Here is a 70797-nt window from a genome sequence, read left to right on the forward strand (position 1 = left end):
TTTGAAGGCGGCTCCTTCTCTACCTGTGTGACCTTAAAAAACTTTGACGTCGTACTTTCCTTCATACTTTCACTTTCACATCAGGGCCGGGGATAATTCACCTCCCCTGGAACCAGCGAGCTTTCTACTTTAAATCCACAAAATTCAGCGTAAAACTAAATTGTAACCAGAAGTTGGTCAATTGACATGATTGTTCAGTCACTTGTTGCTAGGCAGAATGCAAAGGGCACAATCATTTGTGCCCCTGATCCCAACAAGAACATTGTCATTCGCCAGTCATACTGAAGTTTCCTTGGCAACCTAGTGCAGAGGGCTTCACTGCCTCAAACAGTCGAGAAAGGACAGGGAGAGGCGGCACACACTTAGGAATATTGCAAAAAAATCGGAACCATGACTATTAATGTTTTCATTTAAAATCTCAAAAAGTTACACAAATGAAACTAAATTGTAAGCAATTTTTTTCATGTGACACGATGATTGGACAGTCACTTGTTGCTCGGCAGAATTCCAAGGGAACAATCATTTGTGCCCCTGAGCCGAATAAGAACATTGTCATCCGCCAGTCGCATTGCGGCTTCCTTGGCAACCAGGTGCACAGGACTTTGCTGCCTCAAACAGTTGGGAAAGGACAGGGAGAGGCAGCACGCACACGTAGAAATAAATAAAATCCTCAATGCATCACAAATGAAAGTAAATTGTCACCAGATGTTTTTTTTGTATGACGTTTCTTTGTCATGTGACATGACGATTTCATGGTCACTTGTTGCTAGGCAGGATTCCAAGGGCAGAAACATCTGCGCCCCTGATCCCAGCAAAAGCATTGTCCTTGGCAAACGCACACACACGTAGGAATATCCTTGCAAAACAACATTCAAAGACAAGTCTGTGCTTTTTGCAAACTGGAGTCGGAGCACACAAAACCCCCCCAACAAAAATGCAGCAAAAGCATGGCGAGGTCAGCGTTTGATAACTTGGAAGTCTCTGCCAGATTACGCGGTCCTGCCGGGGTCATAAGTTATTTAGAGCAAAGCTGCACAGCGACGTGAATTAATGAATGTGAAAGATGTAGACGTAAGCTCCCAGGGCATCTTTAAATTCTCCGGCCTGGAGACCAAAACGACGCAGTCGGGACTTTCCGGCTATTACGCTAAAGTGGGGTCAACGACCTTTGAGTGCGCTTTCAAACTTGCCATGGTGGACTTGGTTAACTATCTTTAAAAAAAAACAAAAGACTTCATCATGCCTAACATTATTGTGTTGTGGTGTGGCCACATACACGACGTATTGGGTCAAATTGGATCAATTGTACACAGGAAGAATCTTTCACGGCACAATAATGTTCTTTTTTGTCATTAAAGTCAACAGAAACGTTTTTTCCTCCCAACTGGGGATGCTGGATTGATGACGTGCACAGTCAAGCTTGGAAAAGTCTGACTTGTCAGCGCAAATGTTTTTTTTCTTGATCCGCGAACGCCATCTTGTGGACAAAATACATACTGTAACTTGTGCTTTATTTGTAAATGACATTGCTCAGTGGTCAATTAAGAAAGATAATACTTATTGACTTTTTTCTTTTGTTATTCTATTTATTGAACAATATTAACATGCAAGTAAAACAAAGCAGATGGATGTCCCGTACATAGTCAGCAAATAACTAGGATTACTTTAAATAATCACTCTTGTAAATTAAAAGAATACTTCCTCAAAACAAAGAGAAAATAAAATGTTAAGGTACAGTCCATTTATAAATACGCCCTATTTTTAAATTGTTTCATATTACAGTCATTGAGGTTCCTCTATGCTGTAGTTTCGTCGAAACACCACACGGTGGCAGACGTGGGGCATTGTTTTCATGAGAGGAACTTCGCATTTCAAAATAAAATACAATAGACCGACTATTCTGCCAGTGTCTTTCCAAAGCCGCAGTATGGTCCCTTTCAACCTTGTATATTCGGATCTAGAGCACTACCGACTACATTCCACTACTGTTCATATTCACGTATCATGGCTGAAAGTTATATTGTGACTTTGTGTGATTTTTATTTTAAAAGACCGTACCGGATGAGCGAGGCATAACTAGGAGTGATTTGACCGCGGCGCTGGTGGCCGCCTTTACGCAGAGGCTGGAGCATCAGACGCACGGTTCACGCTTGCCTCCTTGGCTCGGTTAATTTAGCGCTCAACTGGACACACACGCTCCGACAAAACGCTGCCGGAATGCCTTCGAATAAAAACATGCAAGGTAAACGAACACCGTGAGAGCCGAACGCCCTTATTTTGTCTGTTTTTGTTGTTAGACCCGCAGCTAGCTTGACGCTTGTGTAGCCTTATACAATGGTGCATCAGAACCATTCAAGCTGGATCACGTTCATGTTATCTTTTGTCTTTTATTTCAGGAGGGAAAGCCTTCGGGCTGTTAAAGGAGCAGCAAAGGCAGAAACTGGAGGAAATAAACAAGGTACGAGTGTTGTTTTGATTGATGATGGGGAGTGTTGGCAATGCTGCCGTGCACTTGACAGTGGCCTAGCTTACGAGCGCCACATCGACCTCCTCATCACCAATGTTACACTCTTGCCGCCTCATTTATTGATTTTTCTATTTATCGTGGGTGTGTGGGCTCATGTGGCAGCTTCTAACACTTGTTGGAAGGCTCCACAGTCTTGTTCCACCTGCACAGAGGAGATGTTTTGACTGGAAGAACAGGTCATGGAACGTCTCTTTGTCTGCAAGCATCTCCTGTTACCTTATTTCTCTACACGCATACATTTCCTATGGCGCTTGTCCTCGGCTCATGGTTGCACTGGAGTTTGGGGGGCGAGAGTGCGGGGTACACCCCGGACTGGTTGCCAGCCAATCACACCACACAGAAAACCGGGCCAGAGTGAATTGGCTCAGCTGCCCTGGCCGGGAGAACGTTCAAACTCCACACAGATTTTGCAACAAAGATTTAAGACACTAAGTGTTTTTTTAATGTGCCTCTTATCAACCCCCCAGCTAGTAAAGCCCACAAAGGGCACTCCTCTGCATGCCTCTTGCGGCATTATGTTGTTGTTGTTTTTTTATGTGTTCATCATCATCATCACCACTATCATGAATGGAGTTGAGCTGTCTAAGCTGCTCACTCTAATAATAGTAAATCCATACGCTGCTCCCGCTCTGTGACACATTTGTTAAGGACACAATGTGCGTTATCTACTAAAGGCGCCCTTGTTGGACACCTGTACAACCATAAAGGTATCAGAAAAGATCCACCTCTGCAACAGCAGGCATGCTCTGATGTGGTTAGCTGGTAGGTGCACTGGCTGGAAAATAATGCAAGCAATGCAGTGGAAAGCACAGAATAATTCAATAGGCTACTAGCACAGTGACTACATGATGTTTCTAATATACCATATCAGTGGGGCCCCGCCACCGCCCCGCAATGACAAGTGGCGACCCAAATGCAGACATTTTTCAACTCAAACTTCTCAAATATGTTACAGTTAAAGCTGGGGTGTCTAAAGTGCTGCCCAGGGTCCATTTGCAGCCCGCCTGGCACAGTCTAAAAATGTAATGTAACAAAAAAAAAAAAGCTAAAAACGACAGCAAAAATGGAAAAAAAAAAATGTTACAAGAATGAAGTCAAAATAGTAAGAGAAAAAAGTTGTAACTAGTGAGAAAATACTAATTTTATAATTCATGATTTTATAATTTCATCATTTTATGAGCATAACATTAAAGGGGAAAATAACAGGAGCACGAAGGTGCAACATTAAAAAAAGATGCAATTGTTTTGTAAAAGCTGCAACATTATGGAAAAACAAAGGTGTCATTTTTGGGAAATGAGTTTGCAGAAAAAGTTATGTCAAGTTATACGAGAATGAAGTCACAAAAATGGCAATAAAATTTACAAAAAGTTGTTGAAATGGCTGCAAAATGTAAAAAAAACAAACAGCAGACACGGAAATTTTATGAGAATAAAGTCAAAGTATGAACAGAAAAGTTGTATTCTAACAAGAAAAAAGTTGCAATTTTATGAGAATAAACACATTATGAGGGAAAAATAATGTCATTTTGGTAGCATAGAGTTGAAATATTAAAGAAAAAATATGTTGTTTTTTTTTAAGTAATATGAGAAGCAAACACAACAAAATAAAGTGTAATTTTTGTGAAATTAGGTTGGGGATAAAGTGATTGTATGGGAATAAAGTCATAATTACCAGAAGAACATTTACAAGAGGAATGCTGAAATAGTTGGACATTTTTAAAAAGAGCAGAAGACATGAAAAAAACAGCTGTAATTTTAGGAGAATAAAGTCAAAGTATTCAATCAAATGTATTCTAACAAGAGAAAAAATCCCAATTTTATGAGAATAAAGTTGTCCTATTATGAGGGAAAGAATGTCATTTTAGTAGCATCAAGTTAAAATATTTAATGTTTTTTAAGTACTATGAGAAACAATCAAAACAAAATAAAATTGTAATTTTTGGAGAATTGTGCTGGGGGAAAAGTTATATCATGGGAATAAAGTCATAATACTACAAAAAGACATTTTACCAAGATTATTTTAGAAGAAATTTGAAATATTTGGGGAAAAACAGCAAAAACAGGGGATGGGGGATAGCAAAGGTCATACTAATAATCGTTTTTTTCCTCTCCTGGCGTAGCAAGGGAGTACCACAGACAAAGAGCATGCGGTGCATTCTCCGACATCGGGTCATTACCTAATTTTCTTTGCGCAGGGAAAGACCCGTGACCCCCTTTTGGGTCACCAATCACAGTACTAATAATAATGTCGATTAAGCTGTAATCTTAAATCAGTATGTGTAGGTAGGTTAGCCATAATAGCTCATTGGTTTAGCAGTCTAAATAAACACGTGTCATTCCCATCAAAACATCAATAAAGCATCACACACACTTAGATGGTGCAAGTAAAAGGTTTTAAAATGACGGTGCATAAATATGGAGAATTCTTCATAAGTAGCACCAGATTGATCTGTGGCGGTCAGAATGAATCAGTGGCGGGCCGCCACAAATAATTGATGAGAAACACTGCGGTGTTTTAGACGAGCGTCTTGGCAGCAGTACAGCTAACTGCAAGCCAAACATGGCATGACGGCACAATACAAAATACACTATTTCCCCATGGAGTCTTTTACTAAACTGCAGAGAGGCCTGGGTGTCTCCTGGAGGTTTTTGTCCAATTTTAAATAGAGGCCACAGTTGGGGAAGGCGTGGTACCTGAATCGCGGCAATGTCGTTGTCGAGTCGCCTCCTTTTAGTTTGACCTTGTTTTGGCGTTGCAGCACGGCGTCACAATGTGATAATAACCATAGAGCCATGTCAGCAGATGACACGATCACGGCAGAGACGTACGGACTGGAGCTCGTGACTCAACGCGGAGCATCCGTCGGCGGGCATCCTTATCGCACTAAATTACACGAGACCACGGCAGACTCGGAGGTCAAATGAGAAATGTGACGCGCCGCGCACGCATGGCGGTTTGCTTCAGTATCATTTCATTAGTGTGGATTCCTTCTGGCATTTTTTTTCCTCCTTCCGTCCCCCCCCCCCACCACCACCACCACCACCACCACCACCACCACACACACACACACACACACACACACCCTCTGGAGGTGTCCTACTTTTTCTACACACTCTCTTTCTCGCCACAGCTAGTGTCCTTGTCGTGAGTCATCATATTTGTAACCCTCGTTGATTTAATCCCTCTGTGTCCGTACACCCCTCACACCCACCCCCACCCGCAGGAATTCCTGGAAGACCAGAAGTACCGGGATGAAGATGACCTTGGAGAGAAGTTGGAGGGCTTCAAAAGTAAGCAGATGCAGTCATTGCTGGGATGTGATGGGACGTGCTGGTGTTTCTTTTTCACTGCACACACACACACACACACACACGCAATTTGTCTTAAGCATTGTGTTTTCCCTCTGTGGGAAAGGCTGTGTGGAGGTTTTCAAGGCCAAGTTCGGCACGGGAGGAATGCAGCAGGGTGTTTTTTCGCTGCCTGTTGTTTGCGGAACTTTGCAGAACAGCGCCGTTACAGTGACCCACTTGTGGGAATCAACGTGCATTATTCACTAAAATCAGCCGTAAGTGCATCAGACCACAACAGCAGAAGGCTGGTGTGTGTGTGTGTGTGTGTGTGTGTGTGTTTAACAGCGGCTGCACATTTTAGGATGAGATAGATGGAGTATCAAGCTGCTTAGCGAAACAACAGAATCTTGCAATGACTTCTCTCTTAAGGCCTTCTTTATGCAAAGACCAAAACACGTTGTTTTTTCTGCTGTTTCCTGCATACTGTGTTGCTAACTCATCATCAGGGAACCACAACTGAAAGTTGACTTGTTTTATCGAACAAAACAGGTCGCTGCAGGTCGCAACCACGCCAAAAGAATATCAGTAAACCGAGCTCCCTCCACACATGCGCTAGGAAACCCCTTTAATTTCTTCCCAAATTCTGTTTTTTCCCATTTTATTCAATTCTTCTTTTTTTTCACTTCTTTTCGCACCATAGTTTGTGTGTTTACTTGTGTCGGTGAATAAATTGTCCTCACATTTATTGATGCAATACGTCATTGGACACTTTTGCCCAATTTTCAGAGCTACAGAATCCTCAACATACGATCGTATCCGTGCTTGTGGTTAAAGAAGATGGAGTTGCAGATGCAATTTGCAGTCTTTTTATTAACTCATTCAATCTCAGCCATTTTTCAAAAGACAACCCCTCAGTAGCGTCCATTTTAGACCATTTGGACCGATTTTTCAAGGCACGCAGAAAATGGTAAACATGGAACCTACCAAAAGAAAGATTAGACTCCCGTCTTCCATCAGGAAAAAAAGTTTGTGACCACCTTTTTCCTTTCTTTAGCAATCAGCAGTAGAACATAGGTAAGTTTCAGGAAAATATCACTTCTTGACTAAAAGAAAAGCAGCTTTTTGTGAAAAGATACATTTCAAGCATAACTTTCACTTTGACAATAATGTTTTACTTTTGTGACAGTTCAAATACCTACACAACTATACCAACGTGAACTACACAAAAAGGGTTGTTTTACATCAAAATAACAATTTATTTACAAATGTAACACCATCAACTATTTACTATTTTCACATTTGGGCGAGTGCACACCTGCGCGCGTGTGCATGCGTTAAAATTTCCCTACAATGGATAACCTTCTGCACGCTTCCCTCCTCCATGTGCTTCCACTTTCTCCTGGCTGTGGAGTGTGTTCGTACATGCAAATGATCCATGCCGAGCTCCTATCAAATGCACTTCTGCCACCTAGTGGCCGTCTTTAAGGCTTAAAACTGCAGTGACTTTCATCTATTAGTGTGCAGTTGCGTCATCACCTCTTCTTGCCACTTGCGCAAAAAAACCCGCAAAAGACGTTTTTGGGATCAGGCGTTCGGGTTTATAAGAACGTATAAATACATCTTTGGTATTGAATGAGTTAATGTTAGCCGTTTTTTAAGACATCTTTATTTTATGACCACTGTTCCATGATGTGTGCCGCTCTTATTTTTTTTGACGGCCGGAAGTATGGTGTCCAGCCGGACAGCCAGACACGAAGTCAGCGGGCACGGGCATCCCAAAACGCTGCTAAACTAAGTTAACCCTGCCAGTTTACCCAGGCCATTGCTACACGTGCGCTCACTCTCACGCTTAGTGAAGAGTGTTTTCACGGACTTACTTCAGGAGGGGGCTGGTCAGTGCTGTGAATGAGCGGTCCGCATTGCCACATCAGGCACCTTGGCCTTTTACTCAGCAAAACACGATATCATGCTTTCTCACAGCAACACGTGACCCCTCCATCAGATAAAGATGCTGTGCAAAGTACTTGTAGGACAGTACTTGTAGGACAGTGGCAATCGCGTTCAACACAACCCAAGTGAGTGCCGGGTGTAAAATTTCACCCTCCTGTCCTGGCATTGCGGACTTTCATTCCACACAGGAGTCATCCTGCCACTTTAACCATGTCAGAACAAGAACAAGTCAAATGAGGCTGAGGTGGATTTAAACCGATGAAAGAGTGCCAGTGTGAGCACAGCCTTTTTATAGATCACTTAGAGCAAGAGGCACACTGCACTGGCAGCATAAAGAAATGATGCCGCAGGCTTCTTGTGGTGGTCTCGTTTTCTGTGGCTGCAGATGATCAACAGGCTGGCGCACTTGCCTACGAGGAGGCCCACTCCCCCGAGTTTAGGAACAGGGTGGGCATTGTCCTGTCCCGCACACCAACACACACACAGCTGCCATTGTGCGACACAGAAAGTGTAATGTGACTAGACGATTGGAGCATTCCACAGAAAGAGACATTTAGAAGGAAGAACATCTGTGATTCAAAGATGTACAAACACTCTTCTTCCTGTTTGTCAAATATACTGTATTCTATATCTTTCTATGTGGGTTTTTCTTGCGTGTGTGTGTGTGTGTGTGTGTGTGTGTGTGTGTGTTGAGAAAGGCATGTGCTCCATACACAGGGAAAGGGCAAACTGCAGGCAAAAGCAATCACATTATATTCACGTTCAGCACAGGATCACTGCGGCGGCAATTTAATCAACGCCAACCTGAGGTCGGCCGTCCGTTTCCACACGATCCTCAGCTGTCAGCATCAGCTGCTTGTGTCCTTCTTTCAGCAGACATGCTTGGCATTTTTTTACAATCTACACTTTTTGTTTGTTTTGCAGATAAATATGCTGAATTTGACCTGAATGACCAAGGCGAGATTGGTGAGTAACAATAGACAACTGCAGGAAAGGGTGGCTAACATTCGCTAACACTTTGGAACCGTTTTTGAAGTTGTTGTTTTTTTTACCCAAAAAAATGAAACTGTAATAAATTCTATTCATCTAAATGTGAAAAAATGTACTTACAACGTTTTTTTTTTATATTTTATTTATTATTTTTATTTTTATGTAGTTTTTTTTTTAATCTTTTTACATTTTTACATTTTTATTTATTTTTTATGTACTTCCTGCTCTATGGTTTTCATTACATTTTTTCTTCTTTGCCATAGTGAGTCCAGTATAATTTGTTACAAGATGCTGGTTTATTCTAATTTTTAATAATTTTTTTTCCAAAAATACAACCTTAATAAATGATTATTTTTATTTTATTTTATTTTTTAAATCTACCTCCTGTTCTATGGTTTTCATTAAAAAAAAATTCTTTGCTATAATCAGCCCACTCGAATTTGTTTCAGGATGCTGGTTTGTTCAAATTTAGGTTTGCGATTATTAGAAAAATAATAATAAAAGATCTACTTCCTGTTTTATGGTTTTCATCGCATTTTTGTTATTTGTCATAATCAGTCTAGTACAATTTGTTCCAATCTACTTCCCGTTCTATGGTTTTCATTGCATTTTTCTTTGCCATAATCATTCCAATCATTCCATTTATGATAGGATGCTGGTTTGTTCAAAATTAAAATACATTGTTTCACAAATAAGTCTGTAATAAATGTTCAATTAATCATGTTTTAAATCTACTTCCTGTTCTATGGTTTTCATCACATTTTCCCTGTGTGCCATAATTAGTAATCTCCTGTGGTGGAATCACTAAAACAAAAAGAGGAAAAAAATCTAGTGTAAAATAGATGCAGTGGTTTACCCGGCTGAAAAAAAGTTGCTCAAAAATTCAAAATTTGCGTGGATGTATACGCAGTGACGTACCATACTTTTTATTTCTGCTGCAACCTGTTGCCTTGTGATTTCATCATTCTATGCAACCTCTCCAGTGCCCGTGTCTCCAGCTAACGGTCTGAATTCTCCTCGTCTCAGATCTGATGGGCTTGAAGCGGATGATGGAGAAGCTGGGCGTTCCCAAGACCCACTTGGAGCTGAAGAAGATGATCATGGAGGTGACGGGCGGCACCAGCAGCAACACCATGGACTACAGGGACTTTGTCAAGATGATGCTGGGCAAGCGCTCGGCCGTACTCAAACTGTGAGTGAATCTCTTAGCGACATACGCACGGGAGCGCCCGCGTCACTCGCCGTGCCCTGTCAGCCAATTTTGTCGTCCGTCCGCCCGCAGGGGATTGAACGCTGATGTCACTGCCCGCGTGCCGCCTTAGTGGCTAATCTCCATGGCAACAAAACCCCTCCATAGAGGAGCCATCCTTATTCTTAGCTCGTGTGATTAGCTCGGCGATAACTGACGCTCGACTAAATGTCACACCGAAACTCATCATTCCGTGATGGAGGGGAGAACACCTTCCTGGAAAAAGGCGTCGCAGTGCTGCTCTTTCAAATGCGGTTGTGATGGATGATCTCTTTGAAAGCGACCTGCTTCGGGGTCCAGATGCATGTCAGCTCTGCCGGACTAAGCTTAGTTGGCAAATCTCCTTATCCTAAATGCACCAAGCTCAGAAAAAAAGCTCAACTTTTTTCACCGCCTTTGCCCTAAAAGCTTTATTTAAAGGACATTTTCCACAATCAAAATAGTGAATGTGTGAAGCAGAAAAATAAAAAAAAAAACTGTAAAAATGGGGAAAAGGGTCAGTAATTTTACAAAAATAAAGACAAAATATCAAGAGAATATTGTAAAGTCATAATATTAAGTGGAAAAAACGGCATAAAGTTGAAAAATTAAAGGAAAAAAGTCTTAATATGAGAAAAAAATAAAATGAAAGCTGCAATCAGTGTTGAACTAGCCCTTGCACCCCCACACAACTCCGGGTTCACGTCCGATGGAGGGCATTCCACGTCCCGTTGCCACCAGGCGGCACTGAGACCAATTGTGGAAGTGACCTATGTACAGCTTCCAAGTGTCGTCTTCATCGTATGTGCCAACTACCATGAAGATCTGATATTGACAGTCTAGTGACAAATTGTTTGATTGATCATCAAAGCTTGTTGCCATGCCCCGCCCACAACTTATGGAACAGCCCAAAATCCTTCGCAATACAACACCGCCCGTCTGTCTAGTATCCGTGATTTTCATTCGGGCTCATTGGGTCAAAGTGGCTGGCACTAGTTCATTGAAACGTTTGGACACCCCTGATGTAAAGTGTGTGAGAGTGCAGGAAATACCATCAGTTTGCAGAGAATCAACTGTGAGCATCAGTGCTTCATGTGTCTTTCATCATCTGGATCATTGCTCTCTGGGGCTTTCGCTAGAGCCCCCATGCAAGATCTCCAAAAAAGGAAATTGCTTCAAATAGCTCCTGCGCCGCACAATCATTCCTTTGCTTCCTCTGGCTGCTCAGATTGATCATTTTCTGACCGTAACTGCTTCCCTGTACCCCCTTCAGGCACCAGTCCCTCTCGCATCATGACACAGCACACTTTTCACCACAGCCGGACTATTGTGCTCTTCTCTTAACTCCTCCATACTAATACGGGCCTGCCACGCTTGCAGTTTTGCCTTACAAGGAGGTTTTTGTCCCTCAGCGGCATCACAAGACAAGGCCGTGGTCACACTGTGGTTTATGTTGAACCCGGTGATGAAGCAGCCTAGCCAGGGGTCTCTCCGACACAGGTCACATGACCAGTTAGTGTTACGAGGTCTTGGTGAGCAGGTGTGTTAAATTTGGTGTTCTCGCTCTCACACTCCCTCATACTGGTCATTGGGAGTTCAACGTGGCATCTCATGGCACAGAACTCTGAGGAAAATAGTTGCTCAAAAAAGATGTGTCCAAAGTGTTGCCCGGGGGCCACAGCTGACCAACATTAACAGCATTGATCATTGATCACTCATGTTTGACTCCCTTCCTTAACAGAGTCTTGATCTTCGAGGACAAAGCCAACGCGGCGCCCTGCAAGCCGGACGGCCCCCCTCCAAAGCGGGACATCGCCAGCCTGCCTTAAACTCCTCCACAGACCCCAGAGAGTTCAGTTTCCTCACCACACTGGAGTGTTGCGTCATCCCCGGGACCACTGATGGACAAAGGAGGTTATTTTGTCACGTACGGTGCGTGCAAGGTGTCCCCTTTTTAATTGTTCTCTATTTTTGTTTAGATTGTTTGGATCACTAAATGATGTTTGACTGTGAATATTCTTCTTTAATAAGATGTAGCATCCATAGTGTACATGTAATCTCCACACTTTTTTATAGTTGAGTGTTTGATGGTGGTGTATTAAGGGAAGATGCTTTTTTTTTTAGAAATGCACAAGCAGCTTTCTTCAACCCATTTCCCCCCTAGCAGCCTCGCAGGGATTCTCGCCATGCTGGTCTGGTCCGCATCGGGCCTTTGATCAGGCGCCAGAGATTACAGGGGATGGCATACTGATCTGGAATCAGTAACTAGCTTATCGCGTATCCGCCTGGTGAAATATTTCTATGCGTTTGGAAGGCGGTTGCGGTTTGAGGTGAAGCACACGGTGGTAAACGGTACAGGCACGCTTGTAATAACACACAGCAGCACAATCATGTTCTTTCCAAGTGCCTCAGTGCGGATCCACGGAGGGAAAACAGCAAGAGAGAGCGTGTACACATAGCAGTAAATAACTCCACAAACCCATGAAGGTGTGTACTTTGATATTTAAGATGAACTTTGTTTTACTTTGTACAACATTCTGAGTGAGGGGGAAAAAAAAAAAAAAAAAGTGGTGTGACTCCCTCCCCCGTTCCCCTTTTTTGGTAACTCTTTTAATTGTCATTGTAGAAGTTGTTTACTGAACCTTTAGGTTGTTTATGCAAGTCACACAATGTAGTTTAACATGTCACCACCATGTTTCCTTCCATGCGGGCTCATTGTTGCGTGTATGCTGTGATTTGTGCCTCCGTTCCTCTCCACTCTTCCATTCTCCTCCTCCCTTTCGCACTATTTACTGTGAAACTTTCCTCTACTATTTTAAGATCATACTAATGAATTTTTAAGCTGTAATTTTGTTTACAGTGTGCTCGGTGGTAGTGTTGTTTGAGATGCATATTTTTTTTTGCAGACACCAAAGGAATTAAACATTTCTTCACACTCTTGGTTATCGTTGTTTATAAGCACTTAGAGCAGGAGCGTCAAACTTGTTTTCACCGTGGGCCACATCGCCGTTATTGCTACCCTCAGGGGCCGCCTGTGATCAGGAAACCATTTTAATGTATAATCGCCTCATGATATTATGACACATTTGTCATTTTCACTTTGTATTTTTTTACCAACAAACTTACATTGAAAGAAGTCAAGGTGCCATGTATTAATAATCCATTTTAAATTGGAATTTATTTAGTTTTTATTTTTTTTTACTTCATATAAATACATGTATATTTTAAAAAATAACAAATATTAAATATTTAAAAATATTAAAGTAATCAAAATATAAGTAGGTTAAAAATGTAAAACATTAAATTAATATTAAAATTAAAATGTATAAAAATATTTTAAAAGAATATTAACATAAAAAATAAGTGTCTTTTTGCCTTTCACAAGCCGCATAAAATTTTATGGCGGGCCTGGAGTTTGACACCTGTGACCTAGAGGTGCTGTTGCTATCAAGTAAATACAGGGCGGATACTGACTTTTTTCAAGATCACAGAGTCATTATGTGATTTTTGCCTGTAATTTATAGAATCGGAATAAAACACAGGACATATAACATACAATAGGACATATAAGACAATGTAACAATATCAACAAAATACACTAATACAATTATCTTATTCCCTTTCATTTATATACTGTTGAGGCAAATAAAGTCAATAATGAAAAATAACTACACCAAAGCAAACACTGATTAACGCAACAAAAGAAGATATTTGTGAAAATAAAAAAGTATGAAAAACAATTGGAAAAATATCACTCTCACCTCGCCAGAATCGATAACATTGATATTTGTATCGATCATCCCGCCAATGGGTCTTGATTTGCATTGATTCGTGATTACAGGCTTCATGCTGCTGCCACCTAGTGGACACACTAGGACAGCATTTTTGAAGTGGAGCTTTTACTGTATTTATTTAATTTGAAGACTTTTCCGAGCATGAATTAAAAGATAAGTGAAAAACCTTCGGAACTGACGTCGAATAAAGAAAGGGGGAGCCTTTGAGGTTTTGGACGTAGCTATAAACAGACCTTCAAGATGTTAGGAATATTTCATGTCCCTTGCAAACACTAAAAACTTACACTGTCAACTTAATGCAGATTATTTACAACTACTGCTTGCTCATTGTGTATATTTAGGAGGAAGTGCACATGGACTGTAAACAGAAGATAAGGGGGAACATGAGTGTTTCAGTACCGACCGCTGTCAGGCTCTACAGCACCTGCACCACCTGAACCATGTTGTGGTCACTATGTATTCTTTACTTGCGTATCTTGCTTGCTGCTGTAACAAGTGAATTTCCCTGCTGTGGGATAAATAAAGTAAAGTACAATACAGTAACGTTAGTAGATCGCCGCATTCTTGACTTTTTAAACAGATATAATGAAGAGGATGGCGTGATGATATTTCAGTTGCTTACGTCGGTTCAACTGTGTCAAAGCGATGCCTGAAGATGCGAAATAAGTGAACAAGACTTCTTAACTTTATAAGATCGTGTAGAGTCCGAGGTACACTGAAGGCATCACGGTACGTCACCAGCGGCGGCCCCTCCCACTACGTGCGGAGCGGAGGCTGTCAGCGGCTCACTAGTCCATCTGTGCCCGCGCTCAGCTAGCCCAGGAGCCGCCAGCGCGCCAGGCCACTGCGGGGAACATGGCGACGGACAAGAGCAAGCATGAGGGAAGAGTCAAAATCGGACACTACATCCTCGGGGACACGCTCGGAGAGGGCACGTTCGGGAAGGTGAAAGGTAAAGCCGTGCACGAGCACCCTCCACTTCTTTCCTAACTGAAAGATGGCCGGAGAAGCTGCTAGCATGGAGGCTAATGTTTTATTTTTTATTTTTTTATTTGCTAGCTAACTTGTCATCTAAGATGACATGGCTACTTGTTGTCATGGCCGCCTCGTTGCTCACAACTTAGTATGGCGAGGCTTGGACGAAGGTCCGGCGAGGCGTGAAACCGCACTTAATCACGCATTTCGCCTCGTTTTGTGTCTCGGCAGTTGGGGCGGGTACGTTAGCCGGAGATCCACAAGTCGCTCGTCGCCACAACCACCGGGAAGTGAACGCAGCTCCCGAATGGATGCTAGCGCTAAGAGGGCTAACTATCACAACTCTGTAGTTCCACACGTCTTTTTGAAACATTACCATATTGGCTGTCAACTTGTGGGTATTTAAATGTTAAACTACGCGACCACTAATAACTGTCAGTCCACACTGTGAAGTTGGGGTAAGTTGCTTCAAAACATGAAACTGTCCTTTGTAGTCCTATAAAGCGCATCCAAGTGGACTTTTATAAATAGCAAGGTTATTTGCAGTACCAAACACAAAATAAGACACTTTTAGGGTCTTACACTTTTCTTGCTAAACGTTGTCATTCCCTGGATGACATGTTCAATCGTTGTGATTGTAGTTTGCAGTAGAACCAAGTAGTTTTTAATATTTGTTTCTCCCGTGCAGCCAAACTACAAGCACAATGGCGAACACACAAATCTCGAACCCATTATAACGGGACTTTCTGTCAATGTAGCTTGTTGCATTGTAACGCTGCTTCTTGAATGCACCTGGTCTGCCAGAGAATAAGATGATGTTGCAGGAGGGATCAGTGTTGCAGACTAAGCAACTTTGTCGCTGCATTTTTGGATTCAGACCCCTCTAGATTCTGCTTAGCGCTCACGCATGCGTCCTCGTTTGTTCCGTCTCTGTCTCGCAGTGGGCCAGCATGAGCTGACCAAGCACCAGGTCGCCGTGAAGATCCTGAACCGGCAGAAGATCCGTACTTTGGACGTGGTGGGAAAGATCCGGCGGGAAATCCAGAACCTCAAGCTTTTCAGGCACCCTCACATAATTAAACTGTAAGTCGGAGATTACGCCCTGCACGCCGCTGCGTAATCCCCCTGCCGCCACATTATTACCGACCACTGAGCTATTTCCAGTGTTTAATGGTGGGCTTTTAGTGCCCGTCTGACCCGCCACCCTCGCTAGGCAGTCCTCATGTTTAGCCCCTCACAATTGGATACAATGTATGATTACTGCAGTAGACATAGATATCATCTGACCACCTGAGAAACACGTAACAGTTATGTGGTCTTCTTTTGTTTTTTTCTTTTACAGACCCGAAAATAAACAGCTGATCTCCCTTCCATTTATTCTAGCTTGTCAATGGACAGTAATACAGAAAGTAATGTACTTCAGAGTAGTCAGTGTACAGCTTGTATAGACATAGAGGGTTAGGGTTAGGGTTAGGGTTAGAGGGGAGAGAGGGGAGGAGAAATAAACAATTCCAAACCATGCTCCTATGGAGGAGTAGAGTATGGGACTGGCAAAACCCCTTGGCAACATAGGCACATTTCACAGCATAAGAACTCGAAGACTTGCACCGGGGGAGGGTGGAGGTTTTCCAGCTACAATATAGCTAGCAGCCAGCTACAGCAATTACAGCCAGATTTCAGCACATGCTCCAAACTCCGCCTGTCTGCACCGGGGGTGGGGGTGGATTTCATGTCTTTATCCAACACACCATGCGCCAAACACACCTGTAAATCAGTAACTTCTGTTCTGCTGTTAAATCCGGTTTTGTGTCACGGCCAACACTTCTGATGTGCCTATTTTGAAAAAAGTAAGTTATCGCAGGAAGCTGCGTTTTATCAACTGCTACATGTAAAGCTTACTTTTGCTCCAACTAGAAAAAAGCTTGGCATGTGGCAGCCATCTACAGTCATGCTTTTGTCCATATTTAGATGATTAGAAGGGAACTCGTACGCTGCAGCGGGAATCTGAAGCCAAGCGGGCGGCGTGGCAGATTGCTGAAATACCAGCTCCGTCGTGTCATTCATGCACAAGAATGTAAACTCCTTTTGTGAGAGCGAGATCCCATCTTTGGCTGGGCGCGTTAAACGCTGGAGCAGACTGCACAGCTTTGCGTGTCTGCCAGCATAAACACAGTGGACTTAGTTTGACTTTAACACTGCAGCCATGATGTTTTATGCTCACGTCTGACCTAATGACATCATATGTGTTTGTGCTGATGTTCTGTTCAGGTATCAGGTTATCAGCACCCCAACAGACATCTTCATGGTGATGGAGTATGTCTCTGGAGGAGAGCTCTTTGACTACATCTGCAAAAACGGGAAGGTACTTTGAGGATTCTGTCAAGTGTCCCGCAGCACAGCACATTTTCTAATGCTCGATACGCAGTCACACGCCCCGTGTCGGCGATGTCGACACAGGGTGTTGCTTTGTGAGTCACACGGAGAGAAGGTTCTTGCCTCATATTTAATTTCTGCTCGCACAGTTGGACGAAAAGGAGAGCCGCCGACTGTTCCAGCAGATTATTTCAGCGGTGGATTACTGCCACCGGCACATGGTGGTGCACCGGGACCTCAAACCTGAAAATGTCCTGCTTGACGCACACATGAATGCTAAGATAGCCGACTTTGGTGAGTGGGACGGTTTGTCGTATTCATTCATTCATATCTTTGATATTATTGCATCGATAGCAGGGATGCTTCCGTGGACTTTCTCTACAGTCGTCACTCGCTACGTCGCACCTTCACTGCTACAGCGGTTTTCAGAAAATAATTAATGGTCACTGTTTTGTGGTTAGCCTATTTTTAGTAAAAAAAATATCCATATTTAAGCAACTTGTACTTATTCTTGGCCTAAATTAAACATTTTCAAGCATCCATCCATTTTCTATACCGCTTCATCCTCATTAGGGTCGCGGGGGCATGCTGGAGCCTATCCCAGCTGACTTCGGGCGACAGGCGGGGTACATATGTGCCAGCCAATGGCACATATAGACAAACAACCATTCACACTCACATTCATACCTATGGACAATTTAGAGTCGCCAATTAACCTCACCTGCATGTTTTTGGGAATGTGGGAGGAAGCCGGAGTACCCGGAGAAAACCCACACGCACACGGGGAGAACATGCAAACTCCACACACCCTAACCCTAACCCTAACCCTAACCCCAAGGGAGAATCGAACCCAGGTCTTCCCGATCTCCAGGCTGTTCCTGTGTTGGCCAACGTGCTAACCACTAGACTACCGTGCGGCCAATAAAAAGGATAAAAAGGCTAAATGAACTAAAATACAAATACAAGGCAGAAGAAACTTTCTAATTGTGAATGTACTGTTCTACATTGGCCACTAGGTGTCAGTAATGTTTGGTGAGACTAACCCCAGACGGTATCGCCAGAACAGGTATTTTTAAATTGATAACACAATAATCCTAATAACACGGGTTATTGTTGGGGCCATAACCCACGACACATTTACTGTTTTCATTTACACACACCAGCAGGGGTTTTATTTATGTCTTAAAAGGCTTATTTGCTCTTATTATGGCTATTGTATTGGGTAATAGGAGTGTAAAGCCATTGAAAGCTGCCATCACAATACATGGATGACACAATAGCCACTGCAGGAAGTACACTGTCCAGGAACAAACCCAAGGAACTGCTGAAGTGTGAGTCTGTTATCTTATTTATATTTAATATTACGAATGTAAATGTAACTATAGGGGTGTTGTTTCATGTCTAGAGGGCTCTAATAATATTGAAAACCATATTTAGAAGATGTTAAACAGGTTTTCTACGTCAGAGCAATGAAAATATTCTATTTATTAATATTGAATCCTGCTTTGCAGGAATTCATTTATCACAGCCAATTAAGCGCGATACACTAGGGGCGACTGTACTTACTTTTCTGTCATGATTGCACCATCTTCTGGTTGCAGCCTGTAGTGCCCCCCGTTGTCTCAACAAAATTGTAAATGAGCAGAAATGTGTTGATTGAGTCTTTTGGTTGTTTTCCTGCTAAATGCCTGACATTTGCGCAGGTTTATCAAACATGATGTCTGATGGAGAGTTCCTACGGACAAGCTGTGGTTCTCCCAACTACGCGGCCCCTGAGGTCATCTCAGGACGGTAATCTTTCTGTCATGTTCTCAGCAAATGTGCTTGGATGCATTAAAAGCTATGTTTCCCCTCATCTTGTTGTCAGGTTATATGCCGGCCCAGAGGTGGACATATGGAGCAGTGGGGTCATCCTCTATGCCTTGTTGTGCGGGACTCTTCCCTTCGACGACGACCACGTGCCAACGCTCTTTAAGAAGATCTGCGACGGCATCTTCTTCACGCCGCAGTATCTGAACCCTGCCGTCATCAGCCTCTTGAAGCACATGCTGCAGGTGGACCCCATGAAGAGAGCCACCATCAAAGAGATCAGGTGAGGGGTCAGAATCGGCATCGCTGTGGTTTGAGTGGGAAGCCATCGCCTTCACATTTTGGTCTTTGCTCAACAGAGAGGACGAGTGGTTCAAACAGGACCTGCCCAAGTACTTGTTCCCCGAGGACCCGTCCTACAGCAACAACATGATCGACGACGAGGCCTTGAAGGAGGTCTGTGAGAAGTTCGAGTGCACCGAGGAAGAGGTGCTAGCCTGCATCTACAGTCGCAACCACCAGGACCCCCTGGCCGTGGCCTACCACCTCATCATCGACAATCGCCGCATCATGAGCGAGGCTAAGGATTTCTACCTGGCCTCCAGCCCCCCCGACTCCTTCCTGGACGACCAGCACCTGACGTCGTCCGGTGCGTCAGTGTCCTCTGTGGTCAAGCCCCACCCGGAGCGCGTGCCCTTCCTGGTGGCCGAGACGCCGCCGCGGCCCCGCCACACACTGGACGAGCTGAACCCCCAGAAGTCCAAGCACCAGGGTGTGCGGCGGGCCAAGTGGCACCTTGGCATCCGCAGCCAGAGCCGACCCAACGACATCATGACGGAGGTGTGTCGTGCCATGAAGCAGCTGGACTACGAGTGGAAGGTGGGGTCCCACCACAGTACAGTCCTTTTTGTGGCACACGTTGTGGTGGTCATGCACCTCTACTTTAATCTGATGGTCCTAGTGGTTATTTTCAGTTACCTCTTGATCACAAAGCCTCTAAATACATCTTTTTTCATGCTTTCAGGTGGTGAATCCCTATTATTTACGCGTCAGAAGGAAAAATCCTGTGACGAGCATGCAAACCAAGATGAGCCTTCAACTCTACCAGGTGGACAGCCGAACCTACCTCCTCGACTTCCGTAGCATAGACGGTACGTAGGAATGACACGGTCAGTGTCGTCCACGTTGGTGATTTATTGGCAGAGCGTTGATCTTACTTGCTATGTTAATATGTCACATATTACTGGGATTGTGTTGAGGATATTCTCTATTTCTTCCCTTTTCTCCTTATTTAGTCTCACTAATATGCAATTTTTGCTTAAATTCAAATCATGACATTGTCTTCCCCAAAGACCGTTGCTTATGTATTGCCTCCCAACAAGACAGCACAGACTTGATCAATGATTGACCCATATTAGCTTTTACAGCCTGCAGGCGAGCGGCGGAACCTCTATGAAATACGAGATGCAAGCTTGGCAGATCTAGGACACACAAGTCGTTTAACTTCAAGCCACTGCTGAGCTTTTGTGTGCAAAGAAGTGTAGTATTTGAACGTATAGTGGAGATTACAGGAACTTCAGTGGAGCACAGTCTGCTCCTACCATTGATGCACAACGGCATTGACTGGGCTGGAGGAAGCAGGATTTGAAAACGGGAAGTCAACGACCCGCTCTACCTCCTGAGCCACTCCGCTCACAACTGTTCGGAGATGGTATCGAACCCGTGCATTCTGCCTTGAACATGCACTCCTGATCAACATTTGAATACCAGTTGAAAAATTGCAAGAATGTACATTTTGCACTGTTGGATGTTAAGGAGGTTCTAAGTGGAGATTGAAAATGCAAAAAGAAGAAAGGGGAGTGAGACAAAAACATTTTAGAGTAAGCAATTCATTGCAGGCAAGCATTAAAGTGAAATAGACTGTCCATCAGCTGATCAAAAGTTTAACGGCACAGCCTTTTAAAAGGAAAAATCTTGGCAAAAATGTGTATTGAATGTGATTTAACGTCAGTCACTCTGTCATGATCTCTTGATGGCAAAAGCAAAAAAGCTTTCTCCCTTTGAACGCGGTGGGGTTGTTGGGCTGTATAAGCAAGGCCTCACAGTGCACCATTGCTGCTGAGGTTGGACGCAGTACGACAGACATTTCAAACTTCTGAAAAACATCTTGAGGCTCATGGAACAAAAAAGTCAAGTGGTAGACCCAAAAAAGTCACCGGTCCTGAGCCGGAGGATCCCATTGGAAGGTTGTTATTGGTGCCTAGTGCAGTCCAATAACCATCAGCCGTCATCTGCCAGCGAAGGCCAAAGAACATCTTTAAAGGCCTTGTCTCCAACACCACAAAATTGCCCCTTTTGGAATTTGCAGGAGAGCACCAAACATGTGACATTGAAAGGTGGAAGAAAGTTTTCTTCTGCCATGACGGTCCTGATGGCTTCCAACGTTACTGGCATGACAAGGAGATCCCACCTGAGATGTTTTCCACACGGCACAGTGGAAGGGGCGCCATCATGATCCTTCAATGGAACGATGGAGTGTTGCAGGGGGCGTCCCTCATGACTGAAGGCCCTCGTCTGTGTGGTCATGACTGGCTTTTTCAACAGGACAACGCTGCACTTCACAAAGGACTTCTTCCAGAGGAATAAGCTCACTCTTTTGGACCATCCTGCGTGTTCCCCTCATCTACATCCAATGGAGAACATTTGGGGATGGATGGCAAGGGAAGTTTACAACAATGGACATCAGTTCCAGACAGTGGATGCCCTCCGTGAAGCCATCTTCACCACCTGGAGCAACATTCCCACTAGCCTCCTGGAAACACTGGCATCAAGCATGAACAAACCCATTTTTAGATGATTAACAGGAATGGTGCAGCTACTCATTACTGATACTTTAGTTCTATTTTAGGGGAGTTTCAGGTTTTGTGAGCTATGGACTTAAACTTGTGATCAACTGATGAACAGCCTGTTTCAATGTAAAGCTTGTTTGCAATAAATTGCTTATTGTGTCACTCCCATTTTTTCTCTTTGCATTTTGAAGCTCTACTTCAAACCGTAAGGACAGAAACATGTTGCTTTTGTTGCTATTCTACAATATGTTCCATCCTCACTTCTCATCAGTTTGTCTTGTTTGTGTTCCAGATGACATGTTGGAAACTAAATCCGGAACGGCGACCCCGCTGCGCTCTGGCTCGGTGGGCAATTATCGCACCGCCGTCAAGAACGACGTAGAGGGGGGCGAGTCGAGTGCCGCCCCGCTTCCACCACCCAAGGCCGCCGCCGAGGGCTCGTTAGCTTCGTCGCTGACCTCATCCATCGACTCAACGGGAGGTGCCGATGTCCCGTCTGTGCCTCGACCGGGGAGCCACACGATCGAGTTCTTTGAGATGTGCGCTAACCTGATCAAGCTGCTCGCACGATAGCTCGCAACACAATCGCTATAGCCTTGTTTGCTCTCCCGAGTGTCTTTATAGCAATAAGCATGCAATTCACGGCTCGGCTCATCCCAGCTGAGGACGGTCCGACGGCGCTGATGCAGGCTTCCCAAAAGCTGAAGGGATGCGCGCTGTGCTGGCAGGGAATGTGAGGGATTAGCGAGGGACGACAAAAAGGTTGAGCTGAGAGCTGACAGCATTTAGGAGAGCGTTTTGCAGCTTCCCGATCAATTTAACAGCCCACCTTTTAAAAAGTGATTACACTGAATTTCCTGTACTGTAGCGCATGAGCACTGCTTCAAGTACTAAAGAGAGCGCAAGGTTGTTTTTTTTCCCCCCCATTTCCTGCAGAGAAGGAAGCCACAGCAGGCATCGTGCTTTCAGGTGGCGGTCGTATAAGACGCAGGAAGAAGCACTTTTGCACAACTTTCTTTAGTTCCTGCTGCTCTCGGTGGGGATCAGGATAGCGGCGCGGATGTTTTGTGGCGCCGTCATGGCCGCCACATTCATTACTGAACTGTAAGGAAGTGCAATGAACCCGACCCCCACCCTCCCTAATGTTTGTGTCTTTAGTCAGGGACGGCCTCATCATCACCCCACTTTCTCATGTTTCTGTCCGTGTCACTGAAGAGTTCAATTTGTCCCATATATATATATATATATATATATATATATATATATATATATATATATATATATATATATATATATCTATATCTATATATATATATCTATATATATATATATATATCTATATATATATAGATATATATATATATATCTATATCCATATATATATATAGATATATATATATATAGATATATATATATATATCTATATCCATATATATATATAGATATATATATATATAGATATATATATCTATATCTATATCCATATATATATATAGATATATATATAGATATAGATATCTATATATATCTATATCTATATCCATATATATATATATATAGATATATATATATAGATATCTATATATATATATCTATATCCATATATATATAGATATATATATATATATCTATATCCATATATCTATAGATATATATATATATAGATATAGATATATATGTATGTGTATATGTATGTATGTATATATATATATGTGTGTATATATATATATATATATATATATATATATATATATATATATATATATATATATATACACGCCTATCTTTATCAATAAGTAGACATATGTTGGTTCTATTGCTGAAGAGTACCTGTTTTGCTTTTTAAATCAACATCACCTATTGTTTGTCAATCATACTTGAGTGTCTTTCTAGATGCAAACAGATTTGACCATTTAGGAGGTATATTTGCTAGCTGACAGTCAATATCCTGAGATATATCATTTTTTTCCAGTGTCACATATTAAAATGACACTTTGATTTTTTTTTTACATGTTATATCTGCTTATTCTTATCTTGTTACTTTTATGACATAAATAATTTAGAATTGTGTTGTGATGACTAAGAAGAATTGCCTTTTGCCTACGTTCAGTTCATTAATGCCAAGCCACCACACACGTTCCCACCACATCGGTGCTTAACTGTTGAAAGAAGCAGGAGAACACGACCAGATTTCCCTCACATTCCTGCAAAGTCTTAACCTGCTTGGAAAAAGGCTTTAAACACGAAGCAAAGGGGTAGCTGGTTCTGCTGAAAGAAAAGTTACACCAGACAAGCGTATGAATGTGTCACCCTTTTTGTTTTTGAGCTCCCTCGGTGTTCTAAAGAAGAAGAAAAAATCTCTCATTTCATGTCTAGTTTGTATCTGCTGTTGGGTTGCCTTATCGTTATCAGCACTGTCATTCTGTTGTGCAACTGTTTTGAAGTCATGGCCCAGTTTCTGTGGAAGGCCCGCCATCATTCCAAGTGTAAATTGAGAAAAATGTAAAACAAACTTTGAAGCTCATAGAGAAATGGCTGTTCAACTGCTAAATGTACTGCAAGTATTTCATTCATCGATTGGAAATATGGGACCAGCATCGTTTTGGTTTCACTGTCATACACACACTAATGTGTGTGTGTGTGTGTGTGTGTGTGGGGGGGGGGGGTCATAAAGAGACAGTTTAAAAGTTGGTTGTTCAAAGTGTTTTACATTTCAGATATTTTGTTTCTGTCCAGTGGGGCAGGTCTGGACTGAACTCCTGAGCTGACCTTTTTTTCTTTAAACAAGAGCTTATGGAATATAATGACAATGGTCCTTTGGGATAAATATAAAAATATTTAATGTTAAGGGTGCACTTTCCAGTGCTGATGACAATACTGCTCATGGCTTACATGTTGGGTTTTGTGGGAAAGATGAATGTGTGAAAATGTGACCTTTTTTTTTTGACAAGCGCAGACTGGAGTTGAATTGGTCTAAACTGCTTTTAATAATTTTTTGTTTTGTTTTTGGTGTGTAAAGGGACCCAATCAGATTGACAAGTGTATATCTGAATGGACGGTGTTGGAAATCATTTGTATACACAACTGCCTAATAAACTGCTACATTGCACACAAACCTCCGCTGGCTTCCTTCGTATGTACTGTATATTAACATTTTTGGCACGTGAATGAACAAACAATATAGTCAAACTGAATAAAGATTGCCGAGTAAGCAGTGTAGTTACTTTCACTCATTTAATGAATCGTTATTATAAAATCTTTTTTGTTAACTGGTATGCACGGTGCAGATTTGAACATATGGTCAATGACTGGGCTCGACACCTAACGTTAAATAGGGTAGCTGTCTTTTTAAGGCATTTACTTCCGGAACAGACGTTCTCGTTTACTTCCTGGTTCGAAGAGACACCAAACATGGCTATTTAATAGCGTCCCCCTCTTGTTTCGCCTCGGAATTTAAAGTGTGTGTTCATATCTGAGGGGACTTTTACATTCAAATTAAGTATGCCGTGTTTTTTTGTTTTTTTTACCCAAATCAACTCAAATGTATGTATGTTTGTAAATCATAGCAAATCTTAGAAGCGTCAAATTGAGTACTTCTGGGGCGACATTCTTGATAACTTCCGGGTCACATATCCGAAGCGCCAACAAAGCTGGCTAATTATTAGCTTTCTCCTCAGAATGTAAAGAGTGTGTGTTACTATCTGAGAGGACTTGTACACTTAAGTCAAAGATGCGGTGTTTTGCGACTCAAATCAACTCAAATGTATGTATTTCTATTAAGTTATAGAGAATGTTTGCGAGCGTACGTTAGGTAGCTTAGCTAGTTGTGCCCCGGATATTTTGGTTACTACAACTGCAACTTGTGTCGCATTGACCGTTAAACAAGTAGTAACTGCGGAGTTGCATGTTCTCTTCCTACAGGGTAAAGAGGAGGTGTGCGGTTAAAGCGGCACCCGCATTACGCCCGGGATGGCCTCCTTTGGCTGGAAGAGGAAAGTCGGCGAGAAGGTGTCCAAGTCGGCGGCGCGGCAGTTTGAGGAGGCCGACAAGGCTCCAGACCCCGGCGCAGAGCAGGACGAGGAGGTGGACTGGCTGCACGCCATCAAACGGCGCCGGGAGATTCTGCTGGAGGACTGTGCGACCAATAGCAAGAGGCTGAAGGATGAGGGGACGCTGCTGGCCGAGCAAGGCAGGTTAGTGAATGTTTTGGAAAAGTCCTTTTCTCCCCCCAGCTTGCGTGAAGGGTGTTTACTCAAACTTGTCCACCAGGTGGGGCCAAATTACAGGAAAACGTCCACCTAGGCAGCATACGGATCAGTCACTGAAGACAAGTTGACGGCCAAATAATTAAATTGGGGTATAGTGTCTGTTGGAGAAGAGGCTACTAATTGAAACCTCCCGAGCAAAAATGACACCTAATTCCATTCATTCATTTTCTATAGTGCTTATTATAAGCGCATTAGAGGTGTGGTACACACTTCAAGATTCAAGAGTTTTATTGTCATATGCATAGTAAAACAGGCAGTTAAACTGGTCTGGTCACCAGTCAATCACAGGATGCATATAAACAACCATTCACACCGATGGACAATTTCAAGTCTCTAATTAATCATTTTTGGGACGAGGTAGGAAGCCCACCCATGCAAGCACGGTGAGAACATGCAAAGTCCGCACTGATGTTCCAACAGGTACACATAAGTACATTTTCTAAAACAAAAAGCTCATCAAGGATCCGTTATCTGATATTTCTTCTAGGGTCATTTACCTCGTCAACAATTGCTTTTTGAATGCCACCCCCACCCCCTCACACTAACCTACCTCCAAAGGATGTCATTCTGCTTGTTGTCCTTGCTGTTGCCTCCTAATTGCGTTTGAAAAGGCCAAAGTCAATTATGCCCGGGAAATAATGCTCCTTAATGGCAGTCCTGGGGATTGCGTCAGGCTTCCTTGCGCAGATGTGACTTCCTGATAGCGTGGCAGGTTTACATGCCGATCAGAAGCACTTAGAAGGGCACGGTGTGCACTAGAAGTGTGCTATAAAGGGAGCAATTAAAGCCACTAGGTTTCAGGAGCAGTGGCGTTGTGGCATCATATGTGTGCCTGGCCGCCACATTGGCCGTGTCTTTCAGAACCTACCAGGATTGAGCCGTTTAGTATTTTGAATTCATTTCATCATCCTAATTCTTTGCACATTTATCAAGCAATCATACTTGATCTCAACAAGGTCTCATTTATGTCCTGATTGTTCTCACCTTGCCGTGCGTGACCCTTACATAAGCCCTCGGGTTTTAGCGCAGGTTTTATTACATATTGCTTCATTTCCTCACATGTTCTTTTTTTTTTTTTTGCAGTTTGAACACTTCCCCTTCCTTCCTCAGCTCACTTTTTATTTTCTTTTGCTGGACTGCAGCGTCTGGTTTGAATGCACTGCAGCTTCTACTCACCACCACTTTTGCACAGCGTGCAGCGTTTGCAAACACGTTTAGACGTACAACATATCTCTGACAATGTCAATCAAACATTGCTATCTTTGTAAAGGGCACCGAACATACACTGATGTAGTTGTGGCGGCCCGCCACGGATACATTTGTACCGCCACAGATAGTTCTCTAAACCTATGTGTTTTCTTTAGGCACTGGGAGGCAATCAAGAAGTGGGACGAGGCCATTCAGCTAACCCCAGATGACCCCCTGCTCTACGAGATGAAGGCCCAGGTGTGCCCCCACCCACCCCCTCTTCTACTTCCTGTTCTACACTTCTGCTTTCATGTGTTCATATTGTGAATTCATGGCAGGTGCTGACCATCCTCCAGGAGGTCTTCCCCGCCATCGAGGCAGCAGAGACGGCAGCGAAATTGCGTCCCCTGTGGTGGGAGGGCTGGCAGACTCTGGGCCGCGCCCAGCTGAGCCTGGGGGAGGTGGACCTGGTGAGTGTGACCCGTGGCAGCACTTCAGCAGAAGGCTGGATTTAACGTTCAGGGGAGTTTTCCAGCTCCTTGAAACAAATGGCAGCAAGTTGGGACACGTGCTTTGCTGTTGGTGGGGAATGGGAGTTGAGTGGGCGGAGCTTCGGCGACCGAGAAGCGTGTTTCCCATGCAGTAGTCGAACATACGCTTTTCCATTGCATTGATTGACACTATTAATACTTTTTAAAACACATTCATGTGTTGGTGTTGTATTGAGTTTTATTTGTACTTAATATTCATTTTTAGTTGTATTTTTCTAAGATAGATAAAGATTAAAAATCCAACTAAATATTTACTTTTTATCTTTGTTATAAAAAATGTATTGATGTTCGTATTTTATATTAATGATATCAATGCTTAGTTTTATTGTAAAATGCAATGGAATATTATTTTATTACATATTGCTAATATTAATATTTAGTTTTACATCTTTTTTATATTATGAGAAATACCTAAATATGAATACTAAGTTAATATTAGTTTCCTGTGTATTAATAATAAGGGAACCCTTGCTGTATGAATGACGTCCAGGGGGCCATTTGTGGCATTAATATATATTCTAAAGAAGTGGCAAGAAACAATCAAAGGTTACATGGAGTTGAAATGTTGAATTTTCCAAGATATCACACTCGAAGTAACGACTGCTGGCTTTGTGGCCTATAAAAGTAGTGCGTGTTCACCCCCACTTGCTGCTTTTGGAGCGTTCCATCAGGGGAATGAGGTGTTCTTTGGGAAGAAAACCGGCCGAGCGACTTAACTGACCAACTTGGGTCACCCATCATCTCTCTGGAACCTTTTGTTCTCCTGTCAAGTGTTTTTTGTGCGAGCCGTTAAGATCTGCCGCGTATGACTGTTTACCAAAAACACCCCACGCCCATCCATGACGGAACATGCAGCTACCTGCACGCTCGCATGTGCGTGTGTGCGACGGAGAACAGCCAGTTTGTAAGCTTACGCCACCAAGGGAATCGAATCACCGTCCCGCTGCTTTCCAATGAAGCCTCCAGCAGCCAACGTGTACAATAGGATGGGTTGAAAGTTATCTGCGATGCCAAACAAAGACACGCCTCCATGTACAGTGAAGCTGCGGGAGAAGTGGAGGGCATCTATTTTTAGCCAGGCTTGTCCCGTCGAGTTTGAACGTTTTTGTCAGCATCAACATGTCAGAGTGAAATCATTCTGCATGTCGCTCTTCTTCCTATTTCAGTCTGCACGTCTGCAGGTGTGTTGTCTGTGTTTATGTCAGCCTTACTCGTATCGTATCGTATCGTATCGTGTCATGCCCTATAATATTTAGGCTTTATCAGCACGTGTTATTCAAGATTCAAGATTGAAGATTCAAGAGTTTTATTGTCATATGCACAGTAAAACAGGCAGTTATACTATGCAATGAAATTCTTATTCTGTTCATTCTCCCAAGAAAAGAAAGAAAACACAAGAAAGAATAAGAACATAAGAAACATAAATACCAATAAATTAAGCAACAACAACAGAAGAGACATTAATACAGATAAATAAGTAATCAATAAATAAAGTGCTATGAGTGTGTGCGTGTGTTGCGTGTGGCGTGTGTGAGTGCTTCGTTGAGAAGCCTGATGGCCTGTGGGTAAAAGCTGTTTGCCAGCCTTGTGGTCCTGGACTTCAAACTCCTGTAGCGTCTGCCTGACGGTACGAGTGTGAATAATGAGTGTTGTGGATGTGTGCTGTCCTTGATGAGGTTGTGTGTTCTTTGTAGGACTCTAGTTTTATAAATGTCTTGCACCTCCAACAGGCACATATGTCCCAAAATGGTCTTCAAGTCTTGCACAGGTTTTTATCCCACCAGAACCCCGCATTCACATGTGCATGTATCCCGGTCAAAGAATGACTACTAATAGTACAGTAATCCCTCGTTTAGCATGGGTAATCTGTTTCAGACCCGACGGTGACGAGTGAATTTCACGAAGCAGGATTCCTTATTTACAAATGGAATATTTTGGTAGTTAGAGCACAGAAAACCTGTTTACGGCCCTCCAGATACACTTTTTAATATCATTAGAGCCCTCTAGACATGAAATAACATCCCTCTGGTCACCTTTACAATCCTGTTACCCAATATAGTAGACATAATTAGCCAAATAAGACATAGAAAACCTGTTTACGTCCTTCTAAATACGCTTTGTAACATCATTAGAGCCCTCTAGACATGAAATAACACCCCTATAGTCACCTTTACACTCATATTAACCAATATAGTAGACATAATTAGACCAAATAAAACATATAAGTCATTGAATATTTATTATTACACTGATTATTATATAAAAATATGATATGGAAAGCAGGAAGAGAATAACATGTACTGTACAAGATGTGGAATGGATGGGGGGTAGGATTAAATAAGCTCTGCTTCTTCCTACTCCTTTTGGACATGTGGAACTGTGAAAGGATGATTCATGACATGTATTCCATTGTAACCTTCATGCATGTTCAAATCAAACCAAACCAAACCAAAGTTGTAATATTATGAAAAATAAATAAATAAAGTTGTAATTTTTGGAAAATTATATTGGGGAAAAAGTTGTAATATTATGGGAGTAAAGATGAAATAATATGGGAAAAAGTTATGAGAAGTAAATTTACAAAGATTATTTCAGAAGAAATATTTGGAAAATTAATTTATATATATATATATATATATATATATATATATATATATATACATACAGACCCTTTCCAAAAAATGAGAATGTCATGGAAAAGTTGTTTAATTTCCATAATTCCATTCAAAAAGTTAAACTTTCATAGTTTATAGATTCAGGGCCCACAATTTAAACGATTTCAAGTATTTATTTGTTTATTTTTCGTAATTTGGGCTTCCAGCTCATAAAACCCACGAAAACAGGAATTCCAAAAATTAGAATACTGTGAAGAAATCACCATTTACTTCTCAGTTTTTGCAGGAAAAAAAAAAAAAAATTAGGATCACATCAAATCAATCAAAATATGGTACTTTCAAAACGATATGTCAATCTTCAATACTTGGTTGGGAATCCCTTTGCCTTAATCACTGCCTCGATGCCACGTGGCATTGAAGCAATCAGCCTGTGGCATTGCCTGGGAGTTATGGAAGCCCAGATTTCCTTGATGCTTGCTGTCAGCTCTTCTTTGTTGTTGGGTCTGGTGGCCCTCATTTTCCTCTTGAGAATACCCCATAGATTCTCAATGGGGTTTAGGTCCGGTGAGTTTGGCATGGGCATCAAACCAGGTTTTGGTGCTTCTGGCGGTATGGGCAGAGGCCAGGTCCTGCTGGAAGATGAAATCTGCATCTCCATACAGATCCTCAGCAGAAGGAATCATGAAGTCCCCTAAAACATTCTGGTAGACTGTTGCGGTGACCTTGGATTTAAGAAAGCAGAGTTTACCAACACCTGCACCGGACATTGCACCCCAAATCATGACGGACTGTGGATATTTCACACTGGACCTCAGGCAGCTTGGGTTCTGTTCCTCACCCGTCTTCCTCCAAACCCTTGGACCGTGATTCCCAAATGAAAGGCACACTTTACTTTCATCGGAAAAGAGGACCTTGGACCACTGGCCAACAGTCCAGTCCTTCTTCTCCTTGGCCCAGTGGAGACGCTTCCTACGTTGGCTCAGGTTCAGAAGTGGCTTGACCCGAGGAACCCCACAGTTGTAGCCCATCTGCCGGATGCGTCTGAATGTGGTGGTTTTTGAAGCTGTGACTCCCGCCCCATTCCACTCTTTCTGGATCTCTGCCGGATTCTTGAATCTTCCCTGTTTGATAATCCGCTGAAGCCCACGGTCATCTCTTTTGCTGGTGCATCTTCTCCTGCCACATTTTGCCCTTCCTCTAGACTTTCCATTGATATGCTTGGACACAGCACTCTGTGAACAACCAGCCTCCTTAGCTATGAACTTTTGTGGCTTACCCATCCTATGGAGGGTATCAATGATGGTCTTCTGGCCAGTTGTCATGTCTGCAGTCTTCCCCATATTGAACCGAAATTAGACAATTGAACCAAACTGAAGCAATTTAATGACACCTGGGGAAGCCTGTGCAGGTGATTTGAGTTTAGTAGATGATTAGTGTGTGACACTCAGTTTAAAACATTCATGCCCTGCAAAATTTGGGTTGATTTCTTCACAGTATTCAAATTTTTTGAATTCCTGTTTTCGTGGGTTTAATGAGCTGGAAGCCCAAATTATGTAAAAATAAACAAATAAATACTTGAAATCGTTTAAATTGTGGGCCCTGAATCTATAATCTATGAAAGTTTAACTTTTTGAATGGAATTATGGAAATTAAACAACTTTTCCATGACATTCTAATTTTTTGGAAAGGGTCTGTATATATACACACATATACACACAAGTTTGACAGTATGTATATACAGTATATCCCCCAAGTGTTCTTCGTCAGTAAGACCTAACATGACAAACTGACACCTCCGTCATCAAGAAGAGCCTTGCAGGAAGACTTGTTGGCATTTTCGCTCCCTGTCCATGTTTGTCCTCCACCTCCAAGCCCATTTGTGTCATGTGAGCTCCATCCTCCCTCATGCCCTCAGCAGTTTCTTGTAACTGTCATTGTCAAATTGATCATCACGTAGATGTTTGTAAGGAATCTTTAAATCTGCCCGCTCCTCAAGGTCTCGCTTGTGTGTTTTATTTCCGGTGGTCCTTTAAGAGGCTTTAAAAGGCGCTTTGTGTTGCTGTTTTCAGCTGGAGGCTAACGTTAGGGAGTGTGTGTCATGTTGGTGCAGGCGCTGAGGTCCTTCCAGGTGGCCGTCCACCTGTGTCCATGGGAGCGCGCCTTGCGGGAGGAGGACCTGGTGTGGGCGTGGACGTTGCACAAGCAGAACGCGCCTGCCAGGGAGAAGACCCGACGAGAGGAGGAGGCCAAGCGGCAGCTCCTCGACGCCCCCGAGCTCCGGCAGGACTTCGACTTCGAGTCCGACGAGGTCCTGGACGCGTGCGTGGCCGTCGCGGAGCGGCAGACGCGCTACGAGGAGCTGACGGGGACCGCCGTGGTGGTGGACGCAGAGGGGAACGTCCAAAGCGTGGCGGCGCCCAGCGAGGGCGGGTCCGGGGACTCGGCGGCGGTCCCCTCGCAGGAGCGATTTGTCAAAGCGAGAATCTGATGGGCTTCGGTCAGGCGTCACGGTGCCCCCGCTTTGTGAAGACATTAAAAACATCATCGCAGGAAAGCGCCAGATTCTGCAAATGCTTCACACGCGACTAAACACACACACACACCTGGACGCTGCACTCTACTGGCCACAGCATTAGGGACACCTGCAGCACCTAAACAACAAATACATTCATGCCCAGTTTGGATTTGCTGGATTGCATCTCATATTTTCACCCTCATATTGCCAAATTCAGAGGTCAAAATATTAGAAACGGTGCAGTCGTCCATCACTGCAAAGCACAACAACGTAGAGCCTGAGCGTTCGTCTTTCTCGTGGCGGAATTTTGCGATGCAGGGCGTGTGCACACTCATCCGTGGCGCGCACGCTTTGCAGTATCGTATACAGCGGGGGTGTCCAAACGTTTCCCAGTGAGGGCCACGCAGTGAAAAATTAAAAGGATGCAGCTTTGCCACTTTGATCTTTTCTAAGATATGCTAAGAACTTTGATATATTTCAAGAAAAAAACTGCATCTGAGCTTCGTGACGCGGGTAAAAAAAAGCCTCGCGTGAGCTCAACTTCACGCTTTGCTCCTCTCTCCCCCCCCCCAATTGTGCTGTTTTTCTTTTTTCTTAAATAATCTTTGACCTTTTTCTTCTGGTAATTGTATGACTTTATTCCCACCATAGTACAACGTTTCTCCAAAATGTACAAGTTCATTTCATGTTGTTTCTCATACGATGATGACTTTAAAGAATAGTTCTTTAGTAGTCCAACTCTGCTACTAAAATATACTGCTTAAAAAAATTAAAGGAACACTTGGAAAACACATCAGATCTAAACTGGGGGGGAAATGATGTTGAATATGTTTCCTGATAATAAGTGGGTGATGTATTAGTAACAAAATGATGCCACATCATTTGATAGAAATGAAAATGATCACCCTATAGAGGGGGGAAATCAAAGACACCCCAAAAATGAAAGTGAAAAAATGATGCAGCACACTGGTCCATTTTGCTAAAATGTCATTGTAGCAACTCAAAATGATTCTCAGTAGTTTGTGTGGCCCCCACGTGCTTGTACGCATGCCTGACAACGTGGGGGCATGCTCCTAATGAGACTACGGATGGTGTCCTGGGGGATCTCCTCCCAGATCTGGACCAGGGCATCAATGAGCTCCTGGACAGTCTGAGGAGCAACCTGGTGGTGCTGGATGGACCTAAACATAATGTCCCAGAGGTGTTCTATTGGGTTTAGGTCAGGTGAACGTGGGGGCCAGTCAATGGTATCAATTCCTTCATCCTCCAGGAACTACCTGCATACACTAGCCACATGAGGTCGGGCATTGTCGTGGACCAGGAGGAACCCAGGTCCCACTGCACCAGCGTAGGTTCTGACAATGGGTCCAAGGATTTCATCCCGATACCCAATAGCAGTCAGGGTGCCGTTATCTAACCTGTAGAGGTCTGTACGTCCTTCCAGGGATATGCCTCCCCAGACCATCACTGACCCACCACCAAAGCGGTCATGCTGAATGATGTTGCAGGCAGCATAACGTTCTCCACGGCATCTCCAGACCCTTTCACGTCTGTCGCTTGTGCTCAGGTTGAACTTGCTCTCATCAGTGAAGAGCACAGGGCACCAGTGGTGTAGTTGCCAATTCTGGTGGTCTATGGCAAATGCCAATGGAGCTCTACGGTGCTGGGCAGTGAGCACAGGGCCCACTACAGGACGTCGGGCCCTCAGGCCACCCTCATGGAGCCTGTTTCTGATTGGTCAGAAACATTCACACCAGTGGCCTGCTGGAGGTCATTTTGTAGGGCTCATCCTGTTCCTCCTTGCACAAAGGAGCAGATACGATCCTGCTGAGGGTTGAAGGACCTTCTACGGCCCTGTCCTGCTCTCCTGGAGTAACTACCTGTCTCCTGGAATCTCCTCCATGCGTCCAGGTACCGCAGTGATGCCCTGGTCCAGATCTGGGAGGAGATCCCCCAGGACACCATCCGTAGTCTCATTAGGAGCATGCCCCCACGTTGACAGGCATGCGTACAAGCACGTGGGGGCCACACAAACTACTGAGAATCATTTTGAGTTGCTACAATGACATTTTAGCAAAATGGACCAGTGTGCTGCATCATTTTTTCACTTTCATTTTTGGGGTGTCTTTGATTTCCCCCCTCTATAGGGTGATCATTTTCATTTCTATCAAATGATGTGGCATCATTTTGTTACTAATACATCACCCACGTATTATCAGGAAACATATTCAACATCATTTTTCCCCCAGTTTAGATCTGATGTGTTTTCCAAGTGTTCCTTTAATTTTTTTGAGCAGTATATTTCCTCATAACAGTTTAACCAGTTTATTCTTGTACAAATTGCAGTTTTTCTTCTCGTTAGAATACAACTTTTTGACTTTATTCTCGTTAAATTGGGGAAATGGGGAAATAATTACAAAAGCAATCTTCACTCACTCACTGTACTGCAAAAAAGATCTGTAAGGATCATTCACAATGCCAAGTATAGAGAACATACAAACCCTCTATTTTTAAAATCGCAGATATTAAAATTCGCAGATTTAGTACACTTTCAAACCGCTAGAATAATGTTTAAAGTTAATAACAACTTGTTACCCAAAAACCTCTTACAGTATTTCTCAATCAGAGAGGAGAAATATGATCTTAGAGGAAAATTAAACCTAAAACATTTATATGCGAGAACTACGCTGAAAAGCCACAGCATTTCCGTGTGTGGAATTAAATTATGGAACGGATTGAGTAAAGAACTAAAACAAAGTACAGAGATGAGCAAATTCAAAAAACAATACAAGCAGTTGATGTTTGCTAAATACAAGGCAGAAGAGTCCTGATTGTTCTGTCAGGTTTGTTATGTTTTTGTTTTTTTTGTTTATAAAAAAATGTTCTTTATTTATTATTGTTATTATTATTATTATTATTATTATTATTAATGTATATGTATATCTATATATAATTTTTTTTTTTTTTTTTTTGGGAGGGCTGTCTTACCGTTATCTATTATGTATTATCCTGACTATCACAGAAAACACGACATGGAATACAGGAAGTGAACTACATGTACTGTACAAGATGTAGAATGGATGGGGGGTAGGATTAAATAAGCTTTGCTTCTTCCTACTCCTTTTGGACATGTGGAACTGTCAAAGAATGATTCATGACATGTATTCCATTGGAACCTTCATGTTCTAACTTCCAAACCAAATTACAGCTGTTTTTTCCATTTCTGCCGCAGTTTTAAGTATTTCAACTTGCTTGTGGTACATTTTCTTCTCGGAATGATGACTTTAGTCACATAATGTTTTGACTTTATTTTCGTAGCGTAACATTTTACACAGCCTAATTTTACAAAAATGACAACTTTATTTTGTTGTTTCTCACAATATTACGACTTTTTTTTCTAACTTATTTTTCCTCCTAAAATTAAGACTTTTTCTCATTAGATGACAACTTTTCCATCTTGATGTTTTGACTTTATTCTTGTAAAATTACTGCAGATTTTTCCATTTTTGCTGTTCCTTTTTTTTTTTTTTTTTCTTGTTAAATTCTATATTTAAAACGTGCCGTGGGCTGCAAATGGCCCCTGGGCTGCACTTTGGACACCCCTGGTATATAGAATAGTGTAGTCAAGTCCCAACTTGAATGTCTTTGCATGGAAATGAAACTTTTGTTTTAAGAAAACACCCTTGTATAAGTCTAATTTGTAACATTTTACAGTCGCTATGGCGGTTGGTTAATTGGTTCCAGACCCGACTGCGATAAATGAATTTCCATGATCTAGGATCCAATGTCAATAAATGGAATATTTTCATAGTTAGAGCACAGGAAACCTGTTTAGGACTTTCTAAATACGATTATTTATATTATTTGAGGCCCGTAGACACGAGTGTGTTGACTGTATTGTTGACTCCATACGATGATGGACTTTACTGTTACTGCAAACGTCTCATCACACGCACGCAAATAGTGTGTGTATAACACACACTCTCACGCTAAGTGAGATAAACCGAAAGTAATCTAAATCAAGTCTTTGTTGTCAGTGTAAGTATGATCTGCAAGTGCTCACACCCTCGTCTGGGACACGCCTGAAACTTAAAAAAAAAAAAGTGCAGTTTACGTAATCCTAATAAGATAAATGAAGGTCATCTTTGTGTGCGTTTAGGGAGTGAAGAGTGATCCGGTTTAAACGTGCGCACACGCACGAACACACTGTATGGGAGATACAGCAGCTGCTTGTACAGTGTGTGTGTGTGTGTGTGTGGGGGGGGGGGGGGGGGGGGAGCAACAGAAGCAATTACCAAACACAAAGAGTCCCTAAAGTGGTGTGAGAATGTCCCACTAAATAGATCACATCGGAGACCATTAGAGGTTAGAGGATCTTTGTGATGCCACAAAGTTGATCACAAAGTTGGTCAAATGTTTAGCCCACATTATTTTTCTGTTTCTAGGCTTTTGTTGCAGATTTTTGTTCATGCTGGGAGCCAAGCAGACAGGTAGCGCCCGCTCCAATTACTTTTTGAGAAGAATCTCTTTCACCCTCTGTAATCCAGTCAGAACCATTAAGTCCAAGGCTGTGTTCAATGGCGTATTGTTGTCTTTTGAAGGGTGGTTTTGGACTACAAAGACCCAGATGTCAATCTATCCTGGCGCTAAGGTCACACACTAGCCAAGATGAATCAGGCTAGTTTGGGAGCACAAATGATGACACCGGTCACTCCTAAACTTCATTTGTAGTGAGGCGTCATCCGATCAATGAGTGGCCGAGATCAGTAAGTCACATGACCTCATGTCCTAGGAGATGATGTCATCAAAGTTGTAGACCAAAACAGTAAGCAAGAAATGACACAAGTCGCTCTACTCCAATGAAATCACTTCAAAATGTACAAGGTTTTTTTTTTCCAACTTTATTTTTTGCTGTGTTTGTCCAACATTGTGTTTTTGTGTCATTGGGATCCCCACTTTCTACAACGATAATGGTGCCAAACAAGGAAATACAACACAGTTCTCACTTATTCCAAAGACGTGATGCATATGATTGGTCGAACAGTGGTTGCGTTAACTTTAGCGCCCTATGAAATCCATTTAAAACATTTTTTACAATTCCGTTTTTTCCCCTTTTTCACTTATTTTACCAGCGTAGAGCGAGTACGTGTATGACGGTGAATAAAATGTGTGTTGTGTGCGTTGACGATGTCGGCTGACGGTTTAGATGAGCTGGGTGCAAGAACAAACGTGTCGCTCACAACTTGCACGACATCAACAAGCGGTAAAACACAAGATTCGAAGATTTTCCGCCAACGTTTGCCGGTGTTTCAGGTCGCCGTTTGGACGTGTTTAGTTCGGCAGGGGGCGGGTTAGTGTTTGTGATGAGATTCCGACACTATGGAGCAGTCTGCCGGCGAAATCCTTCCCCATGCAGACGCTCCTTCTCCTCTCGATGACAACATTTCATTCACAATTTGTCAAGTTTTGCCACATTCCGCTTTTAACCGTAGATGCCGAGTTTATTGGCCAATTGAGTTCACGTGGAAGTCATAGGGCCCGATAAGTTGGACCAAGAGAGGGTTCATCGCATCCCTTTTGTTTCTCTAGCACAGCTGCCTTCTTATGTAAGGGGACATCATTCATGTAAGGCACCTTCTCACAGAGAAGAGTCACATTTTCACACCTGAAATTAATGAGCATCTTTAGCAACAGCGTTCACATTTCAACAGTGGCGACTTACTTGTCCCTCAGGAAGAAAGAAAAGCCTCGGAAAAGAAGTGCGGCAGGGGAACTGCTGGTCTTTGGCGGCGACCAATACGGGTAGATGGACAGGAACGGAATGGATATTTGGAGAAATGTTGGAGAGCTTAGGTTGCGATGGTTTATGCAGACAGAAGACGAGGACTGGGAGGTTATGGCAAGACAGGACACGCTCATTGCTGGACGGACGAAAGAAAGGGGGACAGACGATGGATCCCAGAAGAGAAGATGAGTCGTGTCTGACGTGGATGTAATGTGGTTGTACTTGGCTGCTTTTTAAAGACTTCATTCAAGTGACCTCATTTCAGGTTTGTTGTTTGTCTCCCATGGCGGTTCTAAACTCATGGGATCGCATGGCCGCAGATCCGAATCAGGCCTTGGCCGTTGAATAGGGGACAGATTGGGTATGACCTGCCATTATGAGGCAGTTTGCAGGACTGAGCAGAGTTGGGTGTTGCTTATCTGTCAAATAGGGCAACTAAAGAGGAGTCAGGGGTGTGGGGGTTGGCTGCTTTTTGAACCGAGGGAAGAGTCAGTCCAGTCGGCTCTAAATGGGAATCAGACATTCAGCCCATGTGGTCAGTTGGCGGCATGAAGTCCCCGAAATATGTTTACATTTGACACCTTCCGTCATTGGTGAGTCTTTAAATGCATCTCTCCTGGATGTTGGCCGTCTCATCTGTGAGCGTCATGTGCAGAGTCGGCTTGGAGGGCACAGGGCGCCGCTCCGTGGGCCACCTTTGGGTCGTGTCCTCTAACGGAGTCCCCCTGACCTCCCGGGCGCTCAGCAACGTCTGCCCGGCGGGCGGGCTGGAGCCTCCGTCTGTCCCTTCTCGAAATGAACCCGTCCTGCCCGCCGCCTTTTCCTCACCTGGGTACAGATAGGTCTGCGAGGTGCACGCCATCCCCCGCAGCTCCCGCGACACCAAAGACGGCGAGTCCCGGGACATGATGGAAGACGAGGAGAAGCGTCCGTCGGCGCAGAGGAATCGCCTGCCGCTCCCTTGCCGGCCCCCTCCCATTTTGCAGAAGAGACACTTGATCTTCTTCATCAGCGTGAGGACCACCGTCTTCCGCAGCAGGATGTAGACCCACGGGTCCAGGATGGGGTTGACGGAGGCCATGCGGATGGCCAGAAGGTCTTTGTTCTGCCCTGTGGACTCCTCTGTCTGGTTTTTGAGCTGGTTCTCGAAGATTCTCAGCTTGAAGGAGTAAAGAAAAAGAAACTTTATTACTGGATCATCCGAGAGAAACACACTGAACGGTACCTACTTAGCTTGACGCAGCGCTACACGCTCTAGACGCGCCACTTTGGTGACTCTGTCCTACCACCCTCATAGTAGCACTGGGAGATACACAAGGGTTCTTCACCTTGCTTCCGTCTCCATTGTGAGTTCACTTGTTTTTCTTTTGTGTACAAAGAGATTGGTACTTGATATGGCGGAATATGGAAGCTCCCATACTCCGTAGTCTCCACTTGGCTGCCATGTGCCCTCAATGTCCTCTCCATTAAGATGTACTGTAGCTGCTTATTCAGGAAGTAACTGTTGTTCCCGTCCATTGTGCGTCTCATTCCAAGTGATGCCTTCATGGTTTCACTTTTGTTTTGACTGCCACAAACGAACAAAAACGACAAATCTAATGTTGCCCCTCGGACTTTTGCACAGTGCAGTCGTCCCCTCGAATAATATATGATTGCTGTTTTATGGTCGCCTATTATTCATCAAAAATATTGAAAGGCAAGTAATACGTAGTATTGTGGTCACTAGGCACCGTCATATTATGAGACATGACGTTAGATCACGTGACCTTTTACACTGCATGGTGACTGGCTACTGAGCCAGCAGAGCAGAGCCCACATGCCATGGCTGAGATAGTGGGGGGGGGGGAGGTTATCCTCTCATTCCATGTGGAAGTGGTAAGTTTTGGACTTCTTTGTCCTTCTTTTCTACTCTGTTTGAAACACTTTCTTAAATTTAGAATAAGTAAACTGGAGAGGCTAAATAGCTCGGTAGCTTGCTATGCTAGCGGTGGCCATCTGTTATGTCCCTGCAGTGATCCCGTAGCCTGCACAATGTGATGTAAACAAAGAATAATAGTAGTGCAAAAGTAACTATAGGGGTGCTATTTCATGTCTACAGGGCTCTAAAAATGTTGAAAACCGTATTTAGAAAGTTAAACAGGTTTTCTATGCCGTAACGACAAAAATAATTCAGTTTATTAATATTGAAGCCTTCTCCACGGAAATGCACTTATGGCAGTCTGGAACCAATTAACCACAACAAACAGGGACGACTGTGCTGTACAAGCCATAAACACTGAAAATGAACGATCATTACAGGCGTAAGATGACTCTGACCAAAGTACACTTGTGTTCGCCCGCACAGAGGACCATGAGGCAGACGGCCAAGAAAAACACTTCCCTCTCAAACAATCCTTCATCACGAGTGGACCTTAAGCTTTTCCCCTGGTTCCTTTTTTTTCTTTAAACACAAACATGTTCTATAGAAGCCGGGCCGTGACGCCGGTAACCTTTTGACCTTCCTCACAGGTGCTGGAATGTTTGTAGGTCATTGGACAAGCACGTGAAACATTGAACCCTGAACACGCTCGCCCTTTAGGTCCACTATCACATGATCCAATACTACAAGCCATACAAATGGAATTATGCTCACTTGTTTCACATCATGTTGATTACTGTGCTTGTCGTTTGCGTCATACTGAGGCCGTTGCTAATATTTTTGTTGGAACAAAAATGGGACTATAGATCCTCCGTGATGAAGGTGCAACCTTAATAAATGAGAATATAGTGCAAAAAAAGTTATTTGATTTCAGGAGTTTAATAAGACGTTTTTTTCAGTTTATTTGCTGATTGAAGTACGCTAAGTCCCCAACTAAGGAACACAATTGGTTCCAGACGACCGTTCTTATGTTGAATTGTTCTTAAGTAGGGGAAAAGGTAATATTAGCAATGATATAGGTACTACATGTACGTGTATACATATACAGTATATGTGTATGTATGTAAATATGAGTTTGGATGCAGTAGAAATATTAAACCAGGATAATGAATGAAAAAAACAATAATAAAAGTGATATAATAATACGTAATGATAAATGTTATTTACCTTTGAAGAGGAGTGGTCGAGCATACGTCGTCGTGGAGGAGGAGGAGGAGATATTGAAAAAAGGACAAATGGTGGTGGTGGTTAGACTCTTCTAAAAGAGGTAGTGTTCTGTGGGTGGTGTAGAATTAAGCAGGCCTATTAACTCTTCATAAACTTTAATCACACGCTCTGTCCGGGTTGTATCATAAAACTACAAGGTAGCCTTCTCTCTCCTCCCCTCCTCCTCCTCTTGTTCTCCCGCTGTTGGTGCCATTAGCAGTGTCACAGTGCCCTCTGCTGGTCAAGCATGTGCAGTATAAATATGGGCTTATAAGGCAAAACACATGAAAATATAGACTAGTCGGCTTGTGTTCGTATCCCGAAAGTCCGCACGTCGGATGTTCGTTAGTAGGGGACTTAGTGTACGAGCCAGTAGTTTTCAGATAAGATACTGAATTTGGGGATTTTCTGAATTCTAAAAACACATACATAATAACAATTAGGAAATACATTCTTGGAATATTCCATTCTGTGTTTAGTGAGTCTATACGTCAAATTGTAGTACTTTTTTCAAGTATATTCAAATGTATTGAGATGCACCTGTGTTTTGCTGAGCTTGTTTATTTGATTTTTAAATAAAATGTGCTGTGCACGCTCGTGACAAATGAATTGAGTATGCATTATTGTGAAAGATAAGGCAATGTGTCCTTACAATAACGCAATATTTGAACGCAAAAAATGTTGCAATGTACCCAAAGACGTGTTTTCGTCGATTTCATTCTATTTAAGAGAAGAGCCTGGAGGAAACTGAGCTTTGTTCTTTTTTTAGCATGTCATGAGGTCGCGCAGGTGTACCTAATGAAGTGTCCGGTGGAGTGGGGGTCCGGGCTGACTCGGCGCTACTCACCACTAAGGGGATGGAGCAGATGAGCACCACCGCCGAGGTGGCGATGAGCAGGATGACCATGTGGATCTCGGCTCCGGCCAAGCGTCCCAGGCTGCGCCGCCGCCGCAGCTGCATCTCGGAGAGGCGGCGCCGGTCCGCGCCCAGGGACGTGCGTCGTACGAAGCGCCTGTGCATGAGGATGAGTGCTCCGCACACCATGACGTTGCAAGCCACCGTGGCCAGCACGATGGCCGAGTTGACGCCGGCGTACATCAGGTTGAAGGCGACCACCGACGTGCGGTTGTCGTGCCAGTCGATGAAGCACCATGTGCCCGGCAGCTGCCGCTTGACCTGGCCGAGCCCCATGGCGGGTAGCGCACACAGCCCGGCGCTGCTCACGTAGATGGCGAGCAGGGCGAGGACGGGCAGCCTCTGGTTGACGTACTCGTTGTAGAAGTAGGCATGGTTGATGGCCAGGTACCTCTCCACGGACATGGCGCACAGGATGCTGAGCTGCACCACGAAGAAGAAGAGCAGGATGAAGCCCGAGTACTGGCACAGGGGCACGCCTCCGGGCCACGAGCCCTTCACGTAGGTGGCGATAGTGACCGGGCTAGCCAGAAGGGTGCCCAGCAGGTCGGTGACGGCCAGGCCGCACACCAGCGTGTAGAAGGTGGTCTCCTTCTGCTCCTTGCGGGAGATGCGCAGCACCACGATGGCCGTGACGTTTCCCACCACCCCGAAAATGAACATGATGACCGGGATGGTGGGCGACTGGAAGCTCTGCGGCGGAAACGTCGTGTTGTTCATGTTCCCGTCTCACTTTGAGCTCCTCATTCTCCAAGATGACCCATCTTCACCATCAACACTTCAAAGTCACATTCCGTCATCTTTCAGGTGAAAATACATGAAATCCTCAGGTGGAAGAAGTTCTAGAATGCTGTGCTGCAGACTTTGACGTGATACTGACTGCCGCTGACAGCAAGGGAGTTGTTCTTTAGGGTGGTTGGAGGCTCCTCCTCCTCCTCCTTGAATGAAGCAACACCTCAGGAGGCTGCACTTTCTACTGCACTTCTGCATTTTTAAAACGGCTCAAATGTGTGACGCAAACTGCACAACCGCATTCACAACTTCAATTCATGGGCGCCTTCACAGCGCAAAAACATGGGGAAAGTTCACGAGGAAAAGACCTGTGCGTGTGCTGCCCTCCCCCTTTGCATGTCTTTATTTCGTAACGATTGCTTGGTGACAACGTGTAACAGCACTCAGAAGATCTTGCAAGATTAACAAAAGTGTAAAAAACAACCTTGTTTCCCCCCGACTCACTTTTTGCATGTCTTCATAAATTAAGAATGCATTAAGAGTTAATGTGACGTGCAACAACACCCACAAAATCTAAAATTAAAAACCCTAGATTTGCCAATTTACTCAACTCTTGCAAATGTGTTGAGTGCATCAATGAAGATGAATGTATTATTCACAGTGGACATAATGCGTGAAAACAACCACAAACTCTTGCAAGATGAACAAGAGTACACCCTGGATCTGCCGTATACTCACCTCTTGCACTTCAGGGCCAACCTCTAACGTCTAAAAACACCCACAAAATCTTGCAAGATGAACAAAAGTGTTTAAAAAAAAAACGGCTCTTCCAGTTTACTCGACTCTTGCATATATGTGTACATTTCATAAATTATAATGAATGCATTATTAAGAGTAAACATAATCTTGCAAGATTAATAAAAGTATATAAAAAACATCCCCCTGGACCCACCGTTTACTCACCTGTTGCATTTGTCTGTAAATGTTATGATGGGTGCTTTGTTCATTGTAAACCACCTAATGTGTCAAAAGACTTACAAAATCTTGCAAGACTTAACAAAAGTATTAAAAATATCTGCCACTTTACTCATCTCTTGCGCTTGTCTGTAAATGTCAGTTAAGGTGAATGCGTCATTCCGTCAGAACCGTACGTGGGAAAACCCACTAAATCTTGCAAGATGAAGGAAAGTAGAAGAACAATAACCCTGGCTCCGCCCTTTGCTCACCTCTTGCATGTGTCTGCACATTTGGGAAATTAAGATGAATGCATGATTTATTGACAACCTAACATGTAAAAACAACCATGTGATCTTGCAAGATGAACAAAATAATGCCCCTGCATCAGGCCCTTTTATCCAAAATGAGATTAAAAGTCTCCTTTGCGTCATGCCGCACGCCTTCACAACATCATTTTTGCTCAAATGTGCACCAAAAATCATGTTTTTGTCCCCTTTAGCATTAGTTTATTATTATTATAAGTGTCTAACAGTAATAACAAAAAATAAAAAAAATCATTAAAAAGAAAGTAACCAAGTTGCAACAGAAAGACGACCCAGACACATTTTAAAAGTATTACACAGGAAGTGCGTCTGCCTCGTCTCGTCTTTGGAACACACAGGATGTTGGTGTGCTGTACGGCGTGTTGTGGTGACCTAGACACCGTGCCCTCTACCGTCCTGTCATTTCCTACGACCCTGGGGAAACTCCACAGATGAGGTGTGAGGAGTTTAGCGAAACCATCGAAGCGTCTCATACATGAACTGTGGCCTATCCTCCATGCGGCACCTTTCGGGCAGTCTTGTTATTTGCTCTCAAGCAAACTTCACACACAGAATATGCTGCATATTTGCACAGATGAACGTGGTTTGGTTGTAAGTTGGCATGGTTTTATCGTAAATTAGCATGGACTTGGCACAAGTCAACGCGGATTTGTTGTCACTTAGGAAGTTTGCACTTGTTTATTGCAAAGTCACATGGAATGATCATAAGTGAACATACTGCGGTGATGGGCCATGATAACTTTGGATATCTAGGGTTGACAATAAATACTTGGAAATGCAGTTCACAGTTGGGGTGTCACACGATCTCCTGTCACAAGATCTCGCGAGATTAAAACGTGACAAGATTGCTGGTCCAGAAAAAGTCTGGTGGGCACCAGGCCTGGGACAATAATAAATGATCAGGGTGTAACGAGACACTTGGCGATACACGAGATCGGGTTGACGAGGTGAGATTTTAACGTTACTTTTAAGAAACGTAATGTTAAAATCTCGTCCGGTCGTGTAGACCCAAGACACTCTATTCCCGAGATGAGCCGATACACGAGATTGGGTGCACGAGTACATTTTCAACTTGCTGTTTGTTGAGTACTGTGTGTTTGTCTTTGATGGACTACAGGAGATGTCCTGCCTTTGTGCCACCTGTAGTGGCTCAAATTTGATTAAGAAGGAAGATTTGGACAGTGGATCCTACGCAGAACCCGTCCAAAACTTTGATGGCCATGCTTGGACTCTGAATCAATCAGTCCTTAAAAGAAACCCGATGGAATGTCTTGGCAGCGGACGTGAATGCTTCAGCACCCAGAGGAACAATGATCTTGTGACCACATGTGGGTCACATGGGCACATGTGGTTCTTTTGCAAATTACCCAAATATTTCAGCGCAAAATGTCTGCATACACCATCGAACCCAAGCATTGGAAGCATTGCACAGATCGTCCGCTTGGATCCTCCAAATGTTGACTTTAAAAGCGGAAAACAGAGTTTGTCCCAGCCTGGGAAAGCCCCCCCAAAAATCCACTTGTAGCTCTCGAGGGAGGTTCAAGCACTGCCTTGTCACCTTAAGGCCCCTCCCTGGTCCGGCTTGGTGGAATCAGGTCATGTGACAAAAGCCGTAGATGCTCTTGGTCGTTCCCCAAGGAGCCAAACAAAACACCCTGTGGCCAAATAGAAATTTATGGACGTCCGAGGTGCACTTACACCTCCGTGCTGTGCAGTCGCTCTTTAACTGCCTGAGAAAACGATTGGTTTGCATTTTGCTCTCCTGGAGTTGAGGGTTTTTGCGACAGGTTTGGTCGTGAAAACCGAGCGGGGCAACTTATTCATGGGGTGTGGTCCGTACCGCAGCATGACCCCCTCGAAGTTGTGTGCAGTGTATGTTTAAAAAAAGCTCCAACTGCCTTTGTTGTTTATGTTCCTGCAGGGCTAATTGATGATGGATGTTTTGCTCCGGCTTGCTGTTCCTTGCCAAGCCTTGGCGAAGACCGAAGCGCATGAAACCCCTCTTTGTTCGGAGCAAGACAGCCAGCCACTGCAAGGCAAGTCCCGATGTGTCGCAAAACTCTCTGCCAGGCCCGAGCCATTCCTTAACCTCCTTCAAAGGCTCCCTCGGAAGCCACCCGCGAGCCAGGAAGATTAGCGCCCTAAACGGTGGTTTGTGATTCTGGAGGACTTTCAACTCCTCCTCAACCCACACAAACTTCCCATGTTGTTTGCGAGGGAGTGAGGTTACTCCCCCAGTGGTGGGTTAAAGGTGAGGACGGGGGAGTTAACCTCCATAAACATTCCAAAAAACGAGGTCATCAGTTGCTCGGAAGAAGCCCTGAACTCTGAGATAGCCGAAGCGGTTAAACAGCCGAGAAAGGAAAGGGGACATGGTGACTGCGTGAATAATGAGGTAAAATGATGTTTAAATGGCTCGGTAAGGGTTAGACGCATAAAGTTGGTCACATTTGACCCGCAGTGTGGATGTTTTTGATCTTATCTACACTAAGAAGGTGTCCCTCAGGGCTCAATCATCCAACCCTTGTAACTGTGCGGCAAACGATCTCTCACGCTGCGTTATTGTCTTCCTTTTAAAACCCTGACACTTGCCTCGCAAAGGACTGGAAGTCCAAGTAGGCATCCTCCTTCAAGAACGCCGATCCAAATTTTCCACTCCGCTGACATTTCAAAGCAGATATGGAGCAGGATTAAAGATATAAACCCCTGAAGGGCTTCAGCATTTTTGAGTGATGACTCAGCGCTTGTTGACGGAAGGCACCAGTAGAATGTTCTGTGCTATCTTCAACACTCGAGCGCCAATGAGCGTTATCGAGGCCTGCTGCAGTGAAGTGCTTGTTTGCGGGCGTGCTCGTTAAAGATAAGCACTCAGACGCCCGGCCCAGTCAGTGTGTCACACACTTAGGCCTCAAGAAGGGAAACGTCATGACTTCCTGGACACGAAGCGTACTCTCCTCCTTGTTTACAAACCTTCAGAGTTTTCCATCGCAGTTAGCACGACCATGCGGGACCTCACGGCTGTAATTATGCTCGTCAGGCCAACAGTCAGGTGCAGTTTTTAGCATAAGCTTTAGACGAACAAGTCTCAACACTTGCAAACTATTTCCCTTCGGGACGTTGAAGTGCAAACATCGCATACCGCACGTCCCACAGCCTTTTTTTGTTGAAGGAGGAGGCTGAGATGACTTTTATGAAGACCAAATGATGACAAACGTCAAAAGATGGAATGCACAGCGAGCAAACAGCCACAGGCCTCCTTTTCCTCCTCCTCCTCTTCTAATGCTGCTAATTTGGCCCCCAGTCAGGATACGCTGATCCAGTTACCTCGTGTGACTCTGTAGTTTACACTAAACGTCTTACTTTTACTCGCTAATCAGATGACACTCATTGAAGTTGAATACAAGGAAAGGGTGAACACAGGCTTATTATGCAGGGTTTTTATGGTGATTATTATCATTGCCTCGTTGGACCAGGTCTAAATCTGGTTCAGGGGTTCTACTCATCAAAGCATTATTTTTCATAATTATGCTTTTTTAACCTGCAACAAAAGACAAGCTGACATGAAGTCATTTACCCACAGCGTCCTCTAGGACAAACGTCTCACATATCTTCTACTTAAAGGGACGGTTTGCAGCACAGCGTGGGCTGCAGCAGTGAGACGCATGGCCTGTCTTCATGCGGCTGTGTGTAGGATGCATGGCAAGGTCAAGGGGAAATGCACATTTTTGGGTATTTTGCACTCAAATATTAAACACAAGCTTTTCACCTGAGTGAAGTTGGCCCCCACCCCACTCAAAACTCTCGTCAAATAGTGTCTTTTTTTAGTGCTACGTTTGTGCTGTTTTGTGCAGTTAAAATGGACGTTTGTGCTGCTTTAGTTTTTGAGTTCTAACAGTTTATTTTATAGGTCGTCTCAAGTTCACCCAGTCCCCCCCCCCACACCCCCCCCACACACACACACACAGCGGCAAAAGTAGAATTAGAACAAATTAATGAATACAAATGCAACTTCAACTCAAATAAAAATGTTTGTTATTGGTTTGCTTATTTGAAAGCGAGGCATCAAGGATGACCAAACCCACTTTGCAGCTGATTCACAAGAATGGCGCAGCTTCCTTTTTTCAACATTTCCTTTCTATTTTAGGGAGTTTCTTTTCTCCTGAGGGATGGTCTTACACTTTTGATCAGCTCATTTCCCTTGAATGCTCGTTTGCTTAAACTCCTTAAGATCCAAGAGTGCAAAATGTACATTCTTGCAGTTTTTCAACGTGCCTTAACAGTGTTTACAGTATTTAGCATGAAAAGACAGTAGAAAGTACATTTAGCGTGTTTAGGAATATCACATCATCATCTTTGTATGAAGTTATTTGGGAAAGTCAATAAAAAGCAGTCATGTAAAGCATTCGAGGTCGCTAACGTCCAGGCTTCCCAGCAGCTTTTTGCCATCTTTGAAAAGAGCGTTCTCATCGTTAACGTCTCTCCTTGTTACCGAGTCAATTATTCCGCCCTTTTTAGCTGTTTAACTTGAATGAAATTCAGACAAATGTCGGGTGGGAACAGTTTGTCTCTGTGACTTCCGCCTCGTTCCTCTCTCGGACTTGATGGAGTGTGCAATAAAAAGTGCAGAGCACCTCGTGCATCATCCCCTGCGTCGTCATCACGCTTGAAGCCAAAGAAGCGCTGTTTGCATTTTCCTAACGACATTACTGACGTCGTTTTCACGTTGGCAGCCGCCAACATGAAACAATGTGAGGCTTCAGCGTGGCACGTGTCAGTGATGAGCGCACCGCAGGCTGGCAGGAATCAAACCTTCGCCTCAGGATGTGAGGGGCCCCTTTGTTACCTATACTGTGCATTCACATTTGACCTTGAGGGGGCGAAACACGCCCTGCAAACATATCCTGCGCACACACTGGAAAAATATGTCAAATTAGTGTTTGCAGTCATTCTGGTGACAACTTCACGCATGCACTCTTTATTCCTCTCATATTATGACTTTATTCCTATATATATAGTATAATACATATATATTATATAAATATATACAATTACACTATATATACTGTATAATATATAATAATAATATATCACGACTTTTAAGAAGGGTCTTTTTTTCTTTAATATTTCAACTTTTGCTACTAAAATGATGTTATTTTTCCTGTTTGTTGTTGTTTTAGTTTTCTTGTTCAGTTCTATTTTGAGACTGTGCCGTGGGCCGTAAATGGCCCCCAGGCCCCTTTTTGGACACCCCTGGTGTTGGTGATTTTCTTCAAGCCACCTTATGTTTGAACTTTCACAGCTTAATAATTACGACGTCTGTTTTTATAACTGACATATTTCAATACAAAATAAGTAAACTTTGCACAAGCCCACGGTCCTTGGTACACCCCACACCCCACTCTGGGTGCCCCCGTTTGTAGGTTTGATGTGCTTTATGCACGTAACATCTATTTTCACACGCCGCCATGACTCATCCTTCCTCAACCGGCCTGCTGAACGAGGCGACCGCAAGCTGAGCTCGTTCCTTAAAAACCACAAGCCGAGTACTGAGAACAAAACCTGGACAAACAACTTTTAGCTGGAGGTGCCAAAGACAGAAGACAAAAAAGCCAACCTGTATTTGGATTCATGTGTGAAAAGACGAGCGCCTGAGGAAAAATCAGGGAGCGACCGTGGAATTAAAGTGATTATGCTGCGAGCGTACAGCTGCAATGCGGAGGAAAACACTGGCATAAAGACTCCTTTGTGTCCTCGCAGGTACCGGCGCTGCGGGATGCCTGCGGGACACAACATGGTGGATAGTATCTCTTTAAACAAAACGTGGAGCGCGAGGACAGGCGGGGCCACACCGATGATCCACACATCTTTTCATGCCCAACGCAAAGAAATCTGCTCAAATACGATGTGCGTGAAAAAAATCCCAACATGATTTCATTCAGTGACGTGCGGTGACGCTCGTGGATGGTGAGGCACTGAGAAGAAGAATACAGTCATCCCTCCTTTATCGCCATTACTTGCTTCTAGACCCGACCGGGACAAGTGAATTGCTGCCAGGCAGGATTCCTTATTCATAAATGGAATATTTTCAAAGAAAACCTGTTTACTCCCTTCAAAATAGGCTTTTTAACATGATTAGAGCCCTCTGGACATGAAGTAACACCCCTATAGTCACCTTTACACTCCTATTACCCAAAACAGTAGACATAATAAGAGAAAGTAAGACTTGTGCTCGTGTGTGCTGCTGTAAATGTGGGTCGCCCACATTTTCCAATGGTCATTTAGTCGCAACTCACTTTTATTTAAGTCATTGTTGTTTGTTTATTTGTAGTATTTTTTACACTTTTTATTATTTATTTTGGTCTTTAGACTTTTATTTTTACATTTTGAAGTCATTTTTAGGTATTTTTTATTTTTATTAATTTGGATGTTTTATTACACGTTGAAAGTCATTTTTAATTTTTTATTTTTTTCACACTTTTATTTATGTCATTTTTATTTGTATTAATTTTGATGTTTTTCACACTTTTAAAGTCATGTTTTATTTTATTTTTTATACTTATATTTAAGTCTTTTTTTAACAATTTTTTTTGCTATTCAGTGTTTATTCAAGTCTGTTATTTTGATTTGATTTTGTTTCCTGGCATTGTTTTTTAATACTTTTATTGAAGTCATTTTAAATATGTATGTATTTTTTTTCATGATCTACGGCGATGTGGTAGAAACGTGGGCGCCTCAGATGCAAGAGCGCCACAAATGCTTTCAACCCGCCAGGTTTAGGTTTAGTTTGTGTTCAAAGAGCACCGATTGTCACGTATAAGGGCGTATCTCTCCCCCCCCCACCCACCCCCACCCCCTGTTGTTGTATCCCTCATTATCAGCCATGCAGATGTTCTTAGTCATCAGTTGAAGGAGGTCTCACTCTGCTTTAAAATAAGCTCAAGCCACTTGGGCGGATGGTCAAAGTTGAATGGTTGCTTTTTGGGGTGAATGAGGCGAGGTGGTCTCACCTGCGGGACGGGTGATGAAATATTTGCCAAGAAAAACAAACAAGGTCCCTTCTGACTGTTTTTCTTTTGTTTGTTTCCACTCGGCCGGGTTGAAGTCAAACATCAGACTTGTTTATTTTCCTCCCGCAAACAAAAAGAGCACCTTCACGCTCCGTCGACCATCTGCAATGTTTTGCTTTTGCGCTCTGGCCGTGCATTTCCCCAGAAACCGCTGGCTTGTTTTACGTCATCTCTTGAAAATCTGCAAACGGACGTGCTACGACAAAAAAGTAGACGTCGCCAGTCTGAGCCCCCCCACCTTTGATGCTAACTGCCGTGTTAGCCATTTCAGTCGTGCATCGTAAACGCATTTTTACTCATACGTACATTTCTGACATTATGGCTTCTTTTGGTAGAATTACTGCTGGGACAGGGGCGTCCAAAGTCAGACGCGGGGTGCCATTTGCGACCCGTGGCTGTTTTTTTTTTTTTTTATTAGCCAGTGGCACATTCTAAAAATGTCATAAAAAAGATCAGGAAAAATCAACTGTAATTTTACAGATTTCTGAAAAAAAGTCCTAATTTTGCAAGGATAATGTTGTAATATTATAATGAAAAATAACGGCATTTTAGTTGCAAAAAGTTGAATTTTTTAAAATTATTTTCTTTTAAATGTAACTCAACAAAAAAAAATTTAACAAAAAAAACAAACAATGGAAAAATCAACAGTAATTTTACAAGAAAGAAGTCAAAATATTAACAGAAAAAAAGTTTTAATTTAACGTGATTTTTTTATTATTGAATATTTCAAATTTATTCTTGTAAAATTCTAAAAAAAAAAAAAGAAAAAGAAAAAGAAAAAATCAAATAACAATCAAATAAAAAATCAAATAAATAATAAAACTCTTTAAATTTTGTAAAAAGGCTAAAAAAAATAAATAATAATAAAAACCTTTCCATGTACACTAGGTCCCCAACTTACGAACACCGGACTAGCAAACACTCGCGGATACGAACACAAGCCGACTGGTCTTTATTTTATTTTATTTTGCCTTGTAGTCGCTCAATCAGTATTTCTACTGCTACTGTACATGCTTGACCAGTAGAGGGCACTGTGACACTGCTAATGCAGCCTTAGAGCTAACGAGACCAACAGAGGAAGAGTTAGACGCTGGGGAGATACAGTGTAAAGCTAAATGGAAAGCTAAATTGTACAACCCAGACAGAGCGTGTTATTAAAGTTTATGAAGAGTTAATAGGCCTGCTTAATTCTACACCACCCACAGAACACTACCTCTTTTAGAAGAGTCTAACCACCACCACCATTTGTCCTTTTTTTCAATAACTCCTCCTCCTCCTCCACAGCGACGTATGCTCGACCACTCCTCTTCAAAGGTAAATAACATTTATCATTACGTATTATTATATCACTTTTATTATTGTTTTTTTCATTCATTATCCTGGTTTAATATTACTACTGCATCCAAACTCATATTTACATACATACACATATACTGTATATGTATACACGTACATGTAGTACCTATATCATTGCTAATACTACCTTTTCCCCTACTTAAGAACAATTCGACTTAAGAACGGTCGTCTGGAACCAATTGTGTTCGTTAGTTGGGGACCTAGTGTATTTGTTTTATTATTAGTTATTAGTATCAACATTTCAGCTTATTCTCTTCACATTTTTCCTCCTACGTCTATTTTTCACGTTTTTGCTGGGGTTTTTTTGGTTTAACTGTATTTCTGTAACGGGTCGCACGGTGGTCTAGTGGTTAGCACGTTGGCCAACACAGTAACAGCCTGGAGATCAGGAACACCTGGGTTGGATTCTCCCTTGGGCATTTCTGTGTGGAGTTTGCATGTTCTCCCCGTGTGCGCGTGGGTTTTCTCCGGGTACTCCGGCTTCCTCCCACATTCCAAAAACATGCAGGTGAGGTTAATTGGTGACTCTAAATTGTCCATAGGTATGAATGTGAGTGTGAATGGTTGTTTGTCTATATGTGCCCTGCCATTGGCTGGCCACCAGTCCAGGGTGTACCCCGCCTGTCGCCCCAAGTCAGCTGGGATAGGCTCCAGCATGCCCCCGTGACCCTAATGAGGAAGAAGCGGTATAGAAAATGGATGGATGGATGTATTTCTGTAATGTGCCGCGGGCCCCAGGCTGCATTTTGGACACCCTCGTCGTAAGATTACGACTTTTTTAGTGAACATTATGACTTTATGCTTGTGAAATCACTCTTGTGTTTTTCATGTCATTTTTGCTGTTTTCTTTGGGTTCCTTTTTTAGTTTTTAATTGAATTTTTATTCTTTTTTATAACGTGCTGAGGGCCAAGTAAAAAAAGGCCACAGCCCACCAAATTGTTGCTTTTTTTTCCCTTTTTGCTGTTGTTTTTTTAAATTATTGAATTATTTGTATTTTTTAGAATGTGCTGACACCCAATAAAAAAATGCCACGAGCCACACTTTGGGCACCCCTGCTGTGGACCCTTGTTGTCCTCCATTGTTGTTTCGCTTAAAGTGGAAAACCGGCTGAAAGTGAGTCGAGTAGAGCTGGTACCGTGCAGTGGAAAAGCGCCGATGGAGACAGCTCAATGCCGCCCACAGTCTGCTTTCAGTTTCATAAGAAATCCTTCATCGTTGGACTTTCCCTCATCCTCTCATCACCAGCGATTCCTGAGGAGCTCCGCGGCGTGGAAGTCAAGCATGACATCAGCGCAGGTCCTGGCGTCCATGGGAATCAAGCGAGTCAGCGCACTCGCTGTGACCCCCGCCTTGCCCCTACGCTCGCGATCGGGAAGTTCTGATGTCTGGTGGCGACCGGGAACGTTCAGCGTGCGATCACAGATAAATGCTTTCCCAGGAAGAAAAAAGGGGGAGACGCTGGAAGTGGAATTCCACAGGGATCGTAATATTTGTGGCGCCGGGGTGGAAACGGACCTCAGCTTTGGATGCAAGTGAGCAGGTTTGGTTTTTATGGGTTCTGTGCCTTTTCTTTGCATCGTTCCTTGCTCTGCTTGATGAAAACTAAGAGAGAACTCCCACAAGTGGCCCAAAAGAGCTCACAGAAGCTTCCCATGGAAGCCCCTGGATCTGACCTTACTTGGATTTGTGAGCCAAAGAGGACTGACTGTGGGCGTAAGAGGAGGAAAGAAGACAAGAACCAGATCAGCCCATAACGCACAAAGCGGTGCTGGGAAGAACCACCAAGGACAAAATGCTCTGTTCTTCGCTGTCTTCAATTGACTTTGTAAGCAATTCTTGTCCCAAATCCAGCTCCCATTTATTTACGGCCTGCTTCTCCTTTTCACACCAGTTGTGTTCGGTTCTGCGGTCCGTGCCTGTCGCCTTTGGTGCCGAGAGTTCAGAGAGTTCAAAGATCAACTCAACTCAGAACCAAACAGCACAAAGCAGCAAAATAACAATGTAGGCGAGGATGCACCGCTAGCTAGCAGACAGTCACCATGGGAGGTGGAAACAGGGAAGTCTCGAGCAGGTGAATAATACCAGGGAACGAGAAAACAGGTGGGGGGAGTCCAAGGTAAAGCGGGCCAGGAGAGAAACAAACAAACGGGCGACTAACTGAACTAAAGGTTTAGGAGCACAGCCGTCATAAGTGAAAATGTTGGCAGAAATGTGGATTGAATGTGATTTAGTGTCAGGTATTCCCTCTGTCATGATCGCTTGATAGCAAAGGCAAAAAAGGGACCTCGTCTCCTTCAAGGCCACAAAATTGCCCCTTTGGAATTTACAGGAGGACACCAAACACGGGACATTGAAAGGTGGAAGAAAGTTTTCTTCTCCCTTGACGGTCCTGATGGCTTCCAACGTTACTGGCATGACAAGGAGATCCCACCTGAGATGTTTTCCACACGGCACAGTGGAGGGGGCGCCATCATGATCCTTCAATGGAATGATGGAGCGTCAGGTTGTGCAGGGGCGTCAAACAGCAGCTGGCTATGTGGAGATGTTGCAGGGGACGTCCCTCATGACTGAAGGCCCTCGTCTGTGTGGTCATGACTGGCTTTTTCAACAGGACAACGCTGCACTTCACAAAGGACTTCTTCCAGAGGAATAAGCTCACTCTTTTGGACCATCCTGCGTGTTCCCCTCATCTACATCCAATGGAGAACATCAGCTCCAGACAGTGGATGCCCTCCGTGAAGCCATCTCAAACCCATTTTTCAGCTGACTCACAACAACGGTGCAGCTACTCACGACTGACTCCTTTTTCAACGTTTTATTTCTATTTTAGGGGGCTTTCTGGGTTTTTTAAACGTTTGATCAGCTGATGAACAACCTACTTCACTTGAACGCTTCTTTGCAAAAAATTGCTCACTCAGAAAGATTTTTCTCTCACTTCCGTTTCTTCCTTTTGCATTTTGAAGCTCCACTTAGAGCCTCCTTAAGATCCCACAGTGCAAAATGTACATTCTTGCAGTTTTCATCAAGAGTGCACAAGGCATTCAAAGACGTTGACGTAGTATTCCACACTGGCCGCTAGGTGTCAGTAATGTTCCTGTAGTGCTGGGGGAGACACACAAGCACCAGACTTGATTGCCAGAAAATCAGGCTTTTGTGGCAGCTTTAAATGATCTCACAACAGGCACAGTCGCTCTTATTATGGCTACTTTATTGGGCAATAGGAGTGTAACGGTGACTATAGGGGTGCTATTTCATGTCTGAAGGGCTCTAAAGATGTGAAAAGGTCAAATATTCCATTCATAAAAAAGAAATCCTACTTTGCCAAAATTCACGGTCAGGCCTGGAACCGATTAAGTGTGATAAACGAGGGATTACTGGAACGGCAGAACAGAGAAAAACCAAAGCAAGAGTCCAGCCGGAGTCTCTGCTTCGGTGTGCGAACTTGCACTGCTTGGTTTTGGCACAGGTCTGTTTTTGCTTGAATTGGGTTGCTAATGTGTCATAAAAACATCTAAAAAGCTATTTTTTCCCGATAAGAGGCTTGATCATGTTTGTTTTGCGATTAAGATGAAACAAAAACACTTTGAAAGACTTCCAAAATGACCCTAATAACTCAAAGGCCAAAGTGAAGCAACACGTTGGAACATCTGGAATCAGCGTATTGTTTGGACTAACGATGTGTGAGCGCCGCCGTGGCAACACCGATAAGGAAAGATTGATTGGCTCGGATCTGCTTCAGCTTCAAACACCACAAAACGCTGCATAGAGCGTCTTCCTGCGACTGACTAGAGACGTTAAAATATCAATAAAATGTGTTTCAAAGGAAACAAAAGCAATAGAGGCGTCCATTCTTGTATTCAAGTCTCTCTTTTGGGCTTTTTTGGTGCTTTTTCACAGAAGAGTACCAGTGACAGCAAACACATGATGATGATAACCAAAGATCTACAAACGTGGTAATGTAGCGACTCAAAGCACATGCGACGCACGTCTCCGTCCCGGCTGCTCAGAAGCAACAACAGCAATGGTCCGTGTTTTGTGAAGAGACTTGCCTCCCAGGCACACGCATTCATCTCCCTTTGAACGTTTATGGGCGAGCGTAAAGTGTATAAAGTGTATTGCTTTTGTGTTTTGACATTGTTAGCTTCTTGTTGCACTTGTGCGACAGCAGCCTGAAGGTCCCGCCCACCGTCAGAGGGGCGAGTGCGCAGTTTGACCCTGGAACAGATGATGTCTAGTTACATGATCTCGTATGGGAGCAGCGTATTAGCTGTTCTGCGAGCTGCTAGCATGCTCCCATATGTTCTTCATGTGAGTCTCATGGGGGGGTCGAGCTCGAGCTTGTGTGTGTGCGTGCGTGTGCGCGCGGGGTTGTAAGTCAAAGCACATTTAAGGAGGAAGACAAGAAAGCGCTTCAGCCTCAAAATGCTAACGTTTCAGGACAGAATGTGACCGAGTTCAGAGGTTTGAAACACTTGGCTCGAGCTGACAGATGGGACGCTTCAGAGCAGGGGTGTTCAAACCTTTTTCCAGTGGGGGGAGCACACTGAAAAATGACAGGATGCAAGGGGCCACGTTGATATTTTGCAAAGATATGCTAAGCTCTGCGATTGGCTGGTGACCAGTCCAGGGTGTACCCCGCCTCTCGCTCAAAGTCAGCTGGCAGCTGGACAAAACTAAAAGGGCTTAAAAAGTGCATTATTGCTACAAATGCACTTTTTAAGCCCTTTTAGTTTTGTCGTTACTGTTGGTGGTGAAGCCTTTCGGTGGTAAATAAACAGGAAGTGCATTCTATCGTCAATACAAGTCGTAATTCGTAGCAATAAAGAATTTGTAATACCCTTTTTTTTACTTTTTAACCCCTTTCCCAATGTCGCCACCAGAGGGCGCCGTCAGACTTGGAATGAACAGCTCATGAAATCTTAGTCATTTTAGGAAATTGCGAAGTCCTAAGTATGAATCATATTCTAAGGAGTGTAATTGAGCCAAAATGTCCTCACAATAATAATCACTTCCAATGTTGTTGACAGGGAAATAGAACATCTTCTCAATAAATATTATGTTTTGTTATTTTTTTCATGTATAATATTGACTGTGTATTTTTATAAATAATATGTTATATTTTGCTTTTGTGCTTAAACAGAACTTTACCTATGCAATAAACCACAAAATACACAAACTGTTAGGGGCATTGGGCTTTCAAGACAAAGCTAAAAGAACAAATTCCTGAAAAAAAAAAATTCCTGGCTCCAGACCATGATCCGGATCGCCCACGAAATTGTATCAGTTCTTCCATGTCCCATTTCCGACAATTCCAGAAAATGTCATCCAAAACCATTCAGAGCTTTTGACGCTATTTTGAACACAAACAAAGAGATAAACATAACCTCCGCGCTGCACTTGCCCTTTGCCCTTTGCGCTGCGCCAGTCGGCGGTAACGATCCCCAACACAGGCTACTGTTGTGGCCGTGACCCACGCCAATCCAATCCAATCCAATCCAATCCAATCCAATCCAATCCAATCCACTTTATTTATGGAGCACATTTTAGAAACACTTTCCAAAGTGCTGCACAGGCCAGTAAAGCCATCAGTCACAAGAAGTCAAAGTAGAAACGACGGCAGTAGAAACGGAAAGAGCAAATAAGAACACTTAAGACAGTAACATATTTGAAACAAGAAGTCAAAACAATAAAAGCATTAAATACGAAAAGTAGGTAAAAAATAAACGTCTTAAGTCTGGTCTTGGGCACCGCCAGTCAGAGCTAGCCTTCGGGCCTTGACGTGCATGCTAGAGTGTAAATTTGGACGAGGTCCGAGATGTGCTGAGGGGCCCGTGCATTCAACACCTTAAAAACAAGCAATCAGCTCTTAAAACCAGTTCTAAAAGGCACAGGCAACCAGTGCAGGGAGGCTAGAATTGGGGTGATGTGCTCCCCCCTTCTGCTTCCTGTTAAAAGCCGTGCTGCAGAGTTCTGGACTCACAGGAAGCCAGAGAGTCATTTGTGGCTTCTTCCAGAGTAAAGTGCATTACAGTAGTCCACACGTGACAAAATAAAAGCGTGCCTGGCATGTTCGAAATGGCGCAAAGATAAAAATAATTTCATTTTGGATAAAATCAGAGATGAGAAAAACAAGATTTTACAACATTGATTTGTTCATTACGCTTAAAATGACGCCAAGGCTGGTGGCTGTGGGACGGACATGGTTCTTGAGGGGGCCCAGGTCAACGCCAAGCTAAAACTCAACTCTGGACCTCCAACACCACTTCCTGTCCACCCCCCACTCAGCTCCCTTAGCCAGGGCACACATTTACAGCAACACACATGAGCACAAGTCTTATTTTTGTCTTAAATGTCTTATTTACTCTTATTATGTCTAATATATAGGAGCATAAGGGTGACTATAGGGGTGCTATTTCACGTCCACAGGGCTCTAATAATAAGAACTGTATTTAGAAGGTGGCAAACGGTTTATCTCCAGAGACCAGACTTTTATAAATAAGGAATCCAGGTGTTTACGGAGTAAGACACCGAGAGTGGACATCAGTAAATGATGTACGTTTATGTCCCTTCATGGGATTTGCAGCCAAGCAAAAACACAGCAAAACCTTTCTTCACTTTTCTGCAGAGCGTTTTCGGAGAAACCTTGCCTCTTTGACCGTCTCCTGCTCCGTACACAGACGCGCCCCACCCTCATCTTCCTGGAGCTGCTATGATTTCCGTATCGGCCCGGCTGGAATGTGTTGTTACGTGTGTGCGATTGACAGGCTGCTGTTGTATATTTCATGTATATTTCATACTGTATATTTCTTGCTCCCCAGTGATGAATGTTGAATGAGGCCACCTCGGCTGATCTGAGGGCCAACGCGGACTGTCCGATGTCAGGAGGTGAGATGTTTACACGTGGCTACACACCTGATAATGCCAATAACACAACCCTGCAGCGATGCGCCGTCACATTAAAAAATGTCAACTTTGCAGTCGTCGCTTGATCCTCTCAGGGAAAGCCTACCGGTACTCAAGCGATGTTTCACACCGGCTGACAACAGCGCTTAGCATCCGCACGTAGCTTCCTGTCTGATCTCTGCTCTGTTAGTCATCTTTTGTTGGATGAAAGCTTTTTTTTCTTGTAAGGAGAATCCTGTGTAATAAACACACGCACACACTACACACTCCAACACAAAACACCACCTTTGCAAACAAAATCACGCTGGCTTTTCAACGGCTTGATTTTTTTTTTGTGGTTGTAGTTTACAGAGGCATACCACTGCATCATAGCATCACAGCATCATAGCATCACAGCATCACAGCATCACAGCATCATAGCAGCACAGCATCACAGCATCATAGCATCATAGCATCACAGCATCACAGCATCATAGCATCACAGCATCATAGCATCACAGCATCATAGCATCACAGCGTCACAGCATCACAGCATCATAGCATCACAGCATCATAGCATCACAGCATCATAGCATCACAGCATCATAGCATCACAGCATCATAGCATCACAGCGTCACAGCATCACAGCATCATAGCGTCACAGCATCATAGCATCATAGCATCACAGCATCATAGCGTCACAGCATCACAGCATCATAGCATCACAGCATCACAGCGTCATAGCATCACAGCATCATAGCGTCACAGCATCACAGCATCATAGCGTCACAGCATCATAGCATCATAGCATCACAGCATCATAGCATCACAGCATCATAGCATCACAGCATCATAGCGTCACAGCATCACAGCATCATAGCATCACAGCATCATAGCGTCACAGCATCACAGCATCACAGCGTCACAGCATCACAGCGTCATAGCATCATAGCATCATAGCGTCACAGCATCACAGCATCATAGCGTCACAGCGTCATAGCATCATAGCATCATAGCGTCACAGCATCACAGCGTCATAGCGTCACAGCGTCACAGCATCATAGCGTCATAGCGTCACAGCATCACAGCGTCACAGCGTCACAGCATCACAGCATCATAGCGTCACAGCATCACAGCATCATAGCGTCACAGCATCACAGCATCATAGCATCATAGCATCACAGCATCACAGCATCATAGCGTCACAGCATCACAGCATCATAGCATCATAGCATCATAGCATCACAGCATCACAGCATCACAGCATCACAGCATCATAGCATCACAACATCATAGCATCAGAGCATCATAGCATAGCATCATAGCATCACAGCATCATAGCATCATAGCATCACAGCATCATAGCATCACAGCATCACAGCGTCACAGCATCATAGCATCACAGCATCACAGCATCACAGCATCATAGCATCACAGCATCATAGCATCATAGCATCACAGCATCACAGCATCATAGCGTCACAGGATCATAGCATCACAACATCACAGCATCACAGCGTCATAGCATCATAGCGTCACAGGATCATAGCATCACAACATCACAGCATCACAGCATCACAGCATCATAGCGTCACAGGATCATAGCATCACAACATCACAACATCACAGCATCATAGCATCACAGCATCATAGCAGCACAGCATCACAGCATCATAGCGTCACAGCATCACAGCATCACAGCATCATAGCATCACAGCATCACAGCGTCATAGCATCACAGCATCATAGCATCACAGCATCATAGCATCACAGCGTCACAGCATCATAGCGTCACAGCATCATAGCATCATAGCATCATAGCATCATAGCGCTACACTTCAATGCACTGTGCAACCACACTACACATATTCTTCATGGAATGAAGTTAATAACAGTATTGTAACAGAGTAGCAGGTGTCTATTAGGGGTTGCAGTATCATGTCTTTAATTGTTGCAGATGTATTCTTACAATAACAGATGTTGTCTGTATATGTGCACAAATGCATGAAGTAATATTAGGTAGCTAGTGTATATTTGTACAAATGCATCATTATTAGAACAACAGTACATCATGCTAGATAGCTAGTGTATATTTGTACAAATGCATCATTATTAGAACAACAGTACATCATGCTAGATAGCTAGTGTATATTTGTACAAATGCATATGTATTATGGAAACAATCATGATGTAATAATTATTGTTTGCAGAAAAGGTACAGAAACAATCAAACATGATTTCCTACTATGAGAATAATGGAATTTGTATTAGTATTGAAATGATCGTTATGGCTGTTTCATAATTATTATGTGTGGGAAAAGATACGGACACACACTAATATTATTTGCTATCATTATGAGAATAAAAATGCTTCAATGATCTCATTTTAGTGACTATTATTATGAGGATAATAGTGAATAATGTTAAATAGAGTCTGTATTTTTTTATATTGTTTATAGAAAACAATATATTAACAAGTTTATATAAATTATTTTGGTATTTTTTAAATATTATTTTTAATTATTACAGCAGATTATTTCCTAGTAAATAGTAAATATCGTTCTTGTATTTTTAAAAATATTTCTAATATTATTTAGTATCTACAAGTAAATAATATCTATTTCTAATTTTCTAATTTCTAACTTCTAAAGAGCACATTATTTACCAGTAGTAAATCATTTAGTAAATAACATTCTGAATGTTTAAAATATTATTTCTAATATTATTTACGAGGGAATAGTAAATATATTGTTGACTATTATTATAAAAAATAATAGTACAAACAAAATATTTATCAAACATCATTTCTAGCAATAGCCATCGCCCCAGAGTGTTATTTAGCATTAATTCTGTTATTAACCCTGTCACTGCTGTTTTTCATGATGTTTCTGAACGCACATGTAGTACATTTCAACAATTTGTTATGGACAAGGTTGCAACAGTCAGACAATCCATCCCAAAGGTCTCATCTGCTAGTCTGCTTGACTCCCCTGTAAAGCACACTTTTGACAACTTTGAGCCAATCTCCACTTCTCTTCTTCAAAAATCAGTCCGACAGTTAAACCCCACCAACTGCCCTCTAGACGTTCTCCCTGCAAGGATAATGATGGAGGTTCTAGATACCATTGGTCCCAGCCTTGTTCTATTTATGAACAGCTGCTTCAGGCTGGGTATTGTCCCCACTGCCCTTAAGCAAGCTGTATTAGACCACTTCTTAAAAAAACAAATCTAGACCCATCAAGTCTATCCAACATCCGTCCAAACTCACATCTGCCCTTTCTGTCCAAGGTCATGGAGAAACTTGTCTTCTCACAACTCCAGTCATATCTGTCTATCCATAATATTGCTAACAAATTTCAATCTGGCTTTAGAACCCGTCACAGCACAGAATCTGCGTTATTGAAAGTACACAATGACATCCTCACAGCCCTTGACGCTAAAAACTCTGCTGTGCTGGTGCTTTTAGACCTTCCAGCTGTGGACCACTCAGTCCTCATCTCCCGCCTGGAACACTGCTGGCCTACGTGGCTCTGTGCTTAAATGGTCCATGTCATATCTCACCAACAGGACTTTTTCAGTAATGATTCATGACAACTGCTCCCTCTCTTCTGGCGTGCCCCAGGGTTCCATCCTTGGGCCTACCTTATTTTCACGATACATGCTAGCATTGGGTCCAATCATCTCCAGACACAATATCCATTTTCATTTCATACATCATGCTGATGATGTACATCTCTACCTACCAGTAATGCTCAGTGACAAGAAGGCACTAGACCCCCCCATAGCTGCCTTCATGACATCAAACAATGGCTGTCTCAGAATTTCCTTCATTTTAATGAAGGAAAAACAGAGTACATTGTTTTTACCCCCGATTCACCACACAGTGAAATCAATTTTGACACCCCCACCCCTCCTTTTGCTCCTGCCGTTAAAAACCGTGGTGTGTTTTTTGACACCAGTCTAAAGTTCAATAAGCAAATGAGTTCTGTGGTCAGAGCGCGTTTCTTCCACCTCAGGCTCCTGGCAAAGGTGAAGCCCTTTTGTCAAGTACACATCTCGAAAAAGCGATCCATGCTTGATGATTGTAATGCCCTCTACGCTGGAGTGAATCAGTCCCTCCTCCGCAGGCTCCAGCTGGTACAAAACGCAGCTGCTGGCCTTCTTACTAATACTCCAACATACTCCCATATCACTCCAGTTCTCCGTTCTCTCCATTGGCTCCCGGTAATACATTTTAATACATTTTAAAGTCCTTTTATTTGCATTCAAGGCCATTCATGGACTTGCTCCAGCATACTTGGCTGAGCTTTTAACTGTCCGTCACCACTCCAGGGGCCTGCGCTCTCCTCAACACACAACATTAGAAGTCCCAAGGATGAAATACAAAAAACGGGGGGATCGTGCTTTTGCTGCATTTGCCCCCACACTTTGGAACTCCCTTCCACCTGCGCTACCATCTACCACAGAGTTGTTCTCACAGAGTTTTAAATCTCTTTTAAAAACTCATTTATTCAGACTGGCTTATGACACGTGATGATTAAATGTACTTTAGTTGTCATTCTGTGCCTGTATTTTTATTTGATTTTATTGTTTAGTTGTTTTTATTCTTATTTGATTTTACCCTGTTCTCATTTGCTAATGTGTGTTTTTACTTTTGTGAAGCACCTTGGGCACCTTTGGGATGTTGTAAGGTGATATATCAATAAACTTTGATTTGACTTGAGTACAAAATATTACACGTATGTATAATTCTGTGATTTTAAAATATAATAATATATAATAATATAATAATATTATTATTTACTGTTATGAGAGTAGGACAAAATGTTTGCTGGTTTCTGTATTTTTTACACAAAAAATGATGAAATGATACGAAGATGATTGTCATAAATGACATTAAAAGTCACAAATAGTTATGAATTTACAATAACGAAGGCGATGTGAAGCTCACATCAAAAAATGTATCCAATGTGATGTTAAAAAAGTGTTGTCATTTTGCCAATAATCATATCATCAATAATACATCGCATTGTGTGTTCTAATAACATCTGACAACTTGTATCATTTCAAATGACGGCAACAGTTCAGCAGATGGATGCACTGAGAGAAGCATCACATCACCACATTCGACAGTGACTTCCGGGTGTGTTGGATTCGTTGCCAATGACATCAGCTGTGCGGTGAGCGTGCAGAAAAAGGCGTCCTCCTGCCTGCTGCTTCCACAGCAAGAGTCGCTGTTGCTGCTTTAAAGGAAGAAGGGGGGAAAGCCGGAGCCACTCCTTGTCTGCACTCCTCCGCTGACTGACTGCGGACAAAGCAGCAGCAGCAGCAGCAGAAGAAGAAGAAGAAGGAGCAGAAGACGAGGGAGGCTGAGGAGGAGAGGCGAGGATGTCCGCTCTGGTGCAGTGTCCACCATCATCATCTTCAACAGCAGCAGCAGCAGACATGGAGAACGTGTTCGCCCCCAGCAGCCCCTCGCAGCACTTTGTCCACTCCAAATTCTACCTGCTGGTGGTCCTGGGGGAGGTCATCACGGAGGACCACCTCAAGTGTGCCATCGCCGACATAGAGAAGGGTAAGACGGAATAGAAAAGGGAGGGGCCCCGGAACTTTACGCACATTTGTGTTGTGTTGTGTTGCGTGTTTGTATTTTGCGTGTTTGTGTTGTTAGTGCAGAGCCCCGCCCTGTGGTGTCTCTGCATCTCCTCTCCGTTCAGTCTGTGGGGGTTCTGGATGGGGGGGCATCATATAATCATGTAACAGTGCAGGTGTGTTTGAGGCGCTAAAAATGATAAAGGTCGGTAACGTGATCGCCTCTCTCGCCCGTGGGAGCACCCCTCCCTCCATCCCTCTTCCATCCTCTTCCTCAACATCAGCACCATCGTCCTGCATCCAGCTCTCTCATCATCATCACACACCGGGCCGGTGGGCGTGGCCCAGCCCGCACTGCGGTCCCTACGGGAAGCCACAGGGGCCACTATTCAACACCGGTAAAAATGACATACCGTCATTAGAGCTAACCACCATTCAGTCGAATTATGTGTGTCTGTTTGACAGTTTAGCAGAAAGCACAAGCAGTGAAATGCTTCATAAACATTTGTAAGGAGGGACGGTGTGCACAATTAGGCACCTGGGGGGACAACTTTGGCAGGTCTTATATCAGTGAGACCACTACAAGCATAAAACCCTTCCTTCCTTCGCCGTTGTGACGAATGAAATGTTATTTCTTCCACACGTGTATGTGTCCACGCTGCAAAGTGCGTCGATTGATTGGAGCAAAAAATGGAATCTTTATCATCGGCCCCACCCTGAATGCTTTTTTCTTTCACGGACAAAGAAAATGAAATCTATTCTTTTTGAAATGGCAGGAGGAGGGTAAACACTAATGTGTGTGTGTGGCTAACAGTGACAGAGGCTTGATTGTGTGTGATGGGCGGGGGTGATGGTGCCATGACTCAGCTCAGTGCAGCCCAGCCGGGCCTCCAAATAATAAATAAAAAAGTATCATCACGATAGATGAATGTCCTCATGCTAGTGAATTTGGCAGGTTCATTCCAGGAAATGATGCTTGGAAGTTCTTAAACCTGCTGTTCCTGGGGCACAAGTGATTGAGCCCTACGGAGTCTGCCTCGCGACAAGCGTGTGGCGGGATGGAAAAAGATTTTTGAGGAATCCCAGTAATCTCCATCCTTGCTGCTGCCAGCTAGATATCATTTGATTTACTCGTGAATCGTTATAATGGAGGCGAGTGACTGGAGTCGGCTGCTAGAGTTCAGGAAATAAGCAGATGCATTTTCTGGACTTTTTGTCCCTCGGTAGGCTTTTCTCTTACTGTAGGAACTAAAAAACCCCCCGATGCATTAAGGCTTTAACATGCTATTTTTAGCCGTCCAAGCAGCGTAATGTTGAATTGTGTTTGTTCCTGGCAGGAATACGCTCGTGGGACGCCAACCTGATTGACTGCAACCTGGACCAGGAACTCAAACTCTTTGTCTCCAGACACTCGGCTCGATTCTCCGCAGATGTCAAAGGTAAACACCGGCTTATTATTTTATTCATCTACTGGCCGGGGTTGTTTTTAACTCAACTGCAGAGAGTACCAGGCGTCAATCATACGTTTTCATCAAATAAAATCACTGTAGTTGTATAGTTTGTCATTTTTCTGCAAATAAGTAATGGTCTGTATTAAATAATAATACAATTGTATGCCGGTCAAAAGTTTTGACACACTTTCTTATTCAATTGCATGAGGAAGTGTGTCAGAACTTTTGACTGGTACTGTGTATTGTTGACTGTAAACGTCAGCTTTACATGCTCAGTATCGGTGAAAATAAAGGTTATTTAGTAGTACAGTAGGAGTAGTTTTAAGTGGTGGGGTGTGGTGTTTGTTTATTCAAATGAATTGCGCAGCTATTTCAGGAAATACGGTAATTTAGCATTCCAGCATGAATGAAAGCAGAGACGATGCAGCAGCAGCATCATCAAAGTCCTTTTTGTTTGGCGGGGTTTCGTTTCCTCTGCGTCTGTTTATGCACCATTTCCAAGGTGAAGGGAACGCCCCCCCCCCCATCCCACCGCCTGCCCACAATAGAACTAGTAGAAATGTAGAAGGTCCAACATGGTGGGGACATGTGGTCACTCAGTGGGCGGCGCCCAGTCCAGCTTTGATGGCCTCTGCTTGGCTGTGCTCCACCTTGCATCCCACCAGCAGGCTTCACACCTGCTTGGATGCTCTTTGAACGAGAGCGGACGACAAAAGCCTCAAAAAGAGGCTCGTGAAGATTCTCTTCTTAGTTTTTTGTTTTTTCCTCCCATCCTCCCATTCGTCGTGCTGTACCGCCTCTCCTGCGGTGACAGTTCATTTGGGAGTAATTACCAGCGTCCCCCCGGTGGTTACGTGTTTGTCAGGAGAAACAAGAAGTTCCAATGTACAAAAGTAACGGGACACTTTCAACCGACAGCAGCGGTGTCCCCAGTCCGTCCGACCCGTGGCTTATTCCAAAAATAACATCCTGCATCAGCACATTACAAAGGATTAGGGATTAGGACCACGCTAAATAAATACAAACAAACAGAACCTTTCTGACGCTATCAGACAAGAAGCTGTCTGTCGTGTTCCTGGAGGCGGACGCAAACCAGCAGGCGGTTTGTGAGTGGGGAGGAGGACGGATGCAATTATCCATCCGTGTGACAGAGGACATCCGTCTCACCGCATCAGTGCACTTGGAGGTCACGTGAGACAAGCAGAAGAAGGGACTAGACAGCACCCCGATCGCATGACATGTCTGGGTTTGAATCGTTTAAAAAGGTTCTGGTGGCAAATCCTCTTTTGTGTGCTCAATAAATAGTCATTACAACTCATCTTGACCTTTAGGAGATTGTTTGACAAAGAGATAATCCCTGGATTGTGTTCATTTGAGTCATCCTGATGGGGATTTGATGGGTCCATTCCAGAAAATGATGCTTGGAAGGCAGCATTGGGGTGGGGGCTGAGCGTTCACCCACCTTTTGCAACCGCCCCCTTAAATCTGCTGCAGAGCCACCAGCTTCTGGTATACTTAATACAGAGCAGTGATGTAACAGCTGAATGAATGCATATACATACAGGTATCTCATAATGTGCTATTTTGGGAGTTCATTCCCTTTCTGTTCCTGGGGCTGCTGAAATCTGCCCAGCAACAAGTGTGTGGTGGGACTGGAGAAAGATTTTGAGCAATCCTGATAAACTACATCCCTGCTTCTGCCAGCGAGATGTCATTTCATTTGCTGGTGAGTTTTATGAACGAGTCGAGTCGTATCTGGAGGCGGCTGCTCGAGTGCAGGAAATAACAAGACACATTTTCTGGAGTTTTGGTCCCTTTTCTCTCTCTGTAGGAACTAAAAAATGAGGCATTTGAGTTTTAACATGTTTAATTTATTTGCTTTTTTGTGTTTTATTTATTTTATGTTTTTTTAAGCTGTCCTGTCCAGCAACTAGAGCGTGTAGTATTGTTGCTCTTTGCGCTTATGTGCAATTTTCATTTTCATTTTATTTCATGAGCCACATTTATTTTTGGAATTTTATACAAGCAATTACATGCCATTTGTTGAAAAGACCTGCGCAAAATATGAAAATATTGAAATTGTAAGTAAAGAGACAACAGACTGTCAGATTATGTAAGGTTTTTATGAATGCAAAAGCAGGGATGCTCTGTTCTGCCGTTGTTCCACTCATCTATTTTTGGTCCGGTGCCTTCCTCATTGATTTCCTCCAGTCAGCCTCCACCAGCCGCACACGCCCAGGATGTTAATAGCAGCAGGGGGTGGTGATGGTGGTGATGTCCATCTTTTACATGGATTGTTGGGGTCCCGGCTGCTCCTTTTTTTTTTTTAACAAGCCAGCCTGCACACGACTAATGGTGGCTGCGGTGATAATAGCAGCTTGCCTGCTAGTGAGGACCGCCGTGGCTGTGGTGGCACAGAAAGAGGCCGACGCCCACTCGCACAAGACAAAGGACAAGCAAAGCAACCGTGAGGATGTGTCACAGAAAACTAACATTTGTTTCCTCAGTCTGTCAGTTTAAGAATAAAAGCGATGGAGACTCATTAACGCCTTCACAGCATTCCGTGGGGAGTTCATTTAAATATGCTCTAGCTGAAGGCCAGAGGAGAGGTCAAAAGTGAAGGCGTGAGCTCCTATTAGTCAAGTCAGTCACATCTTATGTACAATATATGCACATGCACATTGGTCCTCGGCATATTGTAAAAATAAAAGGAATTCATTATTAAAAAGTTATATTATTATACAGTCATCCCTCACAATATCGCCGTTCAATTATGGCTCCATCACTATATTGTGTTTTTTTGGAAAATAATTCATTAATGATGGCTGTTTGGTGGTAGACTTCAAACCATACTGAAATACAAGTGATGTGTAGTATTGTGGCCACAAGGCGGCAGTGATGACACAAATCATTGAGGCATTAGCTTACATGACATTCCCTTAACGCTGCATGAAGTCATGAAGTCAGTCATGGCATGTATGTCCCCTCCTTCCATCCCGTGTAGAAGTGGTACGTTTTTGACTTCTTAAGGTTAGAAGAAATACATTGGAGGCCAACTGGTGCTTGTTAGCTTGTCACCTCGTTAGCTAGCGGCCGTCTCAAGTTCCTGCCACATAAGATTTGTGCGAAACAATGAATAGTAGGAGTGTAAGGGTGACTATAGGGGTGTTATTTCATGTCTATAGGGCTCTAATAAAGTTAAAACCTGAATTTAGAAAGTCATACACAGGTTTTCTATGCTCGAACTATGAAAATATTCCTTTTATTAACATCGTGGAAATTCATTTATTGCGGCCGGGTCTGGAACCAACTAACCGCTACAAATGAGGCACAACTGTACTTCACTGATTAGCTTTGTCACCTATAACACAAAGCTAAGATGATGTTTTGTTCACATTACTTTGACCGACAGTGGATCGGTTTTAGCATCAATTTTTCTTTATGCGAATCCCGATGTGGTCTGATATCGTTTATCAACCAGTGCATTAATACTGCATGTGCTGTCTCGCTGTGCCCAGGTCTGAATTCATCTCTTACTTATCATGCAAATTAACATGATGCTTTTCCTTTTCCGTTTAAGAGTATGTGCCAAATAAAGAAACCCAAATATAGTATGTGCATCGTGCAAAACATACACGAGAAGATAATGGAATTACTCAGGAATTAGTACAGGAGCACAAAGTTATT

At 43.3% G+C, this 70797-nt stretch overlaps 5 protein-coding genes across 6 annotated transcripts in view; 4 read left to right on the plus strand and 1 right to left on the minus strand.

The window, feature by feature from the left end:
* Positions 1-2084: 2084 nt before the first annotated feature.
* Positions 2085-12921, plus strand: aif1l (allograft inflammatory factor 1-like). The gene is made up of 6 exons (XM_054757283.1): positions 2085-2242; positions 2397-2458; positions 5752-5818; positions 8693-8734; positions 9785-9950; positions 11728-12921. The coding sequence occupies exons 1-6, from the start codon at positions 2218-2220 to the stop codon at positions 11813-11815; spliced, it is 450 nt and encodes a 149-aa protein (XP_054613258.1). The 5' UTR covers positions 2085-2217; the 3' UTR covers positions 11816-12921.
* Positions 12922-14552: 1631 nt separating this feature from the next.
* prkaa1 (protein kinase, AMP-activated, alpha 1 catalytic subunit) lies at positions 14553-23011 on the plus strand. Of its 2 annotated transcripts, XM_054757280.1 has the most exons (9): positions 14553-14732; positions 15697-15838; positions 17024-17117; positions 17278-17422; positions 18832-18919; positions 18996-19220; positions 19297-19816; positions 19962-20088; positions 22079-23011. In XM_054757280.1, the coding sequence occupies exons 1-9, from the start codon at positions 14636-14638 to the stop codon at positions 22357-22359; spliced, it is 1719 nt and encodes a 572-aa protein (XP_054613255.1). In that variant the 5' UTR covers positions 14553-14635; the 3' UTR covers positions 22360-23011. The 2 variants fall into 2 exon arrangements, with proteins under 2 accessions (XP_054613255.1, XP_054613257.1); XM_054757282.1 differs by lacking the exon at positions 15697-15838 and having other exon boundaries at positions 14591-14732.
* Positions 23012-25203: 2192 nt separating this feature from the next.
* On the plus strand, positions 25204-33792 carry ttc33 (tetratricopeptide repeat domain 33). The gene is made up of 5 exons (XM_054758256.1): positions 25204-25549; positions 25708-25979; positions 27419-27500; positions 27581-27712; positions 32519-33792. Exons 2-5 carry the CDS (start codon positions 25756-25758, stop codon positions 32894-32896), a joined length of 816 nt encoding a protein of 271 aa, XP_054614231.1. The 5' UTR covers positions 25204-25549; positions 25708-25755; the 3' UTR covers positions 32897-33792.
* A 3423-nt stretch (positions 33793-37215) lies between these two features.
* ptger4b (prostaglandin E receptor 4 (subtype EP4) b) lies at positions 37216-43938 on the minus strand. Its single transcript, XM_054758235.1, has 2 exons — positions 42680-43938; positions 37216-39867 (listed from the first exon to the last, which is right to left on the minus strand). Exons 1-2 carry the CDS (start codon positions 43466-43468, stop codon positions 39310-39312), a joined length of 1347 nt encoding a protein of 448 aa, XP_054614210.1. The 5' UTR covers positions 43469-43938; the 3' UTR covers positions 37216-39309.
* A 16075-nt stretch (positions 43939-60013) lies between these two features.
* map1b (microtubule-associated protein 1B) overlaps positions 60014-70797 on the plus strand; it is an 18370-nt gene continuing 7586 nt past the window's right edge. Inside the window, exons 1-3 of the mRNA XM_054758160.1 lie at positions 60014-60069; positions 65151-65642; positions 66997-67098. Of these exons, the coding sequence (XP_054614135.1) occupies positions 65456-65642; positions 66997-67098 (289 nt within the window). The 5' untranslated portion in view covers positions 60014-60069; positions 65151-65455. The remainder of the gene's footprint in view (positions 60070-65150; positions 65643-66996; positions 67099-70797) is intronic.

This window comes from Dunckerocampus dactyliophorus, chromosome 17 (genome assembly GCF_027744805.1).
Source record: "Dunckerocampus dactyliophorus isolate RoL2022-P2 chromosome 17, RoL_Ddac_1.1, whole genome shotgun sequence".
Taxonomy (NCBI): Eukaryota; Metazoa; Chordata; class Actinopteri; order Syngnathiformes; family Syngnathidae; genus Dunckerocampus; species Dunckerocampus dactyliophorus.

What these genes read in the sequence shown, in the direction of transcription:
- aif1l (XM_054757283.1), top strand. Translation starts at nt 2,218, where the DNA reads ATGCCTTCGAATAAAAACATGCAAG. An exon ending in TTCGAATAAAAACATGCAAG is followed by an intron (nt 2,243 to 2,396) that starts GTAAACGAACAC and finishes CTTTTATTTCAG; the next exon opens with GAGGGAAAGCCTTCGGGCTG. An exon ending in CGCTCGGCCGTACTCAAACT is followed by an intron (nt 9,951 to 11,727) that starts GTGAGTGAATCT and finishes CTTCCTTAACAG; the next exon opens with AGTCTTGATCTTCGAGGACA.
- prkaa1 (XM_054757280.1), top strand. Translation starts at nt 14,636, where the DNA reads ATGGCGACGGACAAGAGCAAGCATGAGGGAAGAGTCAAAATCGGACAC. An exon ending in CACGTTCGGGAAGGTGAAAG is followed by an intron (nt 14,733 to 15,696) that starts GTAAAGCCGTGC and finishes TCTGTCTCGCAG; the next exon opens with TGGGCCAGCATGAGCTGACC. An exon ending in CGACTTCCGTAGCATAGACG is followed by an intron (nt 20,089 to 22,078) that starts GTACGTAGGAAT and finishes TTTGTGTTCCAG; the next exon opens with ATGACATGTTGGAAACTAAA.
- ttc33 (XM_054758256.1), top strand. Translation starts at nt 25,756, where the DNA reads ATGGCCTCCTTTGGCTGGAAGAGGAAAGTCGGCGAGAAGGTGTCCAAG. An exon ending in TCTACGAGATGAAGGCCCAG is followed by an intron (nt 27,501 to 27,580) that starts GTGTGCCCCCAC and finishes AATTCATGGCAG; the next exon opens with GTGCTGACCATCCTCCAGGA. An exon ending in GCCTGGGGGAGGTGGACCTG is followed by an intron (nt 27,713 to 32,518) that starts GTGAGTGTGACC and finishes ATGTTGGTGCAG; the next exon opens with GCGCTGAGGTCCTTCCAGGT.
- ptger4b (XM_054758235.1), bottom strand. Translation starts at nt 43,468, where the DNA reads ATGAACAACACGACGTTTCCGCCGCAGAGCTTCCAGTCGCCCACCATC. An exon ending in TCTGCTCCATCCCCTTAGTG is followed by an intron (nt 39,868 to 42,679) that starts GTGAGTAGCGCC and finishes TACTCCTTCAAG; the next exon opens with CTGAGAATCTTCGAGAACCA.